This window comes from Capsicum annuum, chromosome 2, assembly GCF_002878395.1.
Source record: "Capsicum annuum cultivar UCD-10X-F1 chromosome 2, UCD10Xv1.1, whole genome shotgun sequence".
Taxonomy (NCBI): Eukaryota; Viridiplantae; Streptophyta; class Magnoliopsida; order Solanales; family Solanaceae; genus Capsicum; species Capsicum annuum.
The window spans coordinates 106,230,362-106,302,450 of NC_061112.1; the positions used below are offsets into that span (position 1 = coordinate 106,230,362).

A 72,089-nucleotide genomic window follows, 5' to 3' on the forward strand; every position below is an offset into this window, starting at 1 on the left:
AATCCAATTAACAAATATAAATACATTAAAGTTTTAATTATGTCTTCATTTCTCTTAATTGTTTTTGGAGAAGTAAATACTTATGAGTAAATCTTAACATTTCGTCATTAGGGATCTACTCTTAGTCCGTTTTTATTCGAGCTAGATGTATTGACGTTGCGTATTCAAGGAGAGGTGTCTTGGTGTATGTTATTCGCTGATGATGTAGTGCTAAATGATGAGACTCGGCGAGGAGTTAATGATATGTTGGAGATTTGACGACAGATCCTAGATTCTAAAGGTTTTAGGTTGAATATGACCAAGGCGGAGTACTTGATATATAAGTTTGGTGATTTGACGCATGAGGCTGACGTGGTAGTGTAGATGGATTTTCAGGTCATTCGAAAAAGAGATAGTTTCAAGTATCTTAGGTCTATAATTCAAGGAAATTGAGGGATTGGCGAAGATGACACCTGCTGTATTGGTGCACGGTAGTTGAAATAGAGGCTTTCCTCGAAAATCTTGTATGATAAGAAGGTGTCTCCTAAGCTTAAAGGTTAGTTCTACAAAGTTGCAGTCTGACCAGCAATGCTGTATGGAGAAAAGTGTTGGCCAATAAGAAGCTCCCACATCCAAACGTTGGAAAGTGCACGGTAGAGATGGGGATGTTGAGATGGATATGTGGACTCACTGGGAGAGATATGGATTGAAAAGAGATTATTCGAGAATAGGTCAGAGTGACTTCGGTAAAAGAGAAGATGCAGGACCTGAGGTTGAGATGGTTGTTGGAAAAAATTACTACAATATTGATATTGGAACTGAAATTAATAATAATAAGTAAATAGTCACAAATACTGTGTTGTGGTAAGTCACTGCCTTGAAAGCGATTTCGGTTCGACTTCAGTGCAAATGTTTCTAGTCAGTCGCTCCCCAAGGTTCCACAACAACTTCCAAACACGTGCACTTGTGGCTGGAAGTTTGGAGATTGCCCAAACCAATTGCCCAAATGTTGACAATGAATAGAAAGCCAAGATTAAGACAGAAAATTGATGAAAGAGAGAATATTTTTGTTTTCTATGTTTTCTTTATCTTTAGTTCTTAAATAATGCTTTTTAAATAGGTATATCATTTACGTTTCATCCATCAAAAGAGTGAAAGAAGACACACAGAGTTAATGTACGTAATGTAACATTACTCTTGAATTAATGACAAAGTCATCAAGGTTAGTAACTTTTAAAACTTCTGAATGTCTTTTCATTCACAAAGTTTCATTTAATCATCATTTGAATGAATATACATTTATAAAGTAGTAACTCTCCCATCCTACAAACTCTTATGACTAACAGATGTTTATATTAATTTATTACAGAGAGTTACAAGAGTTTTTAATTTTTGCATTAACTAAGAAGGAATTATCCTTCAATCTCCCACCAATGCAAAGATTAAGAATGGAATAATTTTTGGGCAAAAGGAAGGAACAACATGTACTTAAGTGTCAGTATATCTTTCAATTTGAATTGACATGTAGTGATATGAGGCAACAACAAATATCCAAAAAGCGAAGTACTCTTGAATTAGATAGACATAAGTTGAGACTCCCACAACACATATCATATCCTTGATTTTAAGCAACCTCCGCAATCTCACAAAGTGTTGTTATGGTCATGCACAAAAAACTTGGATCTCATGAGTACTCTAGAAATACGACTCAAGTTTTTCATAAAAGGTGATCAATTCTTTACACTCACGTAGGTGATCCATCAAGTTTATCTCATAGATCACCTTAAGGCTATAGATCATTAAGAGCAAAATCAAGCTCAACCTTTTAATACACTACCTCACGTCATAGGGATAGGATATGTAGTGTTTATTAAAGGCCCTCGTTTGTCGTAAATGGGTATCCATCATATTACCTCAATCCATGGGCTTTAGCCCCATCCCCTCGACTATTCAAGGACTATTTTTCTTGTCAAACCCTTGGTCATGGGATCCGTCAAATTACTTTTGGACCTTACATATTTCAAGGAAATAACACCACATTTCAATAATTATTTAACTTCATCACGTTTGATGCAAACATGTCTCTTTTTACCATTGTATACACTATTTTTAGCAATCACAATTGTTGTTTGTGAGTCACAATGTAAAGAAACTGGTGACACTTGTCTTCCCCATAAAGGCACATCTGTCAAAAGATTTCATAACCACTCAACTTCTTGCCCTGCCAACTCGAGAGTAATGAATTCAGATTTCATAGTAAAACGTGCTATACAAGTTTGCTTTGAAAATTTTCATGAAATAGCACCTGCACCCAAAGTAAACATATAGCCACCGGTCAAGCTAACTTTATCATTGTTAGTTACCCAGTTTGCATGACAAAAATCTTCTAAAAAATAAAAAAATTATTAAAATGCAAACACCAATCCATAGTACCCCTCAAATACTTTAACAAGTGATGAAGAGCATTCTAATATTCACTACTGGGATTATGATTATATCTACTCAATCTACTAACAACATAAGCTATATCAGGTCGAGTATAGTTCATGAGAAACATTACACTCCCAATTATTTTAGCATATTTAGTTTGAAAAATACTGAAATCTTTATTTTTTTCAAATATATGCTAGGATCATAAAGAGTTCTTACTGAAGCTACATCAAAACAAGCAAAACTTTTCAACATTTTTTCAATATAATGAGACTGACACAAAGAGAAACCATTAAAGTTCTTTTAATTTTTATCTCTAAAATCACATCAGCTTCTCCAAGTTCTTTCATTTCAAATTTAGAAAATAAAAATTTCTTAGTCTCATTTACAACCTTCACATTAGAGCCAAAGATTAACATGTCATCCATATATAAACATATAATCACATAATCTGATTCTATCATTTTAAAATAAGCATATGTATCAAATGAATTAACAACAAAGTCATTATCCATTAATGTGAAATGAAATTTTTCATACCACTGTTTAAGTGCCTGCTTAAGTCCATATAAGGACTTTCTCAAATTTCATACTTTATCCTCTTATCCTAGAAGCACAAAACTCTTAAGTTGAGTCGTATAGAAATATTATTTTACACATTACTAGGCACATCATTTTTTAAAGGAAAAACATTATCAAAAAAATTTGCATCTCTAGATTCACAAATAAAATAATCATTTAATGGCATAAATCAATATATAATACTATTTTGAGCATGATCAATAAAGACAGTGTCAAAAGTCTTAGAGTATACATTTACCCGTCTAAAGTAAGGTAGATCAATCTTAGTCAAACACCCCCACACTTTCTGAAATTTCAAGTTAGGAGAAAACCCTTTCCATAACTTATATGAGGTCTTGTCTAACTTTTTGTGAGGGACTCTATTAAGAATATAGCATGCTGACAGGGCAACTTTCCCCATATATAGTCAGGTAGACCCAAGAATAAAAGCATAGAATGCATCATACCTTAAGAGTTTTATTCTTTCATTCGCTACACTATTTGGTTGGGGAGTATAGGGAGCACTAAACTCATGGACAATATCATTTTTCTCACAAAATTCTTCTAAAGTTTTAGTGTTATATACACCGCCCCTATCAGATCCAAATCTCTTGTTTTTTTTCGTCTAATTGATTTTCTATTTCTACTTTGAATTTTAAAAACATGCCTTCAGCCTCATCAACAAACGTAATGTAATACTTCTTTCCACCTTTATTAATAGTGTTCTTAAAATCTGTTAAGTCTGAATGTACTAGTTCAAGCAATTCGGTCTTTCTACTAGTAACATATTTAAAAGATTTCTTGGCATGTTTTGCTTCTATGCATACAGAACATTGAGAGATATCGTCAATATTTAGTATAGAAATTAATCTCATTTTTCTAAGTCTTTTTAGTAGAAGCAATATTAATATGATCTAGTCTACCATGCCACAAATTAATAGACTTAGCAATATAAGTAAAATTAAAAATACTTTCATCATTAATAGTCTTTTGAATAATGTTCAATATAAATAAACCCCCACTAAGATAACCTTTTCCAACAAAGTCTCTTTCAGGAGAAATAATTATTTTATCAACTTTAAAAATAAGTTTAAGGCCTACTTTATTTAAAAGTGCTTCAGAAACTAAGTTTCTACGGAGAGAGAATATATAGAACGTTGTTCAATAGTAATGTTTTACCAGAAGTTAATTTAAGAGAAATTTTTCCTTTACCCATAACTCCAACAGTAGTTGAGTTACCCATGTAGATGTACTCACCATCAATGGGCTCGACAAAGTCATGGAACAACTCTTTATTGGCGCAAAAATACCTCCCCCGTGTCCAACACCCAGTCAATCTTGTTAGCTACCAGGTTCGTCTCGATGACTACTGCGGCAATCACTTCATCACCCTTAGCAAAATGAACTTGGACATCATTTTATCTTCACTGTTTCGAGCTTTGCAAATTATCTCACATTTCTTTAGTAGATTTATAAGTAACAAATAAATCAAAGTATTAGTCACATGACTCAATAAATGTCCTATAGCATTTTTGCGATCCCTTTTAATTTTTTTTTAGCAGATTCATCAACAATCATAATAGCATTAAAACCAGTAGTAATGTTAGAACCATCAATAAGTAAAACATAATTAGCTTCTAATTGTTTGAAGAAAGTCAAAAAATTTTGTGACTAAAGTCAAATTATTTTTTGTCCAATGGCTCAAGTTTTGACAAATTAGAAGCATTTTTATTAAAAAAAATAAATAGATATTTATCAATATTGTAAGGAAATCGATTTCAAATTGTTGAAAAAAACTACTACAATATTGATATTGGAACTGAAATTAATAATAATAAGTAAATAGTCACAAATATTGTGTTATGGCAAGCCACTGCCTTGAAAGCGATTTTAGTCCAACTCCGGTGCAAATTCTTCTAGCCAGTCGCTCCTCAAGGTTCCGCAGCTACTTTCAAACATGTGCACTCGTGGCTGAAAGGTTGGAGGTTGCCCAAACCAATTTTCCAAAAGTTGACAATGAATAGGAAGCCAAGATTAAGACAGAGAATTGATGAAAGAGAGAGTAATTTTATTTTTTATGTTTTCTTCGACTTTTGTTCTCAAATGATGCTCCTTAAATAGGTATATCATTTGCGTTTTATCCATCAAAAGAGTGAAAGAAGACACTCAGAGTTAATGTACATAATGTAACATTATTCTTGAATTAATGACAAAGTCATCAAGACCAGCAACTTTCAAGACTTCTGAATGTTTCTTCATTCACAAAGTTACATTTAATTGTCATTTGAATAAATGTACATTTATGAAGTAGTAACAACTACTCTCCCATCCAACAAACTCGTATGACTAATGGATGTTTATATTGATTTATTACAGAGAGTTATAAGAGTTTTTAATCTTTACATTAACTAAGAAGGAATTATCATTCAATGGTTCGGGTGTATGATGATGAAGGGGACAAATGCCCCAGTTCGGAGATATGAAAAGCTACCTTTGGATGATTTCATGTGGGGTAGATGTAGGTCGAAGAAATATTAGAGGAGCACATGACCCTTGATAGAAAGGTGTGAAGGATGTGAATTAGGATAGATAGTTAATGAGTGGAAGTGTGTCCTTACTAGTAGGTATAATTGATTTGTTTGTGGTTATGCATGTACTCATGTGTCTTCTAGTTTCTTGTTCGTGGTATTTTGATGATGTTTGTGACTTCGGATAGATAGTTTATAGTAGTACTCTGTGGGTGTCTTGTTTCTTTTATTATTTAGTTGTGTTTTATCTCATTTTGTTGTTTATTTTTATGTTTTTATTTGTTATACTGTTATTTGTCTCGAGTCGGGGGTATCAGAAACAACCTCTCTACTTCATCTGAGGTATTGGTATGAATTGCGCGCACTTTACCCTCCGAGATCCTATTTCGTGAAAATATATTGTGTATGTTGTTGTTGTTGTATTCATTACATCTTAAAAATTTGAGATTCTAACTTATCATATTATCATTAATAAATGTTCATTATTGTCACCATATTTATTGAACATAATGCATTTATTTTCGTCATTAAATTTTACACAAATAATTTATTGTATCTGAAAGAAACGGATAATTACCCTATATGACCTTTCAAATAAAATTATTACAACTTATAAAACAATGACATTTTGTGACTCACTTTCTCGACGACCCACAAGCAACAACTTCATCACCACGCTTCTAATCATAACTCCTTGCTTCGATAAACAATCAACAATAATGGTTGTAAATCACTGGTCAGAACAGTTCTAACGTAAATCGACAAAACCACCAGAACCCATCGTTGCTCTCCTCATCTGTCCATCACACCACACCACCACCACAAACAACAAGGTCTATGATGCTACAACAGATCTAAAAATGAACAGTAATGATTTTTTTTAAAAAAATTATAGTATTGTTGAATTGGTTTTGCTGATCTAACAACTGTCTGAAGGAGTCCTGTTACTTTCCAACCAATCACTTAATTAAATTAGTGACCCTATTATTTTAAATTTGTGATTGTGAATTGAAGATTGTACATTGTATAATTATGTATAATGTGTATAACAATGTAAAAGGTATAAATACCTCTTATATATTATAATGCATATTTATACAAGCTCATATATTTGTATATAGTAAGCGTATAATATTGTATAAAATTTATGTAAAACACCTTTTTTAGGAAAAAAATTAACAAAACCACAATTTAAGTTATCTGAAATATTTAAAATCCCTTCACTTAGTAAAAATTATGCATATCTCTAATTTGTCAAAGTAATATGATTTTTAATTTTTTTTACAAAACTAGTATAAAACATTGTTGACAGTAACATATTAGGTTTTAAAAAAATCAACGGATCAAAACGGCATTAAAGTAGGAATCGTTACTGAAAGCAATATTTTTGGCTTAAAACTTTACCAGTGGTAATGAGATTTTGCAACTCTGCCACATCAGACTTTGTAGAGTTGATTTGGCAGAGTGACAGAGTTGTAGAGTCTCGTTACTGTTTTTAATGTTTTAAGCAAAAAACGTTACTATCAGTAACGATTCTTGCTTTAACACCATCTACGGTTCATTTTGATCCGTTAATTTTTTTAAAACCTAATATGTTACGGCCAACAATGTTTATACTAGTTTTGTAAAGTTTTCAAAAAACATATACTTTGGTGAATTAATTTTTTAAAAATGGCTTATTTTGGTCAAAACTTTGAATATTTATATACTAATAAACATCTTTTCTATCATCCGCTCCCTCTCTCTTCCCATTTCTCCATAGTTCACGCTTCTTTTTTCTCCTTAATGTTTTCTGTAGTTCTTTTGTTAGCTTTTCTTGTATAAATGTATATACGTTTCATTGCCTTTTCTTTTATTTCAACCTCAAACAATGTTAAGGATTTCATTACTTTTTCTTTTATTTCAACCCCAAATAATGTCAAAGATCTCATTGTTTTTCTTTTATTTCAAACTCAAATAATGTTAAGAATTTCATTACTTTTTCTTTTATTTCAATCCCAGACAAGTGAAGTTATGCACATGTAAAAGGATGTTAGGATTGCATCAATTACTTTTTTCATCTCAGTTTCATGCGCATGTTACATAAGTATTTTTATGTATCTCTCTATAGTTATGTATTTTTAAAAGGATTAATGTAATGTATCTCTTGTATTTTTTTTACTAAAGATACACTGAGATACATAAGTAGGAGTTATAGATACATAATATGTTTTTGTTTAATGCGACTCATATATACATAAAATATGCAACTCTATTTTTTATTCATATGTTTACAATATATATGTTATAATGTATCTCATGTATTTTTTTATCTATCGATACATGATTTAGTTGATTGATATGTTTAATTAATGATTAACTCTATTTTCAGGGTACGAAATATGTCATTGATGAGATTTCACAACATCGTTCAAGGTTTGGCAGCTCGTGTAATGACAAGTATCTAGAAGAGTTTGAAGAAATTCTGTCAAAAGAACTAATTGAGATGTTCAACAAGACATGCTTCGGTGAATCGTTGAAAAAAAATCACAGCAACAAAAAAACAGAGAAAAGAGGAGAAGACTGATTATGCCAATAGAATGGGGACACTGATATTTTGAAAATATACATAACAACTAATTATGTTTTTTTTCGGAGATTCTTGTTTATTAATTTAATGATATGAAGAATGATTTACTCCTTGATTAAGTAAATTTCTGTTAGTTTCCGTAATTAGCGTGTATCCCTTTTAATTTTGTACCTTCTATGAACTTTAATTGGCGTATCCCTTCTAATTTTGTTATAGAACCAGACTGAGCTCCTAACTAATGTCTTAAATTTTAATGCACGTCTTGTTAACCCCCCTCCCCCCCCTCCAAAAAAAAAAAAAAAAACATTCTCATTTTATGGAGTTTTTTTTTTTTTTTTTTAAAAAATATTTTATAATTCAAACTCATTCCATTCTACCTACACAAGATAGAGATAAGGTCAATCGGCGTACAGACCTTCTCTTTAAACTCCACGTGTGGAATTATAATATTAAGTATGTTATTGTTTTAATTTGAACATACCATACTCACTAAATGAGACTCACACACAACACACGTTCGCATAAATTAATATATACTCACATGTATATGTCTTCGGTGATAATTTTTTATATGTTTAAATTTTATATACTTTGTTTTCGTTGTAACAATAGTTAAATTGATCAATAAGATCCTTTGCCAAAAAACACAGCTAATATGATCAAATGTATCATCGTACGTATCACATTAGCTTTATTTTTAAATGATTCCTAAAATAAAGTTCATCAATCTCCAAAAATCTTAGAAGAATCAAACCATCAATTAAAATTGTAATTTATTATACGTTAAATCTCTCAAAACTAGAATTCAATTAAGATATTATTTTTAACGTGACTTTATTGGTTTCGAATTCAATCAATAAAATAAAATGTGTTTCGTCTTTTTGTGAACCTGCTCAACTTTATATTACATAATTTTAAAATAATGTCATCATTAAAACTCGATACAGTCTTTCAAACTTAGGACTAAATCAAAGTATTACTCCCATCATGACTTCATTAGATTTGGAGTTCAATACTAAAATAAAATGTATTTGTCTTTATATGAACTTGCTCAACTTTATATTACACTAGCAACAACAGCAAACTTGCGCTTGAACTTGATGGGTCTATTCGTAATTTTGAGTTAAAACCATGACGGAAGTGCAAGGCTAATCGAAGTACAAGGACTTAAAAAGTATAAACAAACAGTAGTTTGCATTCGTAACGTCGTGAGCAAGCATGACACATATATCTTTTCGTTGACGAAATTGCCCCTACGCGTAACTTTCGCTTGACGGAACAAACCAATAGAAATCAATTTGATAGAAACAAAATATGTCCAAAATGTACAACACGTAAAGCTAGAAGGTACCTCCATTCGATAGCGTATGAAGGAGCAAAAGGGCATTTCAATTCACAAACCCTCCATTGACTCTCTAGTGTTAGTGATGTAGAAAATCTCTCCACTCACTGCTTCCTTCCTCTGTTATCATTTCCTCCGCCGTGTTCCGCCGTCGCTCGGTTCTTCTCCGGTGACCCTACGACGGTATAGATGTGCTGTTTTTATGATTTCTTTTTGGTTTAATATGATATGTTTAGCGTTAATTGAGTGGTTTTTTGGTTGTAGATTTGGTTTGATTGATTGTTGCTTTGTTAGATGGATCCTGGGTTTCGAACTTGATTTTAGGTCTGAAAGGTGTTTATTTGTACTCCGAATAACTCCAGATCTTTTGAAGAGACTTGTTTTGTACATTTACTAGTCTGAATTTTTAATTTTTTTTTTGATTATTTAAAGTATTTGTGTTATTATGATTAGTAGATCAGTAGAAAATGTAGTTGATGAATTATTGAAGTGAGAATGATATAGATGAAGGGGAACAGATAGTGAGGAATGAGGATTCATAAAGCTGCCTCCAAATGACTTGGGAATGAAGCATAACTGTGGTTGTATTTGTATCATGATTTGTGATATATTGAATCAAGATTGCGTTTTGGTTACACTGCTGGAGTCATTTTGTAATGCCTTTGCTTTGGGGGAGTTTAAAATCAGTAATGTTAACCTTTCCGATGATCTGAAGTAGTTGTGTTAGGATTTTTAGATCAGCAGAAAATGTAGTGAGCCTCTGGTGTTAGAGAATCCGAAGTTATTGAAATGAGAATGGTATGGTGAGGATTCATAAAGCTGACTTGAAGAACTTTGGTGTGAAGTGTATTTGTGGTTGTTGTTGTTGTTGTATTTGTATCATGATTTGTGATTAATTGAATTGAGGTTGCATTTCCGTTAGACTGCTGGAGTCATTTCGTAATGCCTTTGCTGTAATTTGTATCACATGTCAGGCTTTAGTTTTCTAAGTTAATCTTCATAGGCCAAAATAATATGATTCCGTTAATGAGAATCACTTAGGATTATGGAGATCACTGCTTAACTATGTTTTACAGTATTTTGGATATGCTTCATGTTAAGCTTTTTATAACCTTTTTGTTGGACATGCTCCGATGAAGCATTGATTTCTGTGTTTGCAGCTTCTGCTTCTTTCCCCAACTGCAAGATCAAGGCATGCATGTAGAAGTTGTGTGAGTGTAGTGTAATAAGGAATCAAATCTGCCTTCTTTCATTACAAGGATCAGCAGTTAACGTGTGATCATGATACTCCTGTAAAAAGTTCAGTAAGGGTGGTGGCTACATAAAAAATTACTTATATCTCATTTCTCTTTGGAACAGTCTTTTTAGGTTGTGAATGTTGAGAATTGTTTCAAATGGATAGAAATGTTGGAAAAGGCAAGACGGGGCAGCAGAACTACGAACAAGGCCGCTATAGCTCTGTAGAAACTAGAAATGAGGTCGTTGGTTCTACAAATCAGAGATTCTTCCAGGATCCATCCAGTTCTATTAATACGAACATAAGACCACCTGATTTCATTGCACCTGCTGGAGCTAGGCCTGTAAATTATTCTATTCAGACTGGTGAGGAGTTTGCTCTGGAATTCATGCGGGAAAGGGTTAACCCGAAGCAGCATCTCGTTCCGCATGCTTCTGGTGGGACTGCAGGTGTAACTTCTTATATGGAACTGAAGGACATACTTGGAATATCTCATACAGGTTCGGAAAGCGGATCAGATATCTCCATGATTGCCTCAGTGGAGAAAGGTCGAGATCAAAATCATGAGAGATCTAGGGCTTCCATAAATGGTGAGAGATCCTACCACCAAGTTGCGCAATCTGTGACCAGAGCCTCATCTAGAAATAACAATATCCGTGGGTATCAAAGCCATGTGTCTTCTAGGTCTAGCACATCAGGAAAGTTGAGGTTTCTCTGCAGTTTTGGTGGTAGAATAATGCCTCGTCCTAGTGATGGGAAACTTAGATATGTTGGAGGTGATACACATCTTATTCGAGTCAGTAAGGATATTTCTTATGATGAGCTTATGCAGAAGATGTTGGCAATATATTGTCATGCACATACCCTAAAATATCAGCTTCCTGGTGAGGATCTTGATGCATTGGTGTCAGTTTCTTGTGATGAGGATGTGCAGAACATGATAGAGGAATGTCATGTTCAAGAAGGTGATGGATCACAGAAACTGCGGATTTTTCTCTTCTCTAGCAGTGACTTGGATGATGCTCAAGCTGGTATTGAGAATGTTGAAGGAGATTCAGAGATGCAGTATGTTGTTGCTGTCAATGGCATGGACTTCGGGTCCAGAAGAAACTCAATTGCTCTGGCAAGCACTTCAGGAAATAATCTCGATGAGTTTCTTAGTTTGACAATTGGTCGAGAGAATGGTCGAGTTGCTGCTGATGCTTCTCAGCCAGCGGCTGGTGTGCCTCTAACTGGTCAATCTGCTCATGTGATGGTGTCAAGTTCATTACATGCCTTTGACTCAAACCAGCCATGGTACCATGGTCAAACTGTTCATCGCGGTGGTGCTGAATGGAGACCTTTACCCCCTTCCATGCCCGTTGACAACTTCCAAAATTTAGATGCCAAAAACACTGGTCTGCTGCAGCACGGGCATGATCCTCATCCACCCAACTCCTCACAACTCACAGATAACTTTGTCATTAGTTCTAGCCACAGCTACCCGAATGTGGAAGGAGGTTTGACTCAGGAACAACCATATAGAAGCTCACATATGAACGGCCAAGAAGCACCAGCTGAGGTGGTAAAAATGAAAAGAGACACCTCTTTCCAGAAGAAAGTTGAACTTGCCAAAGATCAATCTCTGGAAAAGGAAGTGCTTAAGGAAGTAAAGCTGAAACGGGAAAGCTCTGCACAGAAATTGAATGAGCCTGAGAAAATGCGGCTCGCGGAGACTGAAAAAGCTGTTTCCTCGAGTTCACTCATCAGTTCTGCTCCAAGTCCTGTTTCCCGAGTTGAAGCATCAAATTCTGCTGCCACGGCAGTTCCTGGAAATTCTGTCATGCCATCTAAAATTAATGAGAAGAGTCAGGAACAATTGCAAGGCACAGCGTCTCTTGGAGCTGTTCAAGAAGAAAAACCCGATGGATATAGTGATAGTGAAGATAGCCACTTTTCTGCATCTGGTAAAACTTTGAACGCAGGCTATGGAGACTCTGAAGCATACCCATATGATCTTAGTCATGAGCCACCTTCAATGCCTCTGCGAGTTTTTTGTTCTGAACGTTTGCCCAGGGAGCAGGCTGGCCTAAATCGGTTGTCCAAATCTGATGATTCCTCGGCGGCACAGTTCCTAATGACCCACACACAGTTTGAAGGCAGCCAGCAGATCCTAGAATCAGTTGATAAATTACATGATGGAAATGTCAATCCTCATGTTGGGAGATTTATCCAGTCTGATAAGAATCCATCTGCTAATCAACATGTTACCGAAGAGAAAAAGGTTGAACATCAGCAGTCTGTAGAGTTAGGTGACAATGCCAAGGGAGTTAATTCAAAAGTTGGTCAAGATGTTTCTGAAGCAAATCTTGAGAAGCCCGAACTGAAAGCAGCAACTTATGCCGATAAAGTGAAAGCTGGACCAAGTAATCCTATCACTAGCAATAAAGTTCATGACATATCTGCTTCCAAGCCAACCGAGCTTCATTGGGGTGAAGCAGCTGCAAATAGACCAGAGGAAAATAAAGCTACGGGGCAAATACAGCCACTAGCTGAGAGAGAGCCTCAAGTTGCAACAGGGAAGCCATCTGCTACCAGTGGCTCTCCTGAGCATGGTGACATTCTTATTGACATTAATGACCACTATCCCCGAGAGTTCCTATCTGATATTTTTTCCAAAGCTAAAATAATGGGTGATTCATCAGTGCCTCCTCCGCTACGTGCCGATGGAACTGGTTTGAGTTTAAATATGGAGAACCATGAACCAAAACACTGGTCTTTTTTCCAAAAGTTAGCCCAAGATGATTTCGTCAGAAAAGATGTATCTCTGATAGACCAGGATCATCTTAGTCTCTCTTCTGCTCGTGCAAATGTTGAAGATGGAGCATCCATAGATTATGGTTATCCTCCTTTTAAGGGTGGTGGAGCTATGATAGACCATATGGACTCCCGAATGAATATTGAAGGGGATGTTCAACATCCATCACGCGATGATGTTGGACCATCCACCATGAATGTGCCTTCAGATTACAATCCTTCTCAAACCACCGGCATCGAAACCATGCAGTATGATGGTGGAATGCATTCAAAAATACCCGAATCCGATTATCAGGTATTCTTTTTGAATTGTCGAGACATCTAGCAGCGTTATTGTTGTTTAGGTTATATTGTTGTCACTTGTTTTCTGAACTCGTACAAATGTGATTATGAAACTCTTTCATTGAACTTGAAGGATGAGAACCAAGAAGTTCAGGATAGTGGTTTTCCACTCATCGATCTCTCTATGGGAGGTTTTGATCCAAATTCATTGCAGGTAATGTGCCCTTTTAAGTATCATAGATCTGGAATATCTTGAAGTATGTATACTATTTGATGGTTGAGTCTTCGGTGGATGAGTGATGCTGGCGACCAAAGGTAGCATAGAGCACAGCCAATAGCAGTTCTTCATGCCAAAAGTATGGGATAAATTCAAGTTCTGTTTTTCTGCCTTAGAATCCTATATGACGACAAGTTTGACATGAAGGCTAAGAAATTCGTGGTCATTGATGGTTTGTTGAACTATGTTAGAAGCTCAATATATCTTCACTTCTTGAATCCTATTTGTTACGTTATTGCTTTGCTTGGAGAGAAGGGGGCTTTTGGTTCATATATGCATGGCTTTCTCTTTTGTATCTTGAATTTATGCATTTATTTAATGCATATATGAAGAGACTATTTTAAACTTGTTGCTTTAATTAGAGATGAGGGGTCTTTGCATTTATATGCATGGCTTGCTCTTCTGCGTCTTCAGTTTATGCATTTGATGTAGATTTTGAGATTGTTTTCTTACTTTTACCAATCAAGAATATATAATGGAATTCATTCTAAAATTCACTGTTCTGGATTTCTGTTTGGTGATCTGCATGTTTCAGCTAGCTAGACAAATTAGGCATCCTTTTATTTAAGATGTAATAAGTAGATGCAGCAGTAATTTGAGTCAGTTTTTGTAGTCAACCTGTTCTATTTGCCTCACAGATTATCAAGAACGAAGATCTTGAGGAGTTGAGGGAATTGGGTTCTGGAACATTTGGAACTGTTTACCATGGAAAATGGAGAGGAACTGATGTTGCCATAAAGAGAATAAAGAAAAGCTGTTTCACAGGTCGCTCATCAGAGCAGGAGAGATTGGTGAGCGTCTTTGGATTTGTGTAATTTTGTCTGCTAGTATAATCAGCCGGCACCTGTTTTCCTGATTCATTAGCTTGAACTCCAACTTCTTTGTAGTTTGTATGAGTAAAGCTGTATGAACATGTTTTCACTTGCATTGTTATTCTTCATGCTGTAACTTTGTGTTGCTCTGCTTGTTTTTCTGTTCTTCCATGAGATTTGTGTACAAACTAACTTAAGGCTTACTAACTTACAAACGTTCCAAAATATATCTTGGACCATTTTAATCAGTTTTATAGATGTATAGAGGTCGATGTTGAGCAAAATACATTGTAGTTCAGAAATTTAATTTTGTTTCGACTAAATTTTAACCTGTACTAGCGTATTAGTTCATATATTTATCATGATTTGAGGTTTTTAATGCTAGCATTGTAATGGAATCGTTGAACTTTTTCCAGACTCTAGAGTTTTGGCGTGAAGCTGAAATTCTTTCAAAGCTTCATCATCCAAATGTGGTGGCATTTTATGGTGTAGTGCAAGATGGGCCAGGGGGAACTCTTGCCACATTAACAGAATTCATGGTGAATGGGTCTCTCAGACATGTTTTGCTTTGCAAGGACAGGTTATTTCAAACCTTTCAACCTTTATATTGTTTCATTTTATACCTAGCTCTATGCTTCGGTGTTTCCCCATGACAAAACTTCTTACTTTCTGCCTATTCTGACTTACCAGACACCTAGATCGCCGCAAGAAGCTCATAATTGCAATGGATGCTGCATTTGGAATGGAATATCTGCATTCAAAGAATATTGTGCATTTTGATTTGAAATGTGACAATTTGCTTGTCAACTTAAAAGATCCTTCTCGACCCATCTGTAAGGTGTGTACCTAGTATATAATGATTTTTTCTTTGATTCTTAGAAGAAAAAAGGGGTCTGATGATTGTAATCACTGACATATTAGCATATCTAGGAGCACCTTTCTTTTTATTGATCATTTAGGTAATGATCTTACGAGTGCCTTTGCACTGTAAATAATTTCCTTTGCAACTTTATTAGTCACTCACCATGATCATTAGTAATAGCTATTGGAGGAAAATTCATTTCATCATGAAATGAACAATAAAATGTTGTGTAAGATTAAGCAAAACTAAAAAAAGGTTATGCCAATTTATTATAGGTTGGTGACTTTGGACTTTCAAAAATAAAGAGAAATACATTGGTCACTGGTGGTGTTAGGGGTACCCTTCCATGGATGGCGCCGGAGCTATTGAATGGTAGCAGTAATAAGGTTTCTGAGAAGGTAAGCCTTCAGATTCTAATATTTACATTGACATATCCTAATTTGATATGAATACATTTTTGGTTCTCTTTGTGGCATGGCGACGGGGAGAGCATATTTCTTGCTGATCAACTCAAATTTCTATTATTCAAATTTCATGCTCAACCCCCTTTTAATTTGTGATGGGTAGGAAGTACATTGATGCTTCTCTCTTATCTGTTTTCCAAACCTTCGTTATCATTTGGATGGCCTGTTCTCTCTGTGCCGTTTTCTGTCTATTAAATTTATGCAGTCAATAACCTCTGTCCTTTTGTTTTACTATACTCCCTCCAATTTTCTTACGGGTAATTAGTGGTATATCGTATGTATATGTATTTCTTCTTCTGAGTGACATTATTGAAACTTTGCAGGTTGATGTTTTTTCCTTTGGGATTGTGCTCTGGGAAATTCTGACTGGCGAGGAACCTTATGCTAATATGCATTATGGAGCAATTATAGGTTTGCTTTACTCAATCGTCATCTTAGCGTTGATTCTTGCTGTTCAGTTATGGCATCTTCTTGTATTGCTTTCTTGACATGAAATTTAGTCACCACCTGTCACATCTTCCGTTTCCTAGCAATGCTTCAAAATTAAATGGGGGAGGAGTGTGGCTCCTTAACAGCAAAATGCAACAATAACCAATTTTGTTCACTGGAAAACTAAACCGTTTAAAAGTGTAATGCATCAAGTCAGGCATGTTTATTTTCATCCCCTAATTACAGAAGTCATTTTTTAATTTTATTAAGAGTCTTTATCAAATGATGTTGATGCACTTGAGAACCAGAATGATGTCAACACTCTAGCTGAAAGGCACTCAGAAAAGCAAATTAATGAAGATAAATAGAAGCATAGCGTGTTTAATTGCTTCTAGTTTCTACTCAGCTTGAGCGCCTCCATTCTTTTTGGGAGCCTCTTGGAATGTTGAGCATGGCTGAACATACAGTAAAATCTGTAATGAACACTTTCTGCTTCCCTTTGTCCCACCTCATCCATAGAATGCCAAAGATGTTGCTCAGGGTAGTTTCTATCGGCCCTCCATGCTTCACTAGGGTGCTTAGTATTGTCATAAAAACCTTCTTGTTGTCTATTAACATTGCTGGAAATTGTGAGAGCCACAATTGGAGTTTGGAAATTCATGCTTCTTGATATCTTGTGTTATATATGCAGGTGGTATAGTCAACAACACCTTGAGACCACCTGTTCCGAGCTTCTGCGACCCCGAGTGGAGAATTCTAATGGAACAGTGTTGGGCTCCAGACCCATCTGTTCGGCCATCTTTCACTGAAATTGCCAGACGCTTGCGTGCTATGTCTGCAGCGTGCCCAACAAGACCACAAGCTCATCCACCTCAAAACCAACAGTCCAAGTAATGGTGTGGGCAATTTTTCTGCATTTCTGCCTTGATATTCTGCAAGCAGTTTCTACAGGGATAATGAATATATCTGTATCATATGTAGTGGGGAGAATTGTTTCCTTGAGGGTGTGAAATAACATTGTCGAAAGACTAATGATCGACAGAGAGTATAATATTATTCCGGAGAAACATGAAAAAATCCTGATATATTGCAACTTGTAAAGGAGCATCATTTGTATCTAAAAATGGAACTTTGGCCTTTGAAAGTGACTGATGTTGGTTGTTGAGACAAAATAGTTTTCCTTTTCCGTTTTGTGTGAAGCAAGCAAAGATGTTTACCCCACCATTCATTTGGGGTTTTGCTTTGTTGGAAGTTGCAACCAAGAAAACGCCCTCTTTATTAGTTTGAGGGGAGGAATAATAAAGCTAGAGAAATGTACAAGTCTCTTCAGTGTTGGCAAATTCTATCCCAGAACTAAAATTTTCATGTCTTCTACTTTCTAACTGTTCTGGATCGGAATTCTAGACTACCACCTTCTCATCTTTTGTAGACGTTTAACCAAAAATTATGGTTAGAGACAGAGATAGAGATAGAGATAGAGACAGAGACATACAAGAAACATGTCTAATCCTATACTTTTCATATGTCTTCCTTCTACTGTTCTGGACCAGAATTTTAATTCGTCATCTCCGGTTACTAACTTTTCCTGTCACCACTAGTCTAATCGTCCTTGACAAGGACTTAGACCAAAATCCGCCCACCCCCTTATTTATTTACGGTCTGAATCTTGAGTCATTTACGTACCCCAAAATGTTTTCTTCTTTCGTTTAAATTTTATCCCTTGACAATCACTTAGCAGCTTTCTGTAGGTCTTATTATTCAGCGTTCCTGTACCTAGTTTTAAATTTCATTAGACTGCTCACTTAAAATTTAAATAATATAAAATATTTAGAAAAAATGTTACAAAAATATGCACTTTTTATCTATATTTATAATATATTCAAAGTGTGAAGAATTCGAACTTTTTACTCTTCATTAAAAGTTTATGCTTTAGACAAAATCGTCATTTTATATTTTTCTTTAATAATTATATCATTATATTATAATATTTAAAATTAAGAAATCTTATAGGTAAAAGAAAAATATCTTTTGAAAACTTTTCCTTATAAAACACAAAAACTAACAAGTGCCAAAGTTTCAAAAAAACAAACAAACCTTATTTTAAATTTTTGAGGAAAAAAAAATAAATAGAAAACACGTTTTGTAAAATTTTGAGGAAAACAAAATCCTTAAGTTTCCAAAATAATATCATAACTGTCCTAAAGTATTTTTTTTTTTTTTGTAAAAACGTTCTTTCGTTTTTTAAGGAAAAGTTTCCTTATAAATCAAAAAATCATGCTTTTTATAAAATCTAAATAGCTATTAATTATTAGATTGTTTAGGTTTAAATCACTTTAAATTAGAATTCCTTTAACTAATTAATTAATGATAATTGTCTTTCTTTATTTAGATTATTTTATAAAATTTTCTTATAAATTGAGATCTTAATAATATCTATGATTAAAAAGATAATACTTGTTATTTGAGGTAAGTTTTTTAAAAGTATTTTAGTATTAGTATATTCTTGAAATTTACAGTAAACAAATTATCATGTATTCTTCATAACAATTGCTAATTGAGAAGTTTTTTTTTTTTCTTAAAATTTGAGATATCTTATGATTGTAATAAACAAATTATCATGTATTCTAGATAAAAATTGCTAATTAAGAATTTTTTTTTTCCTGTGAAATTTGAGATATCTTATGATTGTTGAAAAAAACATGTTTGTGATTTGAGGGAAATTTTCTAAAGTTTTAGTATGTTCTTAATGTTTACAATCTTGATGTTTCTATGATTAAAGAGATACTTTTTTTTTTTTAATGATTTGACATAAGTTTCCTAAGATTTTAATACGTTATTGAAGTTTACAATAATAAACTATCATATATTCTTGATGGATAATTATGAATTAAGAAGTTTTTCATTTTAATATTGAAGAGATAAATTAGCTTGTGATTTGAGGTAAGTTTTCTAAGATTTTAATATACTTTTTATGTTTATAAAAATAAATTATCATGTATTTTAATTGACATATGCTAATGGAGAAGTTTTCTTTTGTAATTTTAGTATGTTTTTGAAGTTTAAAATAACAAATTATCATATATTCTCAATAAATAATTGTTGATTGAGAAGTTTCTTGTGATTTTGATTATATTGACTTATTTACAATTTTGTTCAGATTTCTTGGATGTTAATTCCATCACAATAAATTGGTTAGTCATTCTAATTCTATATGAATTTTCTTTTAAAATTTAATTATATGCAATTGTTTCAATTGACAGTAAACCAATATCGTCATTATTTTTAATATCTTTTTTAGGTTCAAGGTATATATTTAATTAAATATAAAATTTGAAGAAAAAAATTTACTATAATGACAAACAATTGCTGGAATATATTTTTTTTACAGTGTCAAAGTAATTTTATAAAATTAAATTTATTAAAGCGAGTTACCCGCACTCGTATTCTAAACTAGTATATGAAAAAGACATTAAAAGTGGAGTATGCATGATTGGTTTGCGTTGGTTATAGTTCACCTTTTCCTTTTTTGGTTCACATCAAACAAAATAAAAACAGAATAGCTAAAAAAAAACATGTTACAACTGCTACTACTGCCATTGCAATTAGGAAATTGTATGCCATAAATCCAAATATGAGTGACTTTAGATATTTAATCCCAATAAGGAATGTCTTTAAAAAATAGAGTTAATGCATAAAAATAATCCTAAACTTGACACCAAATTTTAACTTTCACCTTAAACTTTGATAGTGCACAAATAGGACCTTTAACTATTCAAAACCTGAACAAATATGACCTCCGATTTTGCAACCCCATGCGTGAGTCTCACTCGCGCCTACGTGAAAAGGTAATCCAATCACACGGTGCCATGTCGTTAAAAGGGCTGACTTGGAGAGAGGTCATATTTGTGCAGTTTTGAATAGTTAAAGGTTATATTTGTGCACTATCAAAGTTTTGCTTTTTGTGTTAAAACAATGTCGTTTTATTATTATTATTATTATTATTATTATAATAATAATAATTTTTTATTTATTTCTATAGTAGCAGCACCTAACTTTTTTTTAATTTAAAAAAATTATTATTATTATTATTTTATTTATTTATTTCTATAGCAGCAACGCCTAGCTTCTTTTTAATTAAAAAAAAACAGCCACTAGCAGGGACCGAACCCGCACAATAGGCTGAAGGAAACGCTCAAGAAGAGCAAATAAGACCACTGGGCTATCTAAGTGCCTTGTTTCATGTGATTCAACATTAATATACGTACATAAATATACATTTTCTATCTTATATATATACAACGTAATTTTTTTACTGAGGGGGTTCGGGTGGACCCCATGGCAACCACGTAGGTCCGCCCCTCGTTAATTTAATAAAGTTTTAATAACATTAATTTAATAACATTTTAATTACGTTAATTTGATAACGTTCCTTAATAACATTAATTTAATAACGTTTTATTAAAACTATAATTTTTTTAATTATTAGTATAGTTTCATCTTTAATTTAATATTTAAATAAATAATATTTAGATATATTATATAACTTAAATTCATCCTCTGCTTTATAATATATATACATACCCTTTGTATGAGGCTGATCCGCCTAATTAATAAATCTTCAATATTGCTCTTTTTCCGCAATGACAAAAGAAATTAGACGCCATTTTCATCTTTGAGCCAAAAATAATAAAAAAATAATAGTGAAGAGTCATTTAAAGGTCATATTTGTGCAGTTTTGAATAGTTAAAGGTCATATTTGTGCACCGCCAAAGTTTAAGGTCATATTTATGTATTATGCCCTTAGATTTTAAGCTGGACGCACCCAGTTTTGCGTGTTGAACACGCGTTTTGCCACGTAGGATTGGAGGTCATATTTGTGCAGTTTTGAATAGTTAAATGTTATATTTGTGCACTGTCAAAGTTGAAGGTCAAATTTATAATTTTGTGTCAAGTTTAGGGTCATTTTTATGTATTAACTTTAAAAAATAACCTTCCTTACTTTTTAAGTCTAGAACAAGTATCATTTTGCCCCTCTACACCTCAAATATATTTTTTTAAACTTTCCATACTTATTTCTCTCAAATTTTATTTTCTATTATTTTCACTTTTTATTTTTTTATTTAATTTTATTATTATATTTTTTATTATTTTCACTTTTTATTTTTTTCTTTAATTTTATTTTCATGTTTTAATTCATTTGTCTCAACCTTTATTTTTTTCTCTTTTTTCTTTTTTCTCAAGCATTATCTATTTTTTTTTAATTCATTTGTCTTTAACCTTTATTTTTTTATTTTTATTTTTTATCAGTTCTTTTTTTTTCCTCATTTTTCTCAAACCTTATTTTTATTTTTTCCTCTCATTTTTTATTTTCTCAATTTTTTTAAATTCTTTGCTTTTTTCTTAATCTTTATTTTTTTCTTGCCTTTTTTTTGCTCACTCTTTTTTTTTTATTTCTCTATTTTGTTTGATCGTTTTTTCTTTTTTCAGTTCTCTTTTTTCCACTCATTTTTTCAGTTCTCTTTTTTCTCCTCATTTTTCTCAAACTTTATTTTCATTTTTTCTCTCATTTTTATTTTTCTCAATTTTTTTAATTCTTTGATTTTTTCTTGATCTCTATTTTTTTTCTTTCCTTTTATTCTCAATTATTTTTTTATTTCCTTTTTTATTTGATCTCTTTTTTCTTTTTTTTTTCTATTATATTTTGCTAATAAATAAAAAATTGGATAATCCTCAAAGGTATTTTTTTTTTACATCAAAGAAAATTTAAGGGCATGAATTATTGTTACGAAGTTCTTTGAAAACTCTTGAGATAAGTCGGGTCTCTAAGACGAGAGTTGTAGAATATCTCATAAATAAAGGATAATATTGTAGTGTCAACTCTTGCCCGTGGGGCATAGTTTATTATTTGAAAGTCCTTGAGCTAAGTCTTGCCTCTAAGGTAAGAGTTGTAGAGCTTTTCATAAATGAAGACATAACGTGGTAGTGTCAACTCTTACCCGTGGGGCATAATTTATAGTTTGAAAATCTTTGAGCTAAGTCTAGCCTCTAAGGCAAGAGTTGTAGAACATCTCATAAATGAAGATATAACGTGGTAGTGTCAACTCTTGCCCATGGGACATAATTTGTAGTTTGAAAGTTTTTGAGCTAAGTCTTACCTCTAAGGCAATAGTTGTAGAACATCTCATAAATGAAAACATAACGTGGTAGAGTCAACTCTTGACCGTGGGGCATAATTTATAGTTTGAAAGTGCTTGAGCTAATTAAGTCTTGCCTCTAAGACAAGCATTGTAGAACATCTCATAAATGAAAATATAACGTGGTAGAGTCAACTCTTGCCCGTGGGGCATAATTTGTAGTTTGAAAGTCCTTGAGCTAAGTCTTGCCTCTAAGGCAATAGTTGTAGAACATCTCATAAATGAAAACATAACGTTGTAGAGTCAACTCTTGCCCATGGGGCATAATTTGTAGTTTGAAAGTCCTTAAGCTAATTAAGTTTTGCCTCTAAGGCAATAGTTGTAGAACATCTCATAAATGAAAACATAACGTGGTAAAGTCAACTCTTGCCCGTGAGGCATAATTTGTAGTTTGAAAGTCCTTGAGCCAAGACTTACCTCTAAGGCAATAGTTGTAGAACATCTCATAAATGAAAATATAACGTGGTAGAGTTAACTCTTGCCCGTGGGGCATAATTTATAGTTTGAAAGTCCTTGAGTCAAGTCTTGCCTCTAAGGCAAGAGTTGTAGAATATCTCATAAATGAAAACATAATGTGGTAGAGTCAACTCTTGCCCGTGGGACATAATTTATTGTTTGAAAGTCCTTGAGCTAAGTCTTGCTCCTAAGGCAATACTTGTAGAACATCTAATAAATGAAAACATAACGTGGTAGAGTCAACTCTTGCCCGTGGGGTATAATTTATTGTTTGAAAGTCCCTGAACTAAGTCTTTCCTCTAAGGTAAGAGTTATAAAATATCTCATAAATTAAAATACATTGTGGTAGTGTCGACTCTTTTCCATGAAACATAACTTGTTGTTTGAAAGTCATAAGTCTTGCATCAACAATGTAATGTAGTAGTATCAACTCTTGCCCATGAAACGTAGCTTATTGTTTGAAAGTCATAAGTCTTGGCTTTATAATGTGATAGTGTCAACTCTTGCTCATGAGATATAACTTGAATGGAAGAAATCGAAGAATAGAACAAAAATAATAAAAATTCGAAAAAAAAAGAAAATGAAGAAAATATTAACAAAACAAAAATCAAAGAAAATGTAGAAGTTGAGAGAGAATAGGAAAAACATAAAGGTTGATAAAAATAAAAAAAAGATTAAAAAAAATAAAGGTCGAGAAAAATTTAAAAAGAAAAGAATCAAAGAAATTTTTTTTTTTTTTTAAATAAAAGTAGACGTTGAAAGGTGTAAAAAAAAGTAAGGGTTGACAAAAACTAAAAAGAATAAAAAAAAGGAAAGAGAAAATAAAAAAATAAAAAAATAAGAAAAAAAGTTGAGAGGAAAATAGGAAAAAAGTAAGGGTTGAGAAAATTAAAAAAAAAAGGAAAAAAATCAAAGTAAAATTAAAAAGAGAAAAAAATAAAAGTTGAAAGATATAAATATGGAGTTGTTATCCATTATTAAGATTATTTATGTAATTACTCCATTGATCAGGGGCAGTTTTGTCCAAAAGAATATTAGTTAATAGGTAAAAATTATTTTAAGAAAACTTTTTTATTTGGGCCTAAAATTTGAAAGTTACCCCATTACTAATAGGTTTGATACCAATAATGATAGTCGTTTCAGTATCATAAGGATACATATGTATTCAGATTAAAAATTAATTGATATTACTAAATGTCATGTCTCATGCAGAGCATCTGAAAGCAAACAAACGCACACATGCCTTGTCTTATTGCGGTTGCTACTTTAGTTGACTATTTCCTTTTCAGATAGTACACAAACGTTTCTATATCATGAAGAATACCTCTTTTAACTTTATGCAAATTAGTCCATAAAGTCCATAGATATCCCATTTCTTTTGAAATTTTATGGTGTTCAAATCAAAACAAATTTGATGGTGTTCAAGTCAAAACAAATTTGTAACAAATTTGATGTGCAAGAGCAATAGTGTAAGCAAGAAATAGTTTGTATTTCTGATGCAAGAAAACGAGATGAAAATGAAACTTCTGAATTGTATCGAGGAAATCTGGTAAGTTTCGTCAATAATTTGAATAGAACTTATCCTCTGTCCTAGCAACTTTTATAATTTGTTTTGCTCTTTTTTTTAGGAGTTAGTTTTGACACACACAGAATGTTAGATGAAATGGTCCATTGAGAAACCTTTATACTGTTTCAGTGATGCCGCAGATGTGTATCTTCAGATGCTATTGACTTGTCTAGATATATTTGAAAGATGTAAGATTTTGATTTTTTCCTTTTAAGAATCGAATATATTTGTAGTTTAATTTTTGTTGTTTTGGCGTTTTACCATAGATTATTATTGTTTTGTGAGTAGTTGGTTCCTGATAATAGACTAGAATTTTCACGGCATATTTATTGGTAATATTACTCCTTATTTGGAGAAGCATATGTATTCCAGTAGGCGTAGAGTCGTGATTGATTCTACATGAATTGAAGCTTTGTGTTTTCAAATTCGGCGCTCCGAATAATGGGTCGTTCTTGGGCTGTTCATCAATCCACTGATGATGATCCAATCCGAAGGTCAGTTCAACTATCACATGCTTACTTTTTTTCATCAATAATTTTTTTAGTGTAGTAGTGCAATAAGACATAACTAATTCTGACATAAATTTTAGGATGAGTTTATCCCATGTGCATTACTTATTTCGGGTTTGTAATGTTATTTTTATCCCACATTGAGTGTGAGGATAACAACAATCTCGAGATAACTTATTTCTCCGACCAAAATGAGCCCTTTACTATGTTTGTGATCTTTTCACTATGTATGCATCTGTAATGACTTATACTCATTGAGGTTGTATCTCTTATGCTTTTGGTATAACTCCCCAAAATTTAGAGGCCCTCCATTTTGGTAAGAATACAACTGTCTCTGAAGTGTTGGGGATCTTCTTAGGCGTGACGCCAAGTGGGTTTTGTCTATAGAGGAGATGTGCAAATTTTTGGTTCTTGGCAGGAGCAGAGGTGGGGGTTAACACGCTCAAAGTTCATGCTTTTTTCCCAATGTCAAAGGAAAAGCGGGATGTAGTTAGACTGATAGCTGCAAGGTGGAAGCTTTCAGTAAATACAACTGGTTGGAACCCAAGAGATTCATTGTTATTCATGTTACACCCAAGTCTAATGCTCCAACACGTATACTTGGTGCCAAAGGTTGTACTGTCAATAACATTGCTCAGCCTGCTGTTTTTGATTCGCTGGTGGATATGGATCCAAGGCTTGTTGTGGCTTTGTTTGACTTGCCAAGAGATATAGACATTAGTGCGTTAGTTCTCAGGTTTGGTGTTGAATGCGAGCTTGTCTGGTTGAATGACAAGAATGCCTTGGCTGTGTTCAGTGATCCTGCCCGAACAACAACAACTATGAGAAGACTAGACCAGGGGTCGGCTTATTATGGTGCTACTGTAGTTCCCCAGAGTGGTGTTGCATCAGCAGGGGCAGCCGCTACTAATGTTTGAGGAGTTGCTGGAGCAGTCAAGGACAGGGGAAGAGTTGCAGCTCTCAGGGGTAATTCATGGAAAAAGGCTACAGTCCAGGAGCCTCATTTAAGGAAAAATCTATGGGATGCCGAAGAATGATCCAAGAAGCCAAATGATTTAGCAGTAGCCCCTTCTTCTTGGAGGGTGAATGAAGCTCCACCTGCTGCCTCGTCTGATAGGTGGAGTATCTTAGAGCCTGAAATCACTTCCAGTTTGCCCAGGGCATCTATTACAATGAAGTAACTTATTTCTCAGCCAAAAGGGAGTGGTTCAGTTCCGTCTCCCAAATCTCAACATGTAGGGGTCGGCGATATGGCAGATGTAGTGGATAATTGGGGCAAAGCTTACGATTGAGTGTAGGGAAATACAGATGTTTTTGCTGTCCAATATTTCTTCTATTTTTCTTTTAGGTGCTCAGACAGAAGTTGATTTATATATGTTTAGTATCTCTTTTTTCCTTATAGTTTAACAATACTATTCGGGAAAATGTTAGTAGTTGCATGGTTCAGAATAGGCGATTGTTCATGCTGGTGTAATATACCATTCGGTCAGTGTTTTTTAAGATGCTGCTTGATACAATTAGTAAAATTCAGACTTATAAATCTTCCCTTTTAATGACTTGTTCTTTACTATGTTTGTGATCTTTTCATTGTGTATGCATCTGTAATGACTTATACTCGTTGAGGTTGTATCTCTTGTGTTCATTGAGGTTGGTACCAATTATTCTTTTGATATTTAGTGAACGAAAAATAAAGACAAACCAGCATAAAAAAATTGTACGCGACACTAATGATCGGGTGGATTATACCATGGAAAATTGATATTAATAGGATGGTCAGTAATAAAATTATTTGGACATGTCTTTTTTCGTTCCCTGAGTAGATATATCGATTTTTTTCAATAACATCGTTTCACTATGTACACAAGAACAAAGATATTCTAGAGAAAGAATAAGGCAGAATCAGAGGCTACAACACTTTCAGTTTTTCCACCTGCATCCGATATCATAAGTCATATTGTTTCTACTTTTTCAGGAATATCAATTTTTTGATAGCATTTCCTTTTGCTATATTTCTAAAGGACTCATAAGCATCCATAATAATGTTGTTATTGTTTGCTATTAAATGATAGTCTTTAGATGCTACAACTAAGCTATTATTACAAGAAAGAAAAGAAAATATTTGCTTATTGCTCTCAATCTTACAATTAGTTAAAGTGATGATAACTGAATTGTTTTAAAAATTTGCTTCTGTTGGTATATTTATGGAAAGAAAAAGTATCTTTCTTAAGATCAGAATAATTAATTCTTAAAGCACATTTATATTTAAACAACTTTTACTGTCCCAGAGTGAATTGAAGCCGACAGACTAAGTGGATATAGGTGAAGGAAGTAATATGAAGAGAGCATATCAGAGAGTGTTGCTTTGTATACATCTAGATAAGCTCCAACAAAAGAGTGTTGCAGCTCATCGAAATGCGTCAGAGATATTTTACTTGATACTCTTGCATGTACCTTACAATTTTAGTGTGTAGTACATGTAAGTTTTTTTCAAATCAAAAAGTGGTTGTTGTATTTTTCATAATTCTATTTTGATCATACTATTAAATAACGGTATGTTAATGAGCCTAAATACTTTTACTTATATAGTTGAACTATAAAAGTGCTAAATTTGTTTGATGTAGGAAGCTTGGGATCATTGATTCACTAGATCTTATGTAAAATTTACATGTGAAATGTGGTATTCAAAGAGGCGTGGTCTTGAAAAACTCTATTCATTTGTATACTTATCAGATAAATATGTCATACATATCCACTACATGCAACATACCAAAATGTATTTTTTTATAATCATAATAGAAAATGGAGTCTTTGATCAAAGTTAATACGTTTTTTTTTTCATTTGTATTTGTACCTTTTATTCCTACTTTTGCTTATCAAGTAGGAGCTGTTTCTTGATTTTGCTACATCTTTTACTCTGTTGAAATTTTAGTTTTTTTTTTTATTGTAACCTATTTGATTTTTATTTGGAAGCAGTCCCTGCTGATGTATTTCTGAAGAACACATAGGCATTCTTATTTTATGGATATAATTTTCATCTTTCTGCAATGCATGTTCTTTTTTATTTTTTTGTGTCAAATTTCAAATTTTCTCATCGGAGATTCTCTGAGAGTTCATGACTTTTGAAAATTTAAAACAAGGTACATTTGTTCGTTTAAATGCAAAATTGATGAACAAAGATTAATTGCTACACTTGCAGAAAAGGAAGACAAATATATAAGCAAATTTAACTGACTGATATGAGAATTTATTAAAGTACTGGAGAGATTTACTTTGCTCATGATCATTGTGTAAGTCAGTTATTGTCCAGTGCTTTGTGAAGTCCGTTTTCAACTGCTTCATGAGCTCTATAACATAAGCAACCTTATTATTAATATTCTTTAGCACATTTATCATTTTGAGTCTAATTACTGGATAAGTTGGTTACAAAATTGAAGCGAATAAAAAAGTGTAGAAAATTAGTGTAGCATTTTTTCAATGTATGTGGATATTTTAATTTAATTTAATTTAATTTATTGAAGGTAAAATGTGTGGTGTTGGCTTGCACTTCAATCCTCACAAGGTCATTGTACATACTCAAAATATAGTTGCGCATTCAAAAGATAAACATAAAGTTGATTAAAGTAAATATTCTTCTATATTTACTCTACTTAAATATATTCTGTCTACTTAGATATATCATGTTGCAGCTTCACTGTTTTTCGGTTACAGGGTAATACCTTGATTTGCTAAATTTATCTATCTATATTTGCAGTCAATTACTTCATTTAAATTGTGCGGTTGCAGAAACATAGATTAACAACCAATGCAGGTAAAGATAAGGTCACACGACCCATAGGCTATATGCTATCAGTTGAAGGGAAAAGATGATGCGAGTCCTCATTCCGTCTATTTTTTGTTGTGTCAAATAACTCTCAAGGCCTATGTTATTCGAATTCTTCAAAAATATATCGATGAATGCATGTCGAGTACTCAAAAATAATGCATCTTGACCATCGTTGTTCAAGGCTGGAGGATATAAAAATTTAGCTACAAGTTGTTGAAGTAAAAATGTCTTTCCACAAGAAATATGGTGAATGCTAAGCAAAAAGAAAATTTGATAGGTGAAAGGAATGGAGATGACATCATCATTAGCATAATATTTATGTTAATGACTAAGTTAATTCTTTTAGATGCACATTCCTGTAGCACTTAAAATTTATTCAAAATTAAGACAATGCAATACATAAGCACTTGCAGCAAGTTTCAACATGGAAGTTAACACACTAGCGCACATGTTAATGTTAAAAACTTGTCATGCGAAACTTCCATTCATCTCAGTAACCATTTTGGTGTATGAGAAATCACATGATACATCATTAATATCTTTACATTTAATCATACATTTGTTGAAACAAAAAAGTTATACATAGAATATCTGTCCAACGTTTAATAGGCTCTCATGAGGGATATTGAAGATTACACTATTTTTCCTACACATTTTCCTAAGAAACGCGTATTGTTAGTTTTTTTTAAAAAGATGGAGCAGCAAAAAAGGGTTAAAATGACTCTCAATGAATTGAATAACTTTCAATAGATTTCAATAAGTTTTTAACAACTTTCAATAGTTTTTCGTAAGCATATATAGAAGGGCTTTAAATAGCCAACTTACAAAGAAAATCAACATAAATTCAAAATTCAAAATAACCTAAAATATCTCAACTAACTAAACAAACTAACAATCTAGTTAAAATTCAAAATTCAAATTTATCCTAATCTAAATAGTTTATTTTACTAAAAAAACTAGTACAGTAACTTAAAGCAATTTTCAACACTCCTCCTTTGCTTTAGTTATCGCGATTTAAAAAAGTGCATGCTGAATTTTTAATTTTTTTTTTGAACTTGCACTTTTTTTTTTTGTATTGATCTTTCTCTTCTTTCTTTTGATTCTTTGCTGGAAAAACACCATCAACAATCTTGTCTTGTTTGAAAGTACTTTCATAGGCTTTGCAAACTGTTGTAAGATTTTTTCATCCCTCAAAACATCACATAAAAGATAGGTTTAAAGATATGATTTCTTCACCGACCAAATTAGACAGTTTTGTCGATGAAAATTTTTTGGACATTCAAAGAGAGACTGCTGCTTGACATCTTTTTTTATTTAAAATAGCCCTATGCTTTGAAAATAAGCACAGGTTGAAAAAGGCATCCTGATGGGTTAAAATAGAGCCCTGACGGGTTAAAAAGGTAGCCCTTCGGGGTTAAAAATGGTATGATAGCGCTTTGGAAGAACTCACAGATACTGTAAGATCAATGAGGCTCTTGATACCACTGTTGGGTTTTTAAAAAAAGACAGGGCAGCGAAAAAGAGGTTAAAATGGCTTTCAATGGATTGAATAACTTTCAATAGCATTTAATAAGCTTTTAACAACTTTCAATAGTTTTTTAAGCATATGATGACTTTAAATAGCCAACTTACAAAGAAAATCAACATAAATTCAAAATTCAAAATAACCTAAAATATCTCAACTAACTAAACAAACTAACAACCTAGTTAAAATTCAAATTTATCCTAATCTAAATAATTTATTTTACTAAAAAAACTAGTGCAGTAACTTAAAGCAATTTTCAACATGTATATGTAGTCGATAGTAATTTTCTTGTAGAACCTAGAATCCCTCCTTGCTCTAACTACAGTGTTTCCAAGAATGTGAACAACTCCTACATCTCTGCAACGGTTCAAGAATTCCATTTCATCCACTACTACCTGGTTACTACTACGGCCTGATGATGTGACTCTATTGTTGTTCCCTTGTATGGGAGATTCTACTGGAATTATTGAGTCCACAGTCAAACATGTGAAGTTATTACTTCCTGTAGTTAAGTTGCCATTATTTCACAGTAGATAATCCGCTGAATTCTGAGTTTGCTGTCCGTATAAGTGTGAATTTACCTACTATTAGGGGTGGGCGTTCGGTATTTTAAAAGTTCGGGTTCGGTAATTTGATAATCGGTATTTGAACATAGATACCATATACCATACTTATGAACATCGGTTCGGTAATTCGGTAATTCGGTAATTCGGTAATCGGTAAATTAAACTTCGGTTCGGTACGATATTTGGTTTTACCAGATTAAAATTAGAGAAGTGCAAATGTATGCTTAAACTTCAAAGAGTATATTTAATGGAAACCTTATTTAATATTCTTTTTGTTTCTTTTTACGAATATATTACCAAGTTTCAAGAGATTTTTTGAAACGACTAATACTATTTTCTATTGGGTTGGTTAGACATATATATATATATATAATTCGATATTCGGTAAATACCGAATACTAAACGGTATTAATATCTTGAACCAAACCCAATCTCAAATACCGAAATGTTAAAATTTTACTCCCAAATACCATACCAAATACCAAATTACCGAATACCAATTACCAAATTTTTTGATTCGGTTCGGTAATTCAGTTTTTGGTATTTTATGCCCAACCTACCTAGTATACTTCAAGCTTCAGCAGCTATAGACATCGAAGCTATGGAACAATAGACTAATAAGAAGAAACTATGGTAGAATTGCTAGAGAAGAAAAAGAAGAATGAAAAAGGAAGAGAGTAACTGACTGATCCTCTAACTAACTACAAACTGCACTTTGACAACTGTCACACTTAACTAACTGATACTCTAACTAATTACACCAGCTGCACTAACTTTCAACTCTATCTTAGCTTGCATCCTTTCACACTCCCCCTCAAGTTGCATGGTGTAGCACATTAAGAACTCCAAGTTTGCTAAGTAGGTAGCTATGTTGTGCATATCCAAGTCCTTAGTGAGTAAATCAACCTACTGATCTTTAGTGCTAATGTATTCTGCCTAAATCTTCCCTTCCTTTATCTTATCTCTTACAAAATGACAATCTATTTCTATATGTTTAGTTCTTTCATGAAATACGGGGTTTGCTGCTATTTGCAGTGCTGCTTTGCTATCACAATATACATTGACTGGTGTTGCAATTTCACTCCTAATTCTCCAAACAGACCCAGTAATCAAGTAACTTCTGATGTTGCTGCTGCAAGGCTTCTGTTTTCTGCTTTAGTAGAGCTTCTTGATATTGTCTGCTGCTTTTTTTTATTTCTATAAAATTAAAGATTCACCAAACTTTATCACATAACCAGTAACTAATCTTCTAGTATATGGGCAAGATGCCCAATCTGCATCACAAAAAATTATCAGGTGATCTTCACCTTTACTGCTCAACAAAACTCCTATTTCCGGACTCTGTTTCACATATCTCACAATCCTTATTGCTGCATCCCAATGAGATCTCTTGGGTGTCTACATGAACTGGCTTAGTGTTTGCACAACAAACACAATGTCTGGTCTTGTGACTACTAGGTAGATTAGCCTTCTTATCTTCTCTTCCTTTATCTTATCTCTTACAAAATGACAATCTATTTCTATATGTTTAGTTCTTTCATGAAATATGAGATTTGCTGCTATTTGCAGTGCTGCTATGCTATCACAATATACATTGACTGGTGTTGCAATTTCACTCCTAATTCTCCAAACAGACCTAGTAACCAAGTAACTTCTGATGTTGTTGTTGCAAGGATTCTGTATTCTACTTCAGTAGAGCTTCTTGATATTATCTGCTACTTTTTTTATTTCCATGAAATTAAATATTCACCAAAATTTATCACATAACCAGTCACTGATCTTCTAGTATTTAGGCAAGATGCCCAATCTGTATCACAAAAAATTATCAGGTGATCTTCACCTTTACTGCTCAACAAAACTCCCATTCCCGGACTCTATTTCATATATCCCACAATCCTTATTGCTGCATCCCAATGAGATCTCTTAGGTGTCTGCATGAACTGGCTTAGTGTTTGCACAACAAACATAATGTCTGGTCTTATGACTGCTAGGTAGATTAGCCTTCTTATCAACATTTGATACTCTGTAACATCTTCCAGCACTGGATCATCTGTTATTCCAGCATATTATCATGTTCCACTGATGTAAATTTTTGATTCAGATCTATAGGAGTGTAAACTGGTTTGGCCCCTCCTAATCCTAAATCTGAAATTAGTTGGAGTGCATACTTTCTTTGGTTCAAAAGAATTCCTTTACTTAACCTTAACACTTCTATCCCGAAGAAGTATCTCAACTCACCCAGGTCTTTCATCTTAAACTTTTATTTCAACACCTCCTTTGTTTCTCTTATGAATTCTTCATTATTTACTGTAATCAACAAGTCATGTACATAGATCAAGACTGCCACAAACTTTTCTCCTTGTTGTTTAGTGAACAAAGAATAATCATATAGGCTTTGTTTGTATCCAGCTTCTGTCAAAGCTTCAGTTAACTTGATATTCCATTGTATTGATGCCTGTTTCAAACCATACAATGATTTTATCAACTTGCATACTTTACTCCCTCCTGTATTCCGAACCCTTATGGTAGCTTCATGTATACTTCTTCATATAAATCTCCTCGTAGAAAAGCATTATACACGTCTATTTGATACATATTCCAACCTCTCATAGCAGCTAATGCAATTAGTGATCTTATTGTGACCATTTTTGCAACCGATGAAAAAGTTTCATGGTAATCAAGTCCTTCCTTTTGATTGCATCCTTTTGCAACCAATATTGCCTTGAACATTTTCACTTCTCCACCAGTTTTATACTTTATCTTGTATGCCCATTTTGAGAAAATGACAGTTTTCCCTTTTGGAAGATCTACCACTTGCCAAGTGTTGTTATCTTCTAAGTCTTTAACCTCCAAGTTCATTGCTTCAAGCCACCCTTGGTCTTTTGAGGCTTCAACAAAGTGGCAGGTTCTACAAGAGCTGAAATATTAGCGAAAAACACTTTACACCTTTGAGAAATCTCATCATAAGCAAGGTGATCTGACAAAGAATACTTTACTGTTCCATTGGCCCTCTTCTTGGTGAGAACATAGTCTTGATGCCAAAGTGGATCTTTAGTGCTTCTAATAGATCTTCTGACTTCAGTAGGAATATTATTGATGGGTTATGGGTCAGCAATTAGTGGTTCCATTTCTCCTACCTCTGTTGCATCTAAAATATCTGCTGCAACTAAGTCATTTGAGTTTTCTATTTTAGTACCTCCATTATTGTCATCAACCTTATCATAATCTTCTATGTGTTGGTCCATGTCATGTTCTTCTTCTGTATCTGCTGTATCGGCTGCATTAACTGTAATTTCTGCAACTATATCAAGACTTGGCATAACTATATCAAGACTTGTTGATGACTCAAGTGGCTCAAGATCATGAGCAATCAGATCAGTCCCCCTGTTATGGGCTGAATGAGATACTTCAATAGTTGTAGAGTTAACATCAAATAGAAATATGTGTTCCTTGAACACCACATCCCTGCAAACACAAAAAAAATTAGAAGAAATATCCAGTAGCCTATAGCATTTCTGGGTTTCTAAATATTCCATGAATACATAAGCCTTTGCTCTAGGTGAGAATTTATACTTAGTGACAAGCTCTGTTGCATAATACAAGCACCCAAACACTCTCAAGTGAGCAACTGATGGTGGTCTATCATGTAACATCTCATATGGTGTTTTCCCTTTCAATACCTCAAAGGGAAGCCTGTTAATAATGCACACTACAGTGAGTACATATTCTCCCCAAAACTTTTTTAGAACACTTTCTTGAAACTTTAAAGCTCGTGCAACATCCAATACATATCTATGCTTTCTTTCAGCTATTCCATTCTGCTGAGGAGTATACACACAACTGCTTTGATGAACTATACCATATTTAGTAAATAATTCATCAATTTTCTTGTTAAAAAACTTAATTTCATTATTTGTTCTTATTGTTTTAATATAATATGAACTGTGTTCTCAAGAAAAAAAGGGACTTCTTCAAGACAACAGTCACATCACTTTTTGTTTGCAATAAATGTATCCAAGTATACCTTGAATTATCATCAACAATTGCCAAGAAAATATTTTCTATCATGTGTAGGGTGTTTATATGGACCCTATACATCCATATGTAAAAGGCTAAGAAGATTATCACTTCTTGTGGTACTTCTAGGAAATATGAGTCTATTTTACTTTGCCATAGGACACACTGAATAATCACTATTTACAACTATATTTTTCACCTTATTTTGAAGGTATTTTACATTCTTCATGATGCTGACAGATGCATGTCCTAGCCTCATATGCCATAAGCCTCCATCTACTACCATCTTCTCCGTAGTAGTATTTGAGATAACCTTCTTGCTTCCTACATCATTGTTTTTCTTGATGATGTACAAGCCCTCACTCTCCTTACCAAGCTCCCTTACTTTGACACTGTAAAGATCCTTAAATACACAAAAATCAAGAAAGAATTTGACAGAGCAGGATAGTTCTTTTGTCAACTTTGATATTGATAGGAGATTATACTTGAACTTAAGCATATGAAGTACATTTTTTACTTGCAAATCACCCGACAATAATGCATTACCAATGTGTGTAATTTCAGATTTCCTACTATTAGGCATACAAACCTGATCACCAATGTGTGTAATTTCAGATTTCCTACTAGTAGGCATACACACCTGATCACCTTTATTTAAACACAACTCTTTTATACAATCTAGAGCATCTATACTTGCAGAAATATGATGTCATGCTCCTGAGTCAACTATCTATTCTACACAAGATAATACTGACATTAGTGATACTGATTTACCTGTCATATTCACATGTTTCTGCTTCAGATTCTGATCTGCTAATATATTGCCTTTGTTCAGCAGTTTCAAAATTTGTTTATACCAATCTTCTGTAAAATGATTATTCTTTCCTTCTTCAGATGACCTTTTTGTATCACCTTCAAGTATTCCTGCATAATTTACTGCATATTGCTTCTTTCCTACTTGATCAGATGGATATCCAACTATTTTCCAGTATTGACTACTTGTGTGCCCCTTTTTGTGGCAAAAATCATACTACATGAAAGGTTTCTTACCTTTGTAAGGTTGTCTTCTTCCTACTTGTATAGCTAGTGGATTTGGATCGCCTCCTCCTGATGATTTGAACACAAGTTTTTCTTTCATAGTCACAGATAGATAAGGATTTGATAACTGATTTTCATCTTCAATGATCATTGCATAAGCTTGATTCAAGGTCGGTTCTGCAGTTTTCATGAGAATTTGCCTCCTAGATTGATCATACACTTTATTCAACCCGCTAAGAAATTGAAGTAATCTCTGTTGTTGAACATAATCAACATAATCTTTCGCCTTATTACATCCATAATCTGGTGAAAGAGTCATCGCATCAAATTTAGCCCACAACTTCTTCAATTTTGTGAAATACACTGAAACATAATCAATTCCCTGTGATATTATTGCACTTTCTCTATGTAGCTGGGAATTTCAAACTCTACTCACTTTATCAAATCTTTCATGCAAATCCTCCCACACATGGTGTGCATTTGAAGCATACACAATACTACTAACCAAATTCTTTGAAACTATATTAATAATCCAAGATAACACGATTGCATTGCAGGTTTCCCAATGCTCGCGTAGCTTTTTTCTGTAGTTTTCCTTTTTGATAAATCCAGTTATGAACCCTAACTTTCTCTTAGGTTGCAATGCTAGCTTTATGGACGTTCTTCACAGTCCATTATTTTTCGATCCTTTCAGCTGCACTAGTACCAAAATTGATCCACGTGTGTCGGATGGATGTAGGTATAATGGATGTGTATGATCCATCTTCTCTTCTGCCATATTTTCATTGCTCGAAGATGATTCTTTCCGCTCTGATAGTATGTTAATTTACCTACTATACTTCAAGCTTCATCAGCTATAGACATAGAAGCTATGGAATAATAGACTAATGCGAAGAAACCATGGTAGAACTACTAGAGAAAAAAGAGAAGAATGAGAAAGAAAGAGAGTAACTGATCTTCTAGAAATTTCTACATGATCAATATTTTTCATACATGCTTTTGTGATGCACAAATAGTGCTATTTATACAATGTGCAACTGTAACTTCTCTTTGACAACTGTCACACTTAACTAACTGATACTCTAACTAACTACAAACTGCATATTGACAGCTGTCACACTTAACTAACTGATTCTCTAACTCAGTACAACAATTGCACTAACTTTCAACTACCATCTCAGCTTGCATCCTTTCACAATAAGCTGTACTCATCGGAGTCGGAGTAGCCTTCCATTATATTCTCCAGTCGGATAAAAAGGAAGAGGTTATCAAATAGCTTTCTCTCGAACTCCTCATCTTTCTTATGGAGGTCCTTGTAACCATACCTTGCAACACAACAGAACATGTGAAAACTCTTAGGTCCTATGCATTTCACGAGAAACCTCTCATCTTCTGGAACTGTGTAAACTGGAAGATACTTCACACTGATAAATACTACAACTGAATGTACAACTGACTGAATGGTGATGAAATGAGAAAAGATATGTGGCACTCCACTATCTAGAGACTATTTTGAAACCTACCCACTTTCCAAACTTATTTTGAGGGTTAGACACCATTTTTTTTTTTGATTTATTTTTTAGGGTTAGGGATTGAAAAAAGCAAAAAGTGAGCCAAGGTTGTGGGGTCATGGGCCTCTTTAACATTTTTAAAACTTGGAAAAAAATACAACATGGTTCCTTTTTTATATTTATTAATTTTCCAAATATTCATTAAAATTATTTAGTATTTTCAACAACATTTCTCTCTCCTCAAAAACCTTCTATCTCCTGATTTTAGTTCATATTTTTTGAAAAAAAAAAAGTTTTGCACGATTCTTGCTTTCTCAATCGAAATTATTCAATTTCTCTTGCTCAGGTAAGTTTAATTTTTTTCCCCGATCGGTTTTAGATCCATTTTAGTAAAAAAAAAATTATTCTGTTTTGTATTGGGGTTTTTCAATTCTGACAAAAATTACACTGTTCTTCATTGAATTGGTCAAAATTTGAGTATTTTTAGTCAACATTGTCAATTCTGCATGTTTAATCGTGTTTTGCTTTGGCTAATGAGTAGACATTTTAAATTTTTTTGTACTTATATTGTATATTGATTTTGAATTTTTTGTACTGAATTGAACCCATTTTAATAGTGTTCTTGTTGTTGTGAATTGCACTGCCAATATCTGGTGAAGTTGGAACTTGACTTGCATGTTTGATGTGAGGCGTTTTCCCATTTTTCTTAATAGATCAGTGGACAATAGATCGACCACTACAGATTTGTTTTTACTGTATATTTTCATTTTTATTAATAGACTAGTGGTCGATAAATCAACCACTGCAGATTTGTTTTTGTTGTAGATCATAAATGGTGAGAAGAGTTCATAGAGCAGTTAAAAGGCCTGCTTCCACTATTTCTAGTAGTAGGAGCGAAAAGCCGAAGAAGTTTCCAAAACATCCAAGAGAAAAAAAACTGCAGTCGATGAATTCGAATCAGAAACCGAATAAAAAATTCTTGCCAATTTTTTTGAATCTGACGATAATAGTGCACACGAGAGTGAGGATGTTGAGGATAGTGAAGGAGAAAGTGAAGAAGAAAGTGAAAGTGATAGCGAGAAAGACGGGGATAGGAGAGATAGCGGAGACGGGAAGGAGGAGGATCCTATCCTTGCTAATTTTTGTGAGAGATATATCCGTTGAGTCGTACGGCCTAACAACCTGGATGAATGATCCAGGTTGTTTCCTGCAAAGATTTCCGTCAGAGCAAGAATGGAGGTCTATCGAGAGTTTAGACGGATTCTTATTGAACAGAAGTTGTATTCTGATTTTAAGAAGACATATTTTGGACACTTGAGGCATATGCCGGGACATTTTAAATTTAATGGAGTGATGATCCATTATGTGTTGCTACGACATATAAAAAATTAGAAAAAACTTCACGAAATTTGGTTTTGTGTGAACGGTAAGCAACTTATTTTGAATTAAAGGAATTTGCTTTGATTACGGGGCTGAACTGTTTAGAATATTCCCGTGAATCAAAAATAAACAAAGTCCTCCAAAATAGAGAAAACTTTTATTTTAAGGTGACGAAGAACAAGAGCATTACTGCTCCAAAGTTGATTAGCCTAATGAAAGGTAATAAACTGAATAATCAACAAAAGTTGAAGTGTGCTTTGGTTTGGTTCGTACACGCGATGCTGCTGGCAAAGGGCCCATCGAAGAAGGTTTATTCGGACTAAATCAAGATAGTGTCTGATTTAGAATTCTTCGGGGGGGTATCCATGGGGAAAAGAGTCCTTTGGGCTGACCTTGAGCTATTTGAAAAAAAATATTGATCTGACCAAGTAGAAAGAAGCTTTTGTCAAGAGGAATAATGCATCGTACACATTATTTGGCTTTTCCTGCGCGTTTCTGGTACTCATAATCTACCTTCTTATTGATTTATTATAGACTCATTCATATTTATGCAATGATACATAGACCCTGTAGATTTACTTATGCTTTTATTGATTGCAGGTTTGGATATATGAGACCTTTCCTCATCTGAAAAGGTACACCGGCAAGTCGTTGGATTCTCCTCTACCCATTCTCCGTCTTCTTAGATGGCACACGTCGAAGTGCGACAATATAATGGAAGGCGACCCGTTTAAGTACAAAGAAAACAACACAAAGATAAAATTATACTTATTATGATATGATAATAATATTATTATATTAGTGAAAGTCTTATAATTTATTTTTATTTTTTATAGATTGTGCACCCATACCTTATCCCTATTTTTCGTGAGATGGAGCAGAGATACATAAAAATATTTAAGCCATACATGGACGAAGTTAAGGATACGTCCATTTATGCGTTGAAGGTGCAGCTAAAAGACGTGATTATCCTGACTTCATCAATGGAGGTTGCGGTCGGAGACGAAGATTTGGATGACCATTATTATGTTTCAAGTCCAACACACGCTTGTGATCATGCTAGTTTAAGTGGACTCAAAACTGCACCAGACGTTTCTAATGATGATGACCTACGCGAGCGTATTGCTTTGCTCGAGAAAAGTCTACTGGATATTGATTCTTTTGTTAGAGATGAGAGGCTGAGGAGAATCAAGAAGAAGCAACAAGATAAAGGTAAATTAATTTATTTTTTGTTCTTCTTATTTAATTTTCTTGCATAATTTTTGTAATTCTTTCAAAACAATGCAGTGCACCTCAACAGTCCCCCTCGTAGATGACATTAAGTAAACCTCGAAGAACTTGTAGTCGCAGTGACTGACATTACTGCAGCAGATGAAAAAGTCAAAGACGAAAAAAAAGAAGAATAAACGAAAGAGGAGAATGTAGCAGATGAACAAGATTCGGAAGAAGAAGAAGAAGAAAAAGATGAGGACATGACAACTGAAGAAGAAGAAGAAAAATATAAGAAGATGGTGAAAAGAAATCAGAAGAAGAAGAAGAGAAAAATAAGAAGACAATTGCCGAACAAGTAGTGGTTGAACAAGAGGTTGAAAACATTGAAGAAAAGAAGAAATCATCAGAAGAAGAAGAGAAGGAAAATGAGACGAAAGAAATTGAAGATAAGGAGAAAAAACATGAACAAAAAGAAGTGAATGTGATGGACATTGTTACGGAACTCAATTAAGTTAACAAGTGGTTTGGTGGATTTGAAACAAACAATTTTCGTAATGATTTTTTATTTTTAGTGATTTATTTTTTATGGATAATTGAATTGCATATATTTGGCATGTCAATGATGATATTTACCGATGAAATTATGTTTATTTATTCCATTATTTCGTTAGATTAAACAGTTGATTGCATTGCGTTACCAGTTCAGCTATTGTCCTAATTTATAGTGGTTGATTGAAAATATTGTAGAAGTTGTTCTCTATAATTTATTGACTGCACAGACGATCGATTGAGTAAACAATATATTTACAGTAACTAGCATGGTTTATAGAGGTCGATGATAAAACACATAGACATAATTCTCTAGTAATTATAGATTACACCCACGAGTGATTTAACAAATCATACATCTATTTATTTAGTTTCCTACATCCCTATTACACCTTTCTAAAAAGCCAACAACAACAACAAACCATACAATAATTTTTTTAGGTCATTCTCTTATTCTTCGGCCAAAATCAATCTTTGTTTTAGTTGATCCCTCTCCATTTTGACTTCTTTTAGTGATCCTTTCAAGTAATCCCTTTGCTCTTCGGCTTCTTTTAATAATGTCATGAGTAGATCTCTATTTTCTTCAGATTCCCAAAGCCTTTGTAGTATATGAAACTTGGAAACGCCTCAAAAGTTTGATGTCGATGGGCTGCTCGTCGGTGAGTCTTTGTTAAACCACTTAAAAAAATAGCACCCGTCATTATCCTTTCCAACTGCACAGTTAAATTTTTTTTGACCAAGATTCGAATCAATATGTGACGTCCTAAAAACAGCTGGATTACCACAACGACATATGTAGGACACTTTAGCATTTGATGTTTGGGATGCTTGAGATATTGTAGTTGTTAACAAAAATTAAAGCCAAAAAAATGAGAGCGTTAACACAAAAATAACCTTCCTTTTATAGAAGAAAAAAGTGAGATATTACCGTTGGATGTGATTTGACGTGTACTTTAACCGTTGTAAAAAACTGATATTTAGATTTTTGTTACTGCTGCACTTGTTTCAAAGACCTGAGTTATAATCGATGCCTTCACATGCGTTGGGTAGATCATGAACCGCATAGATCGACCGTCTAGCATAAACTATGCATTAATTCCTTAATAACCACACTAGACGATGATACATATTCATAGACCATAACTAGCACATATTTTGAGAAGGATTATTTAATCAATAAAATAATAAATAATTAGATTTTATGCAATTAAAGGAGCTTGAGCAAGTCATGTGATTGTATAAGAGCCCGCACAAATTGAATGTGGTGACCAAAGATGTGTGATGATAGATAGTGGATGAACAACTAACATTCTTGGGGCAATGTTTACCCAAAACACAAATATGTTGTGAAGAATTCATTTGTTCAACCACAACTGATCACCTCACATCTTTGATCTATACTTTTAATTTATGTGGATTCTCATACGATCACATGACTTGTTTAAGCTCATTTAATTGCATAATATCTAATTATTTATTATTCTATTAATTAATTAATTCTTCTCAAAATATGTGCTAGTCATGGTCTATGATTAAATATCATAGTCTAGTTATTTAATTATGAAAGTAGTTCACAGTCTATACTAGACTATATCAGGTTGCGTACATAACTAAGCATAATCTAGCATACATGGTGTACAACTTCATTAATAAATGTACTAGACTAGGATACATATTTATAGACCATGACTAGCATATATTTTGAAAAAGATTATTTAATTAATAAAATAATAAGTAATTGAATATTATGCAATTAAATGAGTCTAAACAAGTCATGTAATCGTATGAGAGTCCATGTAAATTAAAAGTGTTGATCAAAGATGTGAGGTGATGAGTTGAGGTTGAACAAATGAATTCTCCACAACATACTTGTGCTTTGGGTAAACAGTGCCCCAACGATGTTGGTTGTTCATCCATTATCCATCCTCACATCACCACTTTCAATTTGCGTGGACTCTTATACGATCACATGACTTGTTCAAGCTCCTTTAATTGCATAAAATTCAATTATTTATTATTTAATTAACTAATTATTCCTTCTTTTTTTTTTTCAAATATGATACTACGGGCAATAAACCAATACGGTATATTATTGACAAGGTTTACAGTCTATGATTTACACTGAACACAATCGATAGCCATCAAATCAATTTTATTTATTTAATTTATTTATTTTTTACTATGTACTAATATTTATTAACTATTTCACCAACCTGCATAGTAGAATGCATCGATTAAGTAGATGTTCACGCATAGATATTGAGCTCGGTAAATAATAAACTCCATCGACTTTGCATTTAATTTTGTACAAATCAACATAATCACGGATAGAACAAATTTGTTTTCCATTAGCATATATGAATTATTTTTGACATCTGACAACTGTTTCATTCATCTTCTATAACAGGGTAAATTGCAAAAATTTTAAAAAAATTATAAAATTAAAGTGGAAACAAATGCAAGAAACAAAACATACTTCATTCAAAAGTTCATTGCAATGATTTAGCACCATATGTACAACAAAATAACCCTGGATAGACCAAATTCATTTTCCATTAACATATATGAATTAATTTTCACATCTCACAACCGTTTGATTCATCTTCTTAAAGGAAAAATTGTAAAAATTCAAACAAGAACAAAATTGTAAAATTAAAGAGGAGACAACTGTAAGAAACAAAAGATACTTCATTCATACGTTCATTGCAATGGTTTAGCACCATATGTTCAACAAAAGACGAGCAAAAACAGTAAAATAAAGAAGCTTTCATCTAAGATATTCCTAACCATGAAAGCTTCTCATTGCAATGAACTTAAAACAAAACAAAAACAAAAATTAAAACCTAAACTAAGGGGATGGTGGGGGAAGGGGTGATCATCTCCTCGGCCTCCATGTTGAGTCTCCACAATCACCTATAAAAAATGGGCGATACGCTGGAGTTCGCGGTGAAAGTGCTCCCTGTCCTGTCCTAGACCATAGAAAAGACGGTCTAGGTCATTACGGAAGAGGAGAAGGTCGTGTTACGCTGAACCCTTCTTCTTGATCTTAATGGAATGCTTGACATCTTGTCCTATTAATTGATTTTATATGCTAATGAAGATGAATTTTGGGTATAGTATATGGGTGTTTATATAGACCAAAATTGTCACGCCCCAAAATCTCATCGGGCCGGACTGGCACCCGAAGCCGAGAAGGCCCGGGAGAACCCGTTCAAATACCTGTACTTTCACTTATATGTCACCAAAAATTTGGATAGCACTTCGTTGCATATAGAAGGGTCTAATTACCTGTATCAGCACAACACGCACAAATATATATATATATATATATATATATATATATATATATATATATATATATATTACGTAGCCGTCGGGGCGACCACATATACAAATATAACATCACTATATAAACTTCCATGACTTTACCCTTCCTTATGTCTACAAAGCCTCTAGGATATACATGACATAACTAGGGTCGGGACAAACCCCCCGCCCACACATGACTCCTGTACAATAACAAAACATAAGGAACCGACTCGAAAAGCTCCGAAGCAAACTGGAGCTCACCAACAATAGCTGTATGACCTGACTCCTATCTATGTTGTGAATGAGTTGAGGTACCTGTGCCTGCAGCATGAAATGCAGGTCCCCATGGGGGACGTCAGTATGAAATATGTACTGAGTATGTAAAGCTGTAGATAATCACATATGATATAGGAGCTCAATAGAAATCAGAAATAAGTGAATAAGTCGTAATAGGAGTGGACCACACTTACTAGAACTTGTAACAACTTGTACATTGTATTTATTCAATCACTTTACCTTCGTTCTTATCGTCTTTGTAATCATTACTGTACTGTACTGTGACCATTAGGCTGCCTCCAGTACATATCAACTGGGATCGACCCATGCTAGGCTTATGCCCCTGGGATACCACCCATAAACACATAAATAGGGATCGACCCATGCTAGGCTTATGCCCCTAGAATACCACCCGATAAGAGAGAACTTCCATCACTTAGTTTCAATTAATCTTTGAGATTGTTATTTCAGTTGCCACCACATTTTTGATACTTTGAAACAATGATACATCAATAGGAACCAAGTAATAGACCTTCTATACAATAACGATGTAATAAAGACTCATTGGTACATCAACAATGTGTTTCAGAATCATCAATATCACAACAATGAAATAAGAGCCTTTTGGTACATCAATGAAACATTTTGACACTTTATAGGATGGAAACAACTTCGTTGGTAATGTAGAACAGTACATGTTTTTGGACAACCTCGGAATCTTACTTGATGGAACATGCCAAAGAACATTGTTAGAGTATGCTTTACATACCTCGTTGTAGATTCGGATACCAATTCAACACAACTTCCCGCCTTTACAAATCACTTATCTACAATGAAATGTTTGGCATCTAGTATTAGCAACCCAACACCACAATTCTCTTCCATAATTCCATACTACCAATATTTGCAAAACATTCCAAAAACCAACTTGAACAATAGGTTTATGTGTATATATATATATATATATATATATATATATATAATCATCATTTCAATACTACATCATCAATACCACATCATCACACCAAATTCCTTCACAATTCAACATAATCCAACATCATTTCCCAATCATCTTTCAACAACAATCAAAGAACATACTTCTTATGCTCACATGTATATATATATATATATATATATATATACATATCCATATAAATAACACCAACATAATTTACATCCTTACCATAAAATGGCCCTTTTGATTTCGAAGTCCTGTTGGCACAAATAAGGGGTGCTTCTCGAAGCCCTCGAGACGGTGAACACAACTACGGAATCAATTTGGATTTTCTACGGTTGAATCACAAGATAATTGGAGTTGAAATTAGGCTAGGGTTTCTTATTTTCAATAATTTGATTATAATTGATGGATATGAGACTAATTATATGTATATAATGACCAATTTTCGTCCATGAGGTGATGGAAAATGACCATATTGCCCTTAAAAATTTAACTAAATCCGAATCTGTCCATGGTGGACTATTTTGATAGGCTAAAGTAAATCGGCCATAACTCTTTGCTCCGATATCGTATTTGGGTGAAATTGGTATCCTTGGAAAGATAATTCAAAGGGATTTCATTTCATATAAAGTAAGCCACCCAGTTATTCCTGTACAAGGATTTATGATCGTTTGAAGTTGACCCTAAAAAACTGTTTTGAGAGGCTGAAGTAAAACGAGTATAACTCCTTACTTAGATGTTGGATTTGGATGAAACCAATTGCATTGGAAAGAAGACTCAAATATCTTTCTTTTGATAGGTGGTAGCTCTCCCAATTCATTATATTGAGGGAGTTATGATCGTTCAAAGTTGACCCAAAAAACTGGCAGGCCTCAGTAGTTTGTGTGCAGGAAATTTTCCTGCACATTTACTGTTCACAACATCCCGGCCACCGTTTTATAGTTTCGAACGTGCTCGATTATAACCGAAACTTATCCTTTTTTGGAAATCTTTATATTGTTGGAAAGATTATTCAATAACCTTCATATGGAACCATCGACGGGCAAATTCCGGTATAAATAAAGTCGATTCCTATACACATATAATCAAACTATACAATTGAAACCATCTCAAAATAATCAATACTCATACTTAAACTCATATATACCTAACTTAGGATCAATACATATACTCCAACACATATAACAATGGCTAATGCACGTAATTAAGTACGGGGTGTTACAAAAATAAAAGCCTTTGGTCTTTCCGCCCAGTGGTAGGTAAACTAGTGGATCGGTGGAATTTTTTTATGCCTGCGCGTGGCGTATTCGACGCTGTAAGTGTGATTGGCGACGTATTTATAGATGGAAAATCTGTTCGTGCATTCATACTTCTTCGCCCGCAACATCCACGCGCAACTAGGACTAACGCATTTCACCTTGAGGAATTTGCTGCAGCTCTTCAACGTAGCATAATCAAAAGAATTTCTCACAGCTGCTACGTCCCGCAATAATTTTAGCTCCGTTTTGCTGCTAAATATTTGATTTAGCTGAAAATTAGTTCCGTTGGAGAAGATGTGGTTGGTTTGTGATCCCAATCCGCACTCTTCTCCTGCTTCTTTAGAGAAAATTGGATCTTTCAATTCCATTGAATGATCTTCTGAATCCATTGGATGAGCATCCAAACTCTCATCTTCAAGTGAATCATGTTCGTCGATTGTGGGGTGTGGTGGCAAAATTGTCGGAGACCCTGAGACGACATTTATCCTCAATAATGGCCTAGAGCCATCGGCAACGACATCTAACATGTATAACGACACATGTCGACCATTCTTTATAAACGCTTAATGTATTTTACCCCGCCCATTCATTACATAGCTATCACAACGTTCTTTGGTTAGCAATTTAATTCTCCACTGTCAATTACGCTTCAAACTATGTCATCGTACAAACCATTGCGATGCAGCGGGATGGGTACTGTCTCCTTGCTAGATGATTTCCACTTCCAATAGTTGAGACCCTCCTCCCACACATCCATATAATTACAACCTGCGATAATTACCTCAGCTACTGCCATAATAGACCACACTAATCGATAATAGATTAAGGTATCGGTCTATAGCTGGTCGATGACGGGTCGATCACTAGTATAAAACTGTCCGTACAAAAATGTGAATGGACTGATTTTGGATATAATCGATGCCCTCCTAACTCTGGGATGGACAAATATATGTGTAGGACTTCTAAACTATTGAAATATATCTAATGACGAGGTTTGAGCGGATTTGGAAAGCTTTTCAAGCTAGTAAAAATGGTGAAAAAATATTTTTTGTATTTTTTTCAAAAGGATGGAACAACAATGGAGTCAATGATCAAGAATGAAGATTTTCAGCTGTGATGAGCAACATTTCATTGGAAAAGTGGTCAGAATCGGAAATTACTGGTAAAAAAGGGAGCTCCTATTATTGGCTTCTTGGACAATTTTTTTTAAATAAAATAGGGAAATATGAAAAATAGTGGAAATATAAAAAGTGGTGAAAAATATTAAATATTAAATGAATGAGGTGGGGGACTAAAGTGTAAAGTTTAAAACTTATGTGATAGGTTTGTATGTAAGAAGTGATGATTTTAGTGTCTAAATACCTAATTTTTTAAAACTTGTCTCTAACAACCTAAATAAATTTTCAAAGTGCTTATTTTGCAAACTCTCCCCACTAGCTAGCTCAAGCCTCAGTGTAGACAAGTCCTATGCCTGGGACACGTACAAGTCCTAAGCTGGGGCCAAGCCCAAGAATCCATGCCATTGATACCTTGTTATGCATTTCAAATTCATAACGTTTCACAGTTCCGTAGTGGCAGGCATACATGATAATAAAATAAGCTGCAGCAATCACAAGTGGAATCCAACCACTCTGATCAACCTTAAATAGAACTGCGGAAAAATAGGTACATTCAACCACCAGAGATAAGACGGTGAAGAGAAGGACAAACTAGTAACATTATCAAGGTCATGAGGAACGCCGTCACCAACATGACTATCACGACTGCAGTTCCTGTTCAAGAAAGGTTATGTTATTATGTAAGTTTCAATGTGAGGTGTTCCACATGGGGTTAATGCCAAATGCAGGACTCTTTTAGTTAGCCATCCTATTTAATATATACACGTTACCATCTTCATTTAACACGCCATTTTTATGCAGAACTAAGTCTACATATCTAACTTGACTTCTTTTAGCATATCATAATCCTACCTATCTCATCTCAGCTTCATTTTTTTCTTTACAAGACAAAAATTGGGTAGGTAGAGCTCGACGGGGGTTAAAAGAATAAGGAAGGGTCCTGTATTTAAAGTTCAGATAAGAAAAGAGTTTGACGGGAGAATCCATGCTATTCAAGAAGTATAGCAGCTACTCTCAATCCTAATGAATCCAATGAACGACTCTAATGCTTATTGACTAAGCATATATTATGTCTTACTCTTTGATAAGAGGGGTTACTTGGATGGTAAGCCCCCTCCACCTCCAACCTTGAGGTTGTGATCAGTTCGAACACAAAAAGGGTGAGAACTCCTAGGGAGGGGGGAATGACTTACTTATACTAGTTCGAAAGCCTTGAATTAATCTCTAAATTGCTTCTTCATAGTTCAATTTTTTGGTTGACATTCCCTACTACTATCAACAATTATATCATCTTCAATAGCATACACCATGAAACCCAATTTTGTAGTATGCTATTAGTTAATTTATCTATAATTAGGATAAAGAAGTATGTGCTCATGGAAGATCCCGTGGAAGCAACGCCATGGGTCCTCTATCCCTCCCCCTCCTCACCCCGGCAATCTCGCTTGGATTTGATTCACTACTTTGTGGCGGTAAGATGTATTTTGAGTTAATAGTTTCTATTATTTTGATGTATTACTTGTATTTGGTTTGCAGTTTTAAGTGTCAATACTTCCCCAATATTTTTTCCCTATACGATTCTCATCAAATCTAACCACTGGAATTTTGTTCAGTATTGAAACGAAACAAAAGAAAAAAGAAAAAATTATATCACAATACGAATAATCTTATCATATTTATATGATGTTCTATAATTTTTTACTTAATTACATTCCTTTCCTATTTAAAATAATGCATCTGAGACTGTATGTATCTAAAGAAAGTTAAATAATATATTCACTATATCATGAGTTAACTTATTTTCCCTTAATTAATTATGTTAATAATACATAACAATCAATGTGGATTCATCTCTTTCAGAATTTTATGTAATATTGAAAGATATTGGACATGAAATACTCCCTCCATTTCGTTTTAGTTGGCCCTTATTAACTTGACACAATCCTTAAGAAATTATTTAATAGAGGCTTATTTTACTAAAATAACTCTATTAGTTATGTATTGAAAATATGAATTTGAATAAATACAATTTGTTTAATCATTTAATATTGAGGATAGTATTGAAAAAATATAATAAAATTCTCTTGATTTAATAAAAAAAATAACGAAATTGAAATAAATATTTTTAGAAAAAGAATAAACTAAAACGAAACAAAGGGAGTAATTAATTTGGGAGAGAGTAGCTAACAAAATACTATTACTTTGAAAAATATGAAGGACGTAAACTGACTAAGGGGTCATTTGATTAAGAAAGATTTACCCCAAAATAATTAATTACAGAATTAGATATTCTAAAATTAGTAGTATAAATAATTTTAAAATTAAATTAAATATAAAATAAAATAATTTTATATTTTATCTCAAAACTATTATCCTTCCCCCAAAATGAAATTTGTCCAAACATAAGGTACCACTCCTGTCATTTCCCTAACCTGACCAGAGAAAGGTTTTAACTCTTCTTCCTCTTCACCCCTAAAACCTCCAGTCTGCTAAACCTCCCCCTAACCACCCTCCTACAAGATGTCTTTATCAATCTTTTCACCTTTGAAACTTTCTTTCCTGGTAACTCTCACAACACAATCAATTCTTTAACCTTTGATAAAAATGCAACCTTTTTGTTTTTAGCTGATTTTTTTCCAATATTTTCTTTTATTTGTCTTTGAACTTTCAGGAAGAAAGAGGAAGGGGTAATTCTTGGGCATTGAGTCATAGTTTAGGGAAGAAGAAGATGAAGAAGTTGATGGTGGTGAGAGCTGGTCCAAAGAGAATAGCTTTTGATAGAGAGTGTAGGGAAGCTTTACTTTCTGGTATCAATAAGCTTGCTGATGCTGTTTCTGTCACTTTAGGACCTAGAGGTATATTGGGTTTTCTTGCTTCCTTCAAATTATTCTTGACTTGTTTAATAGAGTATCATTTATATTTGTCTGTGGGTGTGTTCGGTACGAAGGAAAATGTTTTCTTGGAAAATAAGTGAGTTTTTTAGTTATTTTCTTGGGTTCGGTATGTAAGCAACAAAAAATATTAACCTAAAAGCATTTGTACATAGTTTAAACAAATACTATGAAAAGTGGGGTGGTGGGGTTGGGGCCACAGGAGTGTGGTGAAGATGAGGTGTGTTCGAGGGCGGGGAGGACACAATAAATGTGGTCACTAGTACTCCTTGTTTTCCCTATTTTCATCAGCAAAGTCATTTTCCTCATTTTTAAGGAAATGAAATCAAAAAGTTTGACTAACCGAACATGGGATAATTGGAAACCATTTTCTTCACACGGAACACACTCCGTACGAAGGAAAATGTTTTCCAAGAAAATAAGTGGGTGTTTTATTTATTTTCTTGTGTTCAGTATGTATGAAAAAAAGTCATCCTATTATATATAAACTAGACACATTCTATGAGAGGTGGGGGTTGGGTGGTGGGGCTTGGAGTGAAGATATGGTAGGTTCGAGGGTGGGGAGGACACAATCAATGTGGAGTGCCACTTTTAAACTTTTTTTCCCTACTTCTATTAAGGAAGTCATTAGAAAATATTTTTCAAAAATTTTGACTAGCCGAACATGAGAAAATGTTTTCCTTTTTACGGAACACACCCTTCTTCTCTTGTCAAGAGAAACTCCTTTTCAATGTTATGAGCGCACACATATTATTGGGTAAAAGCTTTTCGTCAGTTCTCCTAGTTGAGAGACATTTAGTTTGTGAAACAAAACCCTTGGAAGTTTAAAGAGCAGGATATGCAGCAATTTCTTGGTCGCAATTTTCTTCAGGTTAAGGTACATAATCAACAACAACAACAACATACCCAGTATATTCCCACCAAGTGGGATGGGAGCGATAAGTGTACGCAGTCCATACCACTACCTCAGAGGTGAGATAGAGAGGATGTTTCCGATAGACCTCCGGCTCAAAATAAAACAATCTAGACAAAAAATAGTAAAAGGACTAGATACAATAGAAATTAGCACACCCGATAATACCATAGACAGGGCTAAGGTACATAATATTTGTACAATTTTCTCTGTCTACGACTTGTTTTCTCTGATTTTTGTATTAAAGCAATTGTTTAGATTACCCCATGAAATTGCAGAAGGAGAAACGTTTAATGTTTTCCTCAAAGAGTTGTATTCTGTAAATTATTTTTGAAAATTACTTGCTTAGCATTATGATTGGAAGAAATAAGTTAGTTTGCACTTTTGATTATCAATCAAATATGTATGAGGAACTTGTTTTTTGATATTGCACATATGATATGTTGTCTGCCTGCTTGTTTTGGAGTGTGAGGATCGTGTGACAAATATGCAGGACGCAACGTAGTTCTCTCAGAGTCTGGGAAGCTAAAAGTAATTAATGATGGTGTTACCATAGCTCAAGCCATAGAACTTCCAGATACAATTGAAAATGCTGGAGCCACACTTATCCAGGAGGTTATTAATTGAGCCCGACACTGAACATGATTTGGGTTGTTGAAGCGTATGGGAAGCTCCTAATCTTGACAAATATTTTTTAATCTATTGCAGGTTGCAACTAAGACAAACAGGTTAGCTGGTGACGGTACCACTACTGCAATTGTTTTGGCTCGTGAGATGATCAAAGCTGGATTGCTTGCTGTCAATTTTGGGGCTAACCCTGTATCTATGAAGAAAGGTATGGAGCAGACAGTCAGAGAGCTGGTCAAAACTTTGAAGATGAAAAGCCATCCTGTTAGAGGAAATGATGATATAAAAGGTAACTTGCTTTATTTATTTATTTATTCAACTCAGAAAAATTCTCATCCACTTGAAAAAATTCCAAGGATTTAATCTCTCTCTTCTTACTATTTGCAGCCGTAGCTTCAATATCAGCTGGAAATGATGAGTTCATCGGCTGTTTGATTGCTGAGGCAATTAAGAAGATTGGTCCTGATGGAGTGATATGTGTTGAGTCTTCCTCATCAGCTGAAACCTCAATCATGGTTGAAGAGGGAATGAAGGTAATATCTACTCTGCAAAGTGTTTGTATTTTTTTACTTCAATTTCACAGAGTTGTAATTATTCATATTCTACTGAAAAATAAGCTATCACGTAAAACATGATCCCTCCTGAACTTTTCCAAGACTTTCAGGATTGTAACAAATTTGAAAGCTCAAACCAAGTGCAGTAAGAACCCTAATTGCTTGATTATAGTTCTACTAAGACATTGAATTAACCTCTAGTTATCCATTTATATTCTTTAGCTAATTTCTCCATTTCATATCTTAAATTCTTTGTCTTCCATTTGTTTTCATTATTTTCTTGATTTGCATTCAGGCATTCTTTTCCTACAGATTGACAAGGGGTACATGTCACCCCATTTCATCAACAATCCCAACAAATCTATAGTAGAGTTTGAAAATGCCAAAGTTCTGGTAACTGATCAGAAGATACTTAGTGTCAAAGCAATTGTTCCTCTGCTAGAGAAGGCCACTCAGCTGAGTGTGCCGCTGCTGATTTTTGCTGAGGACATTGCAAAACAAGTGCTAGAAACACTAGTCATTAACAAGATGCAGGGAATGCTCAATGTTGCGGTTGTGCAATGTCCAGGATTTCGAGAAGGAAAGAAAGCTGTATTGCAAGACATTGCCATGTTGACAGGTGAACCAAATACCTTATTCTGAATTATTGAAATAGGTTATTATTACATGTGTTCAGTTCATTCAGTAATGAAGCTGCAATCGGTTCCAAACCCCGAAAAGGTGTCGAAATGGATTTAGAGGGGGCAGTGTGGTTTCTAGCGCCAACAAGACAGAGGGGGGGTGGGTCACGCGAATTAAGAAGAAGCCTGTAAAGTCTTGATATTCTGTGCACTTTCCCAGTGAGTGAACATTAATTTTAACTCATCTTGAGAATAGATTTGAAGCTAGGTGATATCCAAAGTGCTTGTTTACACAATTTTCTGGAATGCTTCAGAACAAATGCATTGGTTTTAAGTCGCCAAATCAGTTATTTCTGTAATGTACATTGCTTTAGCAATGCTCACAAAAGAGGTTTGCCCTTAACTATTAATAGTTTGTATGCTATATTGGCTTCTCAAGACTTAGTGTTGCCTCAAGCGGAAATTATCTGCCAAGATCTCCTTTACCATCACATCTGACTGGCATTGTAATGCGATTAGGTGCTGATTTTCTTTCTGGAGACTTGGGCCTGAATCTTGAAGGTGCAACCTCCGACCAGCTTGGTATTGCTCGGAAAATAACAATAACGAGCAATTCTACAACCATTGTGGCGCACCCCTCGACAAAAGCTGAAATACAAGCCAGAATAATGCAGTTAAAGAAGGATCTTGCAGAAACAGAGAATAAATATTTGTCAGAGAAGCTTTCACAAAGAATAGCAAAACTCGCTGGTGGTGTGGCCATATTGAAGGTCTGTATTAGTTGAGGCATAATGTTTTGGATCAAACATCCCTATACAACCATTTCAATATATTTGAACCTTATCCTGCTTGTTGTATATTCAAACATATATTCAAGTTCGTCAGATTGCTATAATTTTAGAAGTGAATAAATTTTGAATGTATAATTGACTTCTAAAGCAGTTAAAATGGTTCAAATTGCTAGGGAGAAGTATGTATCCTTGCAAGTATGTATTTGTTTCTCCCTTAAAGAATATCTCCTCTAATAAGATCCTGTATGAGTTCAGGTAGGAGCACATACTGAAACAGAACTGGAAGACCGCAAGCTGAGAATTGAGGATGCAAAAAGTGCCACGTTTGCTGCCATGGATGAAGGAATAGTTCCTGGTGGTGGTGCCACTTTTATTCATCTTTCTGAACAAGTTCCCTTCATAAAAGAATCTTTTCAAGATCCAGACGAGCAAATCGGTGCTGACATAATAGGAACGGTATGGCATTTTGCATTCCTCAATTTGAACATGCTTGCACATTTTGTTGGCTAGTTCAGTGATTGAGAAGAGGTAAGGATCAAGTATTGGGAGCTTCTCGTTTTACAAGTTGGAAAAAGAAACATATGCATTTGTATTGTTGTGTACAGGTTTATTTGCTTCTTACTACTATCTTTTGCTTCTCTTCTCCTATGTGTTTTCCCTTCGAAAAAAGAATCTAATTTAAGTTCGTATAAACAAGTGAATTTTGAAGACTCTTTCTGGACTCATGAACAACCTTTCCAGCTTCCAGAATTCAATGGTCTACAACTCTTTTCAGGCACTTCTTGCACCGGCAAAGCTAATAGCTGCAAATGCAGGAGTTAATGGAGATATAGTTGTGGAAAAAGTTAGAGGTTGCGACTGGAGAATGGGGTTTAACGCCATGACTGGAAAATACGAAGACCTTCTTGCTTCTGGGGTTATTGACCCTTGCCGTGTTTCAAGATGTGCCCTTCAGAATGCTGTCTCTGTTGCTGGTATTGTCCTAACTACTCAAGCAATAATGGTTGACAAAACCAAGGAGCCCAAACCGCTTGTTCCTCAGGTTCCTGGTATATCTCCTTAAAATGATAGAAGGAAAACCTTAGTTGAAGCACTAGACGAGGAGGTTCAAATTTTTGCTGTCATAGTTAAAGGCTGAGACATTAGAAAGAGTTGAAAATTTTGGTTCCAGCTGATACTAGAGATTGTGTAATTATATAGATACAATTGCATCCGCATTTTCTAGCCTTGATTCTTCGTTAGAAAATATGGATAATACTCTAGCATTAAAGGATATAAATAGAGTCTTGAAAGTGGAATTGGAACATAAACACCATTCTTTTCCTTAGTTCTGGACTAGAAGGTATCACCAACTTTTATTTAAACACCACGGGCTATGTAGGTTCGATCAACTCTCAATCGGCAGAGCTCCGATCTAGGTTTGCCGCATGGATCGAGATAAAACACATCATATACTGCATACTACTGAGTGAATCAAGCATGCAGTGGTTATTCATATTTAGGACAAAATCATACCCACGTTGGCAAAATACAATTTCGGGTAGTGAGCCTTTATGAACTCACACCTTCTCGGTGAACCATCTAATTATCTTTAAGTTCATATGTTAACGTCTTCATATCATAAAACATCCTTTAATAGAAGCGAATTTAGAATTTAAAGTTTGTGGGTTTCTCATGAAAGTTACTGGTTCTCAAGAACCCCCACCCATCATTCTAGATCCGCCCCTGCTTTAAAAACATTCTTATTCGTTAAGGACAACAACAACAACAACAACAACAAACTCAGTGTATTTCCACATAGTGAGGTCTGAGGAGGGTAAGATGTACGCAGTCCATACCTTTACCTCTAAAGAAGTAGAAAGGCTGTTTCCGATAGACCCCCGGCTCGAGACACGAAATACTAAACAAATTCATAGTAAAGCATGGAACAAGATGGCATAACATAAATACGATACCCACAAGTAATAGTAAACAGAGAAAAGTAAACAGATTCGTAATAAAGCATGAAACAAGGTATCATAACAAGAATAATACCCCCACCAAGTAATTCCCTACACTAGCGACCCAAACTGACCCTAGCCTTCTGCCCTAATTCGCGTCCTCCAGATCTTCCTATCTAGGGCCATGTCCTCGTTAAGGACACATAATATAATTGCTATTGTCATACAAAGTCTCGCAAGTCATTTATTTTACCATTAATATTACCAAAGTTCTTTCATCAATTTTTGTATGCCCGTCATGTCAAACAAACCATGCATAAAATGATTCTTGAAAATCTTTCAAATTCTTTATGAAATTCATTGATCATTTTGGAGCCACAATAACTAAAAATCTTGTGTAAAATAATTTATCATGAATCAATTCATTCTTGTTTCATTATAATGTTAATTTACCGTAACACTTATCAAGTAGAAAGGATTTTGACCCAAAAAACATTATATGAAACACTTTCGAATAAGAAAGATAAAATAGTTAAAGTAACTTCCTCCAATTCAATTCATGTAGTAATTAAAAGTAAATCCAAGAAAAAAGGTCTCATGAATTCATAATACAATTTGCAAATTCCATTTCAATTTTCAAAACACATATTCGTACACAAGGATTGAAGGATCATGAATTTAAAGAGGTATTTTGAAAGCCGTTGTTCTACATAAATATATAATGAGAAACTATTAAAGTTTAATTTTGTTGGAAATAGGATTGTTCAACTGATACAAGCATTGCAAGAAATTAGTTACACAGTGGAAGTGAAATAACTACTGTTGATAGCTCAAGAAGTTAGTGTGCCATGTCAACAAAGTAGTTAGTGAGGTAGTTAATAACAATTGATAGTGACAGTCAGCTAGTATAAATCATTGTAATTCCATTCATTGCAGTTATCAATCAAATAATACAAGTCAGTTTCTACACTCACTCTTCTTCATTTCTTATCTTCCATTCCCTATTGAGATATTCCACTCGAATTTGTCTATAGAATTCCTGTCATAATTCGAATCACTCGAGCTTCTCGTAAATTCCTCGAATTCTATTATTAGTGGTATCAGAGACAGACGTTTCTTAACATTAATGGCGAAGATTCAATCAAATGGGGATCGCAACAATGATTCCCCAACTGCAGATGTAGGAGAATTACGGGATATGATGCAACAGTTGATAACAAAAGTTAGGTCATTAGCGGGGAAGGTCTCTTCCTTGGAAAAACTCGATCAAATTGTGATAGAGTTGAAGAATAGCTGTCAACTGGGGAAAATCGAAGAGAGAAAACTCCATTGGAACGGGATAATAATCCTTCTAGGGTTGAAGAATCCGCAGAAAGAGGAACAAGGGATAAGGAGAAAAGCCTTAACAATTCCATTCCCACCGCTCGAATTTCAATAGGTGGTCTAGAATGGAGTTTTTATGATTTAACGGGGACGACCTACAATCTTAGTTGTTCAAGATTGAAGAATTTTTTGCTATAAAAAATGTACCAAGTGGAGAATAAGTTAGAGTAGTCGCTTTACAGTTGGAGGGTGAAACATTCAGTGGCATTTGGCTTTCATGAGATATAGGTAATATCTCCAACCTGCATCATGGAATAAGTATGCTCTAGCCATGGTAGAGAAATTTGGTACTGATTTCGATGGTCCTATGAAGGAAATCGAGAAGGTGAAATAGGTTGGAAGTGTAAGAGAGTACCAGAGGATATTTGAGATGCATGTAACTAGGGTAAATTTATCTGAGGAAAATGCAATCAGTTGTTATATTGGGGGGCTGATACCTGAGTTGAATATTGTAGTAAAGATAACCAACCCCACCACATTGTCTCAAGTTTACAAGATTGCTAGAACGCAAGAAACCTATCTTGCTGCTGTTAGGCATCCTTCTTCTTCCCCTACTGGATTACCACATCCAAATAATAGATTTGGAGATCAAAGGAACCAAAGGAAAGCTATATTGCCTAATCCAAGCAAGGGGTTCAACCAACAAAAGAATTTTCATAGGAGAACAGTAAGCCCGGAAGAGATGAATGAGAAGAAGGCAACAGGACTATGTTTTTTCTATGATGAGAAGTATGTCATTGGCCACAAATGCAGGAATTTAAAATAGTGGTACATACTAAAATTAGATGAAGTAAAAGAAGAGTGTGATTGGGTTCTTGAAGAAAATACACAAAAAACATTGATGATTTAAGAACTTGAGCATAACCAAAATCAAGAACAGGTGGAGATATCTCTTCATGCTTTGAATGGGTCACTGGGCTACAAAACTTTGAAAGTCACTGGTTATCACTTAAAGAACCCCTTGCATATTCTGGTGGATACAGACAGTTCACATAACTTCATTGATCCCACCTTAGTGGATAAGTTGGGGTGTCCAATAACTGCTATTATGCCTTGGGAAGTTGCAGCAGCTAATGAAACTAAGAAGGTTGAAAAGATGTGCAAATTGTCTTGGCTATTTCAAGGAGCAGAGTTCTCTACTGAATTTTTATTGTTAACCTTGGGACGTTGTGGAGTAGTACTTGGAGTGCAATGGCTACTCACTCTTGGGGATATCAAGATGAACTTTTGAGATTTAACTATGGAATTCTTGTACAGGGGTAAGAGACATGTGTTGAGAAGATCTGGTAAACAAATTTTGACCACAAATGCTGAGAAGTTAGCAAAAATTTGAGGTAATCAGGCTCAATTATGCATGATTCAATTGATACCTACCAGGTGTAATAATGTACAATGATATGCATTAGAAGTTGTAGGAGCCGAAACTGGCAGTATCCTATCTAGTTTACTAGTTGAGTTCAAGGAATTATTTGATGAACCCACTTAACTCCCTCTATCTAGAGGGGTATTTGATCACAGATTAGTATTGCACCAGGGGACTGAACCTATTAATAAAAGGCCTTATCGATATCTAATAGTTAATAAGGTTATGATAGAGACCTTGGTAAATCAAATGTTGGATCAAGGCATCATTCAACCAAGCTGCAGCCCTTATGCTGCACCTGTGGTATTGGTAGGGAAGAAAAATGGTATGTGGAGGTTATGTGTTGATTATAGAGACCTCAAGGCCATACTGAAGAACAAATTTCCCATTCCAATAGTAGAAGACTTATTGGATGAACTAAGAGGGTCCAAGATTTTCAGTAAGGTAGATCTCAGGTCTGGTTATCACCAACTGAGAATGGATACTGAAGACATACTTAAGACTATATTTAGGACTCATTCCGGCCACTATGAGTACCTTGTTATGCTCTTTGGGCTATATAATGGACCTGCAACTTTTCAAGGCTTGATAAACTCAGTATTTCAGCTATTTTTTAGGAAGTTTGTGTTAGTTTTTTTTTATGATATCCTGATTTACAGCAAGACTTTAGAGGACCATGCGAGGCATTTGAGATATGTTTTTCAAGAAATGAAGAAACATCAACTGTTTGCTAAACAAAGTAAGTGCTTCTTTGGGGTGAGAAGAATTGAATATTTAGGGCATTTTATCACAGAAGAAGGAGTCTCCACTGATCCCTAAAAACTAGAATCTGTAAAAAATTAGCCTATTCCTACAACTTTGAAACAACTGAGAGAATTCATCGGGTTAGCAGGGTATTATAGAAGGTTCATCCAAGGCTTTGGTGTGATATGTAAACCCTTACATGACCTCTTAAATAAGAACAACTTCAAATAGACTCAACAAGCTACTGATGGATTTGAAAAACTCAAGTTAGCCCTTACTGCTTCACCTGTGTTAGCCCTACCTGATATGACCAAGACCTTTGTAGTTGAGACTAATGCAAGTGGCTATGGAATTGGTGATGTATTGATGCAACAAGGCCACCCTATAGCCTTTATCAGCAAAGCTTTATCACTGAAGCCTGCAACATTATCGGTATATGATAGGGAGTTACTAGCCATGGTACATGCTGTGACTAAATGGTCTCAATATCTTTTGGGACAGAAATTCATTATACGAATTGATCAAAAGGCACTAAAGTTTCTAATTGAACAGAAGTTATATACTAATTCCCAACTGATGTGGCTAACTAAGCTCATGCCCTTTGATTATATAATTGAGTATAAGAAGAGAGTAGGAAATATAGTTGTTGATTCTCTCTCCAGAATATCAAGTGTTGAGCTCTTATCTCTGGTCATTTCTCATGCCAGCTCTGGCTTTTTACAAGTCATTGAAGAGAGTTGGGAAACTAATGTAGAATTCAAGACTCTTATTGACCAGTTATAAGTCGATCCCACTAGTTCTTCCCAGTTCACATGGAGAAATAACCAACTCAGGAGGAAGGGTAGATTGGTTATTGGAAAATCAGATCAATTAAGGAAGAACATTATCACTTTTTGGCACTCCACTGCTCAGGGAGGTCACTCTGGTGTTAATTCCACATTAAAGAGGTTGCTAACTCTGTTTTACTAGAAAGGTTTGAGGAAATATGTCAAGTTGTTTGTACAGAAATACGATGTGTGTCAGAAAAATTGAGCGAATTTAGCTTTTTATCCTGTTTTATTACAACCACTTCCAATTCCTGAGGTGGCATGGTCCCAAATCAGTATGGACTTCATAGATGGTTTGCCTAAATCACGTGGCTATGAAGTCATTCTGGTGGTAATTGACAGGCTAAGTAAGTATGGCCATTTCATACCCTTGGAGCACCCTTATACTGCTGAATTTATGGCTAAGGTGTTTATGGATGTCATAGTAAGGTTACATGGTCTTTCTGATACTATCACTAGTGATAGGGATGCTTTATTCTTTAGAACTTTTTGGCAAGAGTTGTTCTCACTGCAAGGTGTTCAGCTTAACATATCATCTCCCTACCACCCTCAATCTGATGGTCAGACTGAGGTCTTAAACAGGTGTTTAGAAACTTATTTGCGATGTTTTTGTGCTGAAGATAGTACTGGTTGGTTCACTTGCCTTTCCTATGGCTGAGTACTGGTATAACACTAGTCATCATTCTGCAATTAACCTCACTCCATATGAGGCTCTTTATGGTTGACCTCCCCCTCTACATCTCTCATACCTTCCTGGTAAGTCTTCTTCTACTGAAGTAGATCAAACTCTTCTCAACCGAGAATTGAAACTTCAACTTCTTAAACACCATCTTGTGAGAACACAACATAAGATGAAACAACAAACAGATACTCATAGAAGTGATAGGGTCTTTGCTATTGGGGATTAGGTTTATTTTAAGGTACAACCTTACAAGCAAGTCAGTGTTTCAGCTCAACCCTTCCACAAGTTAGCTGCAAGATATTATGGGCCTTTTCAGATTTTGAAAGAGTGGGACCTTGTTCTTACACATTATTGTTTCCAGCTTCAGTCAAGATCCATCTAACTGTGTATGTTTCATTATTAAAGAGGCGTTATGAAGTTCCTTCCCAAATTTCCTACCCTCTCACCACTGATGTTGCTAGTCCTCATTTCCCAGATCTTAAAGCTATACTGCAGAGAAGGATGGTGAAGAAGGGTAATAAAGCGGTTGCACAGGTGTTGGTTAAGTGGCATGGAGTACCAGCTGGTGCTGCTACCTGGGAGTTTCTTACTGTCCTCAAGACCAGGTTTCCTGATTTTGATCCTTGAGGTCAAGGATCTTCCATAGAGGGAAGTATTGGTACAAGCATTGTAGGAAATTATTTACACAGTGGAAGTGAAATTACTACTGTTGATAGCTCAAGAAGTTAGTTAGTGTGCCACATCAACAAAGTAGTTAGTTAGGCAGTCAGTAACAATTGATAGTGATAGTCAGCTAGTATAAATCATTGTAATTTCATTTATTTCAGTTATCAATCAAATAATACAATTCAGTTTCTACAATCACTACTAAAAAAATGAAAAACCGAACTTGTGGTCGGTTTTTTGTAATATTTTATATATAAAAAAAAACGACCACAAGTGGTCGCTTTTTTATTTTAAAAGATTAAAATAATTACTTCAATAATTTTTATATTAATTATTATTTATTTTACAAATAAAAAATAAAAAAATAGCAAAACCGACCACTTGTGGTCGGTTTTTATAAATTCTTTTTAAATTTGTTTTTAAAAACACCGACCACTAGTGGTCGGTTTTTAATATTTCAAAAAAATATTTTTAAAAACCGACCACAAGAACTTAAAAAAAACGTAAATAATTTTTAGTAATCAATAATTATATATATGTAATCAAATATATATATAGTATTTTCATTAAAAATAATTATATATATATAATGTAATTTATATATAATTTTTTGAAATTACACTGATCACGTGTAGACAACAACCAGTATAATAATAAAAATTAATCATTCTTAAATTTGGTGAAAAAACTTACACTAAAAATATATCAAATAAAATAAACAAATTACTTTAAACATAATATTTATCTTTTACTTATGTTTCAATATATGAAATAAATATTTTCCTTGTATATACGTTAAATGACGTTAAACATGCATAATATTTGTATAATGAATATGCATATATATAACCGATAATTCATCAAAATATAATGAATGTCACCACTAGAAAACTGCTTATTACCTGGGGATTTTACCTAGGGAATAATATCGCAGGAAATACATGCGGATTTACCTACGAAATTATTAAATTCGTTAATATTAAAATATATTACCTGAGAACTATATATTTGCAACAAATTCCGCAGGTAAATTTGGCGCCATATTGCTCAAATTTCATACTTGCAACATTACCTGGGGAATATATCGGCGGGTATTTTATCTCTAGGTAAATCCACTGGTATATGAATAAATATATATATTTTTTAAATTCGTAGAAAAATCCCCAGGTAATTTATCCTACGGATTTACTTAGAGATATTTTGGTGAAAATTTATGTAATGGATTTTATTACCTGGAAAATTATTTGGGGATTTTGTGCTATGAATTTTGCTAGGAATTTACCTGCGAAATTATTACTTGCGACATTACCTGGGAAATATATCGGCAGATATTTTATCTCTAGGTAAATCCGCAGGTATATGAATAAATATATATATATTTTAAATCCATAGAAAAATTCCCAAGTAATTTATCCTACGGATTTACTTAGAGATATTTTGGTGGAAATTTATGTAATGGATTTTATTACCTGAGAAATTATTTTGGGATTTTGTGCTGTGAATTTTACTGGGAATTTATTCTTAGGGATTTACCTGTGAAATTATTACTTGCGACATTACCTAGGGAAATATATCGGCAGATACTTTATCTCTAGTTAAATCCGCAGGTATATGAATAAATAAATATATGTATATATATATATATATATATATATTTTAAATTCATAGAAAAATCTCCACGTAATTTATCCTACGGATTTACTTAGAGATATTTGGGTGGAAATTTATGTAATGGATTTTATTACCTGGAAAATTATTTGGGGATTTTGTGTTGCGAATTTTGCTAGGGATTTATTCTTGGGGATTTACCTGCGAAATTATTACTTGCGACATTATCTGGGAAAATATATCGGTGGGTATTTTATCTCTAGGAAAATCCGCAGGTATATGGACAAATATATATATATATACATATATATATATATATTAAATCCATAGAAAAATTTCTAGGTAATTTATCCTACGGATTTACGTAGAGATATTTTGGTAGAAATTTATGTAATGAATAGTATTACCTAGGAAATTATTTAGGGATTTTGTGTTGCTAATTTTGCTGGAGATTTATTTTTGGGTATTTATCTGCGAAATTATTACTTACGACCTTACCTGGGGAAATATATCGACAAATATTTTATCTCTAGGTAAATCCGCAGGTATATAAATAAATATATATATATATTTTTAAATCCATAGAAAAATCTCCAGGTAATTTATCCTACGAATTTACTTAGAGATATTTTGGTGAAATTTATGTAATGGATTTTATTACCTGAAAAATTATTTGGGGATTTTGTGCTGCGAATTTTGCTGGGAATTTACCTGCGAAATTATTACTTGCAATATTTCCTGGGGAAATATATCGGTGGGTATTTTATCTCTAGGTAAATTTGCAGGTATATGGAATATATATAAATATATATATATATATATATATATATATATATATATATATGTGTGTGTGTGTGTGTGTGTGTGTGTGTGTGTGTATGTATGTATGTATGTATGTATATGTATATATTAAATTCATAGAAAACTTTTGAGGTAAAATAATCTTGATTTTATATAATTTCTTTCATAGTGTAAGCAGGGGCGCGGAGTTAGATACGACCATAGGGGTTAATCCGAATTTTCTTTAGTGAAAAATTACTTGATCGGTATTTTACATTTGATCCTAATGTACCCATAGAATGCTATGTATTCTCCACTTCTGAATCTCGCAACGAGAAAATGTTTTTCCTCTGACTTAAGTAAATGATGAATTTATAAATAATTTAATTAAAATTCTTCATTTTATCTTATTGAAAAGATTTTATAGTCACATAAATATCACGAGTTGTCATATTTTAAAGTATTATTTTTTTCTTAAACTTTATGCTTAAGAAACTTAAATCGTATAAATTGAATAGTAAAAGTATGTTATTTTGCTTCAAATTACTACACTAATTAAACTAAATATACATTATTTTTAGAAGAAAAGATCAAGTGAATAAAACGATTTATTTTGTAAGCCTCTTTATTTCATTTACAAATTAATTATACTATCAATTATTTCACTTTGTGGCAAAACTATTAATCGATGAATCTTCTAATTTATGTGATATTTTTTTGCTTTTAATGATCAAACTATACGAATTTTACAAAATATTTTAAAATACATGTGTATTTTTATAATCATTGACATGACACGAATGACAATTTATGATATTTTTCGGATAAAATTTGAATATACTAATTATAATTTTAAAATATTGAAGATAGATCAAATTAACTGAATGTCATATAAATTGAAACAAATTAAATATTGTATACTCGTTCAAATCATATATCATATAAATATACAAAATTCAAAAGAAATTATAATTTGAAACAAAAGATATTTTTTGGATAAAATTTGAATATACTAATTATAATTTTAAACTATTGAAGATAGATCAAATTAACTGAATGTCATATAAATTGAAACAAAAGAAATATCGTATACTCATTCAAACCATATATCATATATCATTAGGGGTCGACATCCTGTTTGTTCGATTTGCTTGTTTAATATCGGTTTGTTTTTTTTATTTTCGGATTGACGAAAATGACAGCCGTAATCAAACCAAAATAAATTCGATCTGATTCGATTTCTATAAATTCGATTCAGTTTTTCAAATTTTTATTTTGATTTTGAAGATTAAAGTAGTGAGTCTTTCTTTGTCATGATCGGAAATTTAAAATTTGTGATTTTTTTTTAAGAAATCATATTTGCGATTTTTATTTCGAATTCTTTGATGTGTGTCAATTGAGTTTAATTTGACTCAATCAAAATCATCAATTCAATTTATTTAACCCCATATCTAATCCCAATTTGACTCATCTCCTCAAGTCTAATCTCAATCGCTCATCATATTTAATCAGTGGCTAATATTAAATCAATTTTCACTAATATTTTTCTTGAAATTGGACAGCTTCAAACTATTTTTCTTGAGCCGAGGGTATATTGGAAACAACCTATCTACCTTAGCAGTAAGGTCTGGATACACGGTACCCTCCACGGACGTCAATCTGTGGGAATAAATTGGGTTACTTATGTTGACACCCAATTTTGACCTTAGGCTGTTATTTTAGAAAAAATATTAATTTTAAATATTGATATTTTCTACGTATTATTTTGATATCAAATAAATATTAACGTGTCGCAATCATGATTTGAAAATATACAATTTATTTTTATATTATTATTTTTTACATTATCTAATATTTTAAATAATTTTTCTAATATTTGTTAAATCATTTCCACAATTATACATGCCCATAATTTACAAACATTGTCTATTATTATTATTATTATTATTATTATTATTATTATTATTATTATTATTATTATTACTGCGTATTTCCTACATTTGTTAAATAGCAAGCTAAGTCAATTCGATTTGCCCAACTTATGTAATGTCTAGCCTAATTCTTATTCAATTAATATCAATTTTAGTCAGAATTGATATTATTCAAGCTGAATAAACCTTAGCTTGACTCAATTTTGAAAATACTTGTGAAGCTCACACGAGTTAATCAAGCAGCTGAATATGATATCAAAGATGTATTTGAGCTGATCATCAATCTTAGCTTGTGTAATACCCCATATATTTCTAAGCTAGAAAAATGAACCATTGTTCCTACACATGAAACCTCCTACCTATGGTTCATATTTGAGTACATGAATTAGGATGAGTATCCTAGTGATAATAGAGCTTATGATGTGTTAAGAATGTTCATAAGAGTCACTTAGAGTAAGCCAAGTTAAGAACTTTTGAATCCACCAATTTTTCTTGAGTGATTTCACATAGCTCATCTTTGAACGAGCATAACTTGGTTTATAGAAGCTTTCCGTCGATACCAAATTCGCCTAAAACGGACACCCAGTGAAGAAGTTACGGCGATTTAAAGTTTCAGCAGTGTCAGTTCAGTCAGTGGCGTGTCACGTAGTAAGCCAAAATGACGTTCATCAATTTTCAGTGTCTCTCCGCGATTCCAGCGCATCACGGTGAGTTTCCAGGTCACAAACGGGTGGAAACGCGTTGTCTTTCTATCGTGTCGGGGGCCCGAATCGGGTAATTTTCACAGAAATTAAATGTCGCATCTAGAGGGGTATTTGGGTTATCTTTCCACCCCTATATAAGTTCCAAACACGGGATTGAGGCCCCAAATCAGCTCTTTACATTACTTTTTATCAAAATTCACTCAAGAACAACCAAGAACACGTCTAAGGTTCAATTGGGGGTTTCAAATTCCAAGCTTATTTCACTACTATCTTTACGGATCATTAATCTAAGGTATGCGTAGTGTTCATCTATGGATCCAATCCGTTCATAGAGCTCAAGAACCATGTTTTAAATACTATTTTGTGAACTTTTTGTGGTGATATTAGCATGTACATGCTGATGATTGTTGTTTAAGTTGTAAGATGTTATCTAAAGGTGTTTTCATGGAATATATATGGTTGTTAGTTGAAAACTATGAACTTTAGGTGGTGTAATATGGTGCAAGTTATGAAACACACCTATGCCTTAAAGAATGCATGCTAGGTGTTTGATAAAATGCTTGGGATGTTAGGAATTTATGTTTACATGGTTCCATGATATCTAAATGACAAGTCTATGTTAGCTATATACTTAAATATGAATTCCATGCTATTGATGTATTGCTATTGTTGTGGTATGAAGCATGTCTGATAATGGATATGTATAATATGTACACAAAATATATCCATGCAATCCCTACAATGTTTAAGATGTTGAATAACTACATGAAGTATAAGATCCCCTACTTATGATATTATGAATTGTGGACTTCAATCTTGTGATCAAGTCATGTCATGTGTGTCAGTTTTATTCTATCGAGTACTGGGGGTATTCGTACAGGAAAAATATAGTTGTGTGCCTAGAGCCATGTCATGTTGTCATGATAATCTCATTCAAGCTATAATCTATAGAACTCAGTCAGTCATGTGACTCAGGAAATCTCAGAATTCTCATGATCTTAGTTAACTCTTAGATAGTAGTACAATTCCATCAGTCAAAGAAAGTCAGTTAATCAGTCCATGTACAGTCAGTTGAATCATGTCCAGTCTCTTTAGATGGGAGTAGAAGTTAGCACCGAATGAACCCAAGGATGGTTACTCACCTACCAGTTTAGGGTGTGATTTTTGGCAGCCATCCTTGAGTTCCAGAACTATGTAGCTAGCATAGGTTGAGACATATTAACCTGTCAGATTAGGGTTGATAAGGTGGCTTAACCTGTCAGTTCAGGGTTCCCACCGCTCTCGTTTTGAGTACCATCCAGTTAAGGGTCACTCACAACTGTCCTTACTAGTGGCGCGGTATTAATACCTCTCCAATCGAGGCAGAGATTGGACACAAGCTTAGCCATAATGGCACACATGGGGCATGTCGATTAAACAACTACCTCCCATGATTTCAGACTCAGTCTCAGTAAAAGAACTCAGACAGTTCTTCAGATATCAGTATACCAGGACTGTTAGACATAGTCAAATTCAGTTATAGCACGGGACTCAGAAAGTTCCATCAGATTCAAGATTGCCAGACACAGTTGCCCAAGCTATCAGAACTACAGTTTCAGCCATGTCATTTATCAGTAAACCATGTATTAGCGTACAGATTTAGCTATCACGTACTCACGATCTCAGTTACTATGTATGTATGTTTGTACTCTTACATTCATATTAGTCAGTCAGTTAGCATTATTCATGCATGTAAACCCTTTACATTAGCCTACCTCACTCGTATACTCAGTACTCCAGTTGTACTGACGCATTTGTGCTATGGTGCTTTCTTTTCATGTTACACCATAGGTTCAAAGACACGAGTTCCAAACCAGCAGTAGCAGCTGCATTCCAGTATACAGAGTTGCAGTGAGTCCTCTTCATTTGAGGATGAAACGATATTATTTTATTTCATTTATTATTTCAGCTCAGTTTTGCTAGACAGAGTTAGTTGAAGATATGTTCCTTCAACTCCTTATTCAGACAGTATTTAGAGGCTTTCAGATTTAGTTCAGATTTGATTCAGTTTTCAGTTATTTTGGGTATCTTTCACCCACACGGATGTTACTATTTTATAGATTCTTTATTCAGTTGAACCTTATGGCCTACATGTTCATGTTTTCTGCATTATTACATGTATATTATATAGTGTACAGCTACAGATATCAGTCATGGGTTAGCTTATGGTCCTTCGGGGTCATAAGCACCTGTAGCATTCCAGTTCAGAACATTGAGGTGTTACAAACATGGTATCAGAGCCTAAGGTTCAATAGAGTCCTAGGAAATCTGAAAGCCGCATCTAGTAGAATCTTGTGCATGGGTGTGTTGCGCGCCACATTTATGTACAGGAGGCTATGAGATATTTTAGGAACAGTTTCCCTTCTTTCAGTATTCATATCATACTAGTAAGCATAATCTCAAGTTAAACTCTCAGTCTAATCCATTCTTCTCTTATTTCAGAATATGGCCCCAAAGAGAAGAAACTAGCCAGCTCCTCAGCCAAAAGATCCTTTGGGAGAACATGTCTCTGATGCGGAGTTTAGAACCGCATTCACCACACTTGCTCGGTCTATGGCTGCCCAAAATAAATAGCCATCATTTATTCCGGCCAATCCAATGGCCAATTTAGCAACAGCTAAGATTCGAGACTTCACTCGAATGAACCCTCCATCTTTCTTCGGGTCTAAGTCTGATGAAGACCCTTGAGAATTCATTGACCAAGTCTAGAGGTCATTGATATCATGGGAGTTAATTCTGTTCATAGTGCTGAGTTATCTGCATACTAATTGCAGGATGTCGTTCGTGCTTAGTACAAACAGTGAAAGTTCGAAAGGGTAGATGATGTAGGTCCTATTAAGTGAGAGGAATTTGTCATGACTTTCTTAGATAGATTCTTTTCCTAAGAGCTGAGAGAGGCCAAAGTTCTTGAGTTCATCAATATCAGGTAGGGAAATATGATGGTTAGAGAGTATTCTCTTAGATTTACTCAGCTAGCCAGATATGCCCCTCATGTGGTTGCAGACAATAGGGCTAAGATGAGCAAGTTCGTGTCAGGGGTGAAAGTTAGCATGGTAAATGAGTGTATATCTGCGATGCTGAACAGTGATATAACTTTAGCCAGGCTCATGACCCATGCTCAGCAAATAGAGGAGCAGAAGGTTAGGACTAGAGAGAGACAGAACAAGAGAGTAAGGTCAGGCAGTTTCAGTTTTGCTCAACCCAAATCAGAGGGAGGAAATCGTTCACATTTTTGTCCCAAGTCTTCAGTTCCAGCTTATTCTTCCGCCAGTATTAGAGCTCTTTCCTCCACCAGTGCGCCGTGCCGAAATTCAGAGACGGCAACAGAGTTAGAGCACCAGACTCTAAATATCAGGGCAGTATTAGTAGTGCCCGAACAAATCCCCTATGTTAGTCTTGTGGTAAGAACCACAAGGGTATTTGTAAAGTCGATAGTGATGTCTATTTTGATTGTGGTAAGCCAGGCCACAGGATTAGAGAGTGTCCTCAGTCAGGTCCTCAGGGCCAGCAGAACCGTTTCACAGCTCAGTACGGTCGCCCGAACCAGCAAGGTGCCACTTCCAATGCTACTAGTGGGCAATACCCAAATAGACTTTATACTCTTCAGACATGACAGGATTAGGAAAATTCTCTTGATGTTGTTACTGGTACGTTACAGATTTTCCATGTTCATGTTTATGCTTTGCCAGACCTAGGTACATCCTTGTCTTTTGTCACTCCATACATAGCAGGCGATTTCGGAATTAGTCCTGAAATTTTAGCAGAGCCCTTTTTAGTCTCTACCCCAGTGGGTAAAACCATCATAGCTCGGCGAGTATACAGGAACTGCCTGATTATGATATTTCAGAAATCCACGTCAGCAGATTTAGTCGAGTTAGAGATGACTGACTTTAATGTCATTCTCGGCATGAATTGATTTCATTCTTGCTATGCCACAGTCGATTGCAGAAACAGGATAGTTCAGTTTCAATTCCCAAATGAGCCCGTCCTAGAGTGGAAGGGTAGTACTTCAGCGTTCAGGGATCAGTTTGTTTCCTACCTTCGAGCAAGGAAAATGATTTCTAAGGGGTCTGTGTATCATCTCGTACATGTTAAGGATTCTAGTTCTGAATCTCCCCGTCTCGAATCAGTCCTAGTGGTTAATATATATTCAGATGGCTTTCCCAAAGATCTTCCAGGCATTTCTTCCGAAAGAAAAATAGACTTTGGCTGTCATGCCTCAAATCCTATTGGGGCAGACTGGCACCCGTAACCGAGGAGGCCCGGGAGAACCAGCTCATAACCTTATACTTCTCATGCATACCTCTATGACAACCCAAAATTCGGACAGCATCATGTCGCATATAAAAGGAAATAATCACCTGTATAAGCTCGAGCACATATATATATGTATATACAATACTTAGCCGTTGGATCCATCACGTCTATTAACAAAACACCACCTTGCCTGTACATTAGGTCTACAAAGCCTCTCGACAATACACAAAGTTTAACTAATGTCGGGCCACACCCCGCCATATAACTAACTTCTATACAATACCAAAGTGACTGGATATGAAACGGAAAGCCCCAAAGCAAACTGGAGCTCACCAAAAGCAGCTGGATATCCTGGCTCCTACTTGTGCGGTGTATGAGCTGAGGTACCTGTGCCTGCAGCATGAAATATAGGTCCCCTGTGGGGGACGTCAGTACGAAATATGTACTGAGTATGTAAAGCTGTAGATAATCACATATGATATAGGAGCTCAATAGAAATCAGAAACAAGTGAATAAATCGTAATAGGAGTGGACCACACTTACTAGAACTTGTGACAACCTGTACATTGTATTTATTCAATCACTTTACCTTCGTTCTTATCATCTTTGTAATCATTACTGTACTGTACTGTGACCATTAGGCTGCCTCCAGTACATATCAACTAGGATAGACCCATGATAGGCTTATGCCCCTGGGATACCACCCATAAACACATAAATAGGGATTGACTCATGATAGGCTTATGCCCCTGGGATACCACCCGATAAGAGAGAACTTCCATCACTTAGTTTAATTAATCTTTGAGATTGTTATTTTGGTCGCCACCGCATCTTGAAACAATGATATATCAATAAGAGACATATAAATAGACCATCAATGCAATAACAATGAAGTAAGAACTCATTGGCACATCAATGAAGTATTTTGGAGTCA

At 34.2% G+C, this 72,089-nt stretch overlaps 3 protein-coding genes across 4 annotated transcripts; 2 read left to right on the plus strand and 1 right to left on the minus strand.

The window, feature by feature from the left end:
* The first annotated feature begins 9,340 nt into the window (after positions 1 to 9,340).
* On the plus strand, positions 9,341 to 17,712 carry LOC107858904. Of its 2 annotated transcripts, XM_016703708.2 has the most exons (9): positions 9,341 to 9,592; positions 10,570 to 13,737; positions 13,858 to 13,938; positions 14,640 to 14,792; positions 15,230 to 15,393; positions 15,504 to 15,651; positions 15,951 to 16,073; positions 16,463 to 16,550; positions 17,260 to 17,712. In XM_016703708.2, exons 2-9 carry the CDS (start codon positions 10,804 to 10,806, stop codon positions 17,460 to 17,462), a joined length of 3,894 nt encoding a protein of 1,297 aa, XP_016559194.1. In that variant the 5' UTR covers positions 9,341 to 9,592; positions 10,570 to 10,803; the 3' UTR covers positions 17,463 to 17,712. The 2 variants fall into 2 exon arrangements, with proteins under 2 accessions (XP_016559194.1, XP_016559195.1); XM_016703709.2 differs by lacking the exon at positions 13,858 to 13,938 and having other exon boundaries at positions 9,425 to 9,592.
* Positions 17,713 to 34,063: 16,351 nt separating this feature from the next.
* Positions 34,064 to 36,582, minus strand: LOC124896233. Its single transcript, XM_047407763.1, has 7 exons — positions 36,276 to 36,582; positions 36,000 to 36,179; positions 35,815 to 35,912; positions 35,446 to 35,628; positions 34,782 to 35,029; positions 34,405 to 34,673; positions 34,064 to 34,284 (listed from the first exon to the last, which is right to left on the minus strand). Exons 1-7 carry the CDS (start codon positions 36,580 to 36,582, stop codon positions 34,064 to 34,066), a joined length of 1,506 nt encoding a protein of 501 aa, XP_047263719.1.
* Positions 36,583 to 50,222: 13,640 nt separating this feature from the next.
* LOC107858907 (chaperonin 60 subunit alpha 2, chloroplastic) lies at positions 50,223 to 55,477 on the plus strand. Its single transcript, XM_016703710.2, has 9 exons — positions 50,223 to 50,397; positions 50,507 to 50,690; positions 52,133 to 52,254; positions 52,348 to 52,555; positions 52,654 to 52,799; positions 53,133 to 53,439; positions 53,960 to 54,210; positions 54,487 to 54,687; positions 55,007 to 55,477. Exons 1-9 carry the CDS (start codon positions 50,356 to 50,358, stop codon positions 55,292 to 55,294), a joined length of 1,749 nt encoding a protein of 582 aa, XP_016559196.2. The 5' UTR covers positions 50,223 to 50,355; the 3' UTR covers positions 55,295 to 55,477.
* Positions 55,478 to 72,089: the final 16,612 nt, after the last annotated feature.

Bases quoted from the DNA above. Each gene is read 5' to 3' on its own strand.
- LOC107858904 (XM_016703708.2), top strand. From the start codon at position 10,804: ATGGATAGAAATGTTGGAAAAGGCAAGACGGGGCAGCAGAACTACGAA. The intron at 13,738-13,857 runs GTATTCTTTTTG...TTGAACTTGAAG, and splicing joins TACCCGAATCCGATTATCAG to GATGAGAACCAAGAAGTTCA. The intron at 16,551-17,259 runs GTTTGCTTTACT...TTATATATGCAG, and splicing joins GCATTATGGAGCAATTATAG to GTGGTATAGTCAACAACACC.
- LOC124896233 (XM_047407763.1), bottom strand. From the start codon at position 36,582: ATGACTCTTTCACCAGATTATGGATGTAATAAGGCGAAAGATTATGTT. The intron at 35,030-35,445 runs GTAAAATACCTT...TATACTCCTCAG, and splicing joins CTGTCAGCATCATGAAGAAT to CAGAATGGAATAGCTGAAAG. The intron at 34,285-34,404 runs GTACTAAAATAG...TTCCTACTGAAG, and splicing joins GGTTGATGACAATAATGGAG to TCAGAAGATCTATTAGAAGC.
- LOC107858907 (XM_016703710.2), top strand. From the start codon at position 50,356: ATGTCTTTATCAATCTTTTCACCTTTGAAACTTTCTTTCCTG. The intron at 50,691-52,132 runs GTATATTGGGTT...ACAAATATGCAG, and splicing joins TGTCACTTTAGGACCTAGAG to GACGCAACGTAGTTCTCTCA. The intron at 54,688-55,006 runs GTATGGCATTTT...AACTCTTTTCAG, and splicing joins GTGCTGACATAATAGGAACG to GCACTTCTTGCACCGGCAAA.